The sequence below is a fragment of the Saccostrea echinata genome, unplaced genomic scaffold (genome assembly GCF_033153115.1).
Source record: "Saccostrea echinata isolate AGI-Se365-2 ecotype Australia unplaced genomic scaffold, CSIRO_AGI_Sech_v1 ptg000061l, whole genome shotgun sequence".
Lineage (NCBI taxonomy): Eukaryota > Metazoa > Mollusca > Bivalvia > Ostreida > Ostreidae > Saccostrea > Saccostrea echinata.
Window position 1 is genome coordinate 1,696,579 of NW_026889810.1, and position 72,089 is coordinate 1,768,667.

A 72,089-nucleotide genomic window follows, 5' to 3' on the forward strand; every position below is an offset into this window, starting at 1 on the left:
ACGTTGTTTTTCGACATGTTAGAGAAACCCCAACTTGCTCCTCAGGATGAAACTACAACATTCAATCAAATGAATGATCACTAAAAGGTCTAGAAAGGAAACAGAGCTCAAATTATGATTTTTTCAGAGAGTAGATTAAATAAAAATTTTAAAAAAATTAAAAAACAAAGGACTTTAGAATTGAGCATAAAAAATCCCAAATCATTTAGATTATGAAAAAATATTTCGCGATTTGGGGGAGGGGGGCAAGTAGAGCAATATCTTTTGATTTTATACATATAATGCATTTCAGCAGATTTATTTAATGTTTCAGTTATTCTTACTGATTGTAAGGATCTCTTTGAAGATGGTCACAATAATACAGGGTTGTACGACATTTATCCCCATGGTACCAGCTCCCCTCCTGTCAGAGTTTACTGTGATATGGAGACAATGGATGGGGGATGGACGGTATTTTGTGACTTATAAAGCATGACAATCGTTGTATGACATGTTAATTGGGATATTTGGTTTTTGTTATTCATTGGTTTTGAGGAGACATAAAACATTCATATTCTGAGTTTCTATTTTATACAGTTATCAAATAAATCTTTATCAGAATAATAACTAAAATGTACATATTTCCAAGGTAATCCAAAAGCGAGTGGATGGATCACTGAGCTTCGAGAGGACATGGTTAGAATATAAGAATGGCTTTGGTGAATCAGAACAGAATGTCTAGATCGGTAAATATAGTTCTTATCAACATTGGATCCTTGATTTCTTGCATATTTTGGAAATATTTTTGAAAACTATTTTAATAACAGGTAGTATCAAGCTTTAATTTTATATTTAAAGAATATATATAAAATATAACAATATGAGAGCAGAAAAAGAGAGGAGCAAGAAAAGGAGAAAAATCACAAAATGATAAGACCATTCACAATTTGTCTTCCACAATCAAGACAATTTCTTAAAATATATATTTAATTTTTAATCTTGATGTAAAGAAGAAATAGCTTTTAGAAAATCTTTATTTTGAAAAAAAATGCAATGCAATATGATAATCAATGATTGTGAATGTATTTCATACAGGAAATGACGCCATTCATCATTTAACAAAGGGAAAGAACTCATCCCTCTGTTTCCATCACACTAGTGAATGGTAGCAAACTATGAATTGTACGCTCATTTCTCAGTTTCCAACGAAGCAGCGTTATATAAACTCTTTTTGGTGGGACCTGCCACGGGGACTCTAGGTATGTGGCAGGTATTGAGTGTACTATACAAGGAAAAGAGAGAGAGAGAGAGAGGTGAAAAACGTCTGCACAGATAAAAGTAGGTTAAACTTATACTGGTTTTACTATGCACTGAAAATTAAATAAACTCTTGAGAAGAAATGAAGAATTCAAAATACTGACGTGGAGACCGGTCCTTCGGATGAGACCATATAAACCGAGGCCCCGTGTCGCAGTAGGTGCTGGCACGAAAAAGATCCCTCACTGCTCAATGGCCGTAAGTGCCGAGAATAGGTCATAATTTGTAGCCCTCCACTGGCAAGTGGTGGCGTCTTCATATGAGTGAAAAATTCTTGAGAGGGACGTTAAACAACAATCAACCAACATACCAACTAATGGCGGTTTCATTCGCTGCCTATAAACAAAATAGTAAGATATAGTTCCTTGGTTGCCAGGAACATATATATTCATTGGCTGCCTGTAAGATGTAGAAGTCGATTAAATCAAAATATTGTTTACATGATACTATAGGTCATGTTAATAGTTGTATCCAAGCCGGGTACATGTACCTACGTTCATTCCTACCGCTGGCATCTAAACAATCGAGGACTTATGGAGACCTTGGTTTTGATTAAAACGCTCCATAAATTTTGTTTGCAGTAACCATTTTTTTTCTCTAACACACCCTTCCTTTTTCTTTTCAGACTTGAAATATTTCAATTCTTTGTTTTAAATTTGGTTTGTAAATCCACTTATATATTTGCTTTATATTCTTATCCTGTTAAACGTCTTCTGATGATTGTTAAATGAGGTGGGACATGATGCAGGTATGTGCATTTTATTGCCTTGTTATTCTGTGGGTTTTGTGTAAGTGGGAATATTTTTAATACAAGATTGATGAAAATGATCCACACGGCACGGACCTATGTTTATATATTAATGAAAAGAAGGAAGATATGATCCAAAGTGCTCTGAACTAAATGCGTTATTTAATTTAATAGGTGAGAGGATGATAGATACTGGAAGTTCTAACGCTGACCTCTCTGGGATGAGCTTCACGACCCAAAACAGAGATAATGATAGAATGAGTAGAGGTAACTGTGCTAGGAGTTACAAAGGGGGCTGGTGGTTTAACAACTGCCACGATGCCTTTCTCAACGGTCAGTGGTCCCCGGGATACTTGGACAGACCTTGGACTCCAACTATTCAGAATGGGACATCAGTGAGGGAGACGGTGATGATGATCAGACGTCACTAGGTACGTTATTTATGATGAGACGTCACTAGGTACATCATTTATTTATTGATGAGACGTCACTGGGTACGTTATCTATTGACCAGACGTCACTAAGAACGCTACTTATTGATGAGATGTCACTAGGTACTTCATTTGTTAATCAAACGCCTCTAGGTATGTCATTTGTTCATCAAACGTCACTTTTTACGTCATGTTAAATCAGACGTCATAAGGTATGTTATTTATTTATAAAACGTCAATAGGTACGTCATTTATTGATTAGACGTCACCATGCACGCCATTGATTGATAAGACGTTACTAGGTACATCATTTATTCTGAATATGCAATATTTAAATAATTTCGCAAACATTTTTAAACATTATTGTATATTTTAAACATTATTTGATATATATTTCGGGAACGGTGAATTCAATACAAGTTCTGGAAATAATATATATTTTGTTTCATTTGTTTTACTCTATAGATGAAGATTGATAAGAGAAGCTACAGACTTGAAATGATGAAACGATTCTGAGAAGAAAATATTCATAAATGTTAATCAATATAATGATTTGTTTCTGACTTTGAATAAGTATTGTAAAATAGAATGGAATTGAATGTTTTAAATGTAAGTTGGGATATTTTAAAACTATAATAGTATGCGATGTTTGGTGAATTTGGATTTTTGATGTTAATCATTTTCAATTTTTTATATTAAATGCACCATGCAGATATGTAAATAAACTATATATATATATATATATTAAGAATTATTTGGTTTTCATTTCTAAATACTGCCAGGACGACTGCCTTGGTGGATAGTTAAAATAAGAATTTGGCGGATAGTTAAAATAAGAATTTGGCGGATAGTTAAAATAAGAATTTGGTAGATAGTTAAAATAAGAATTTGATGGATAGTTAAAATAAGAATTTGGTGGATAGTTAAAATGAGGATTTTGAAACGAAATATGAAGGTAGCGAGCAGTTATCATGCTCAAAAGTCCAAATCTAAAAATAAAACTGAGATCAAAGCCAATATGTACCTCTGAAAATAGAGGTAAGATGCTTTTGAGGAGAAAGTAATCTCAGTCGACCGGTCACACCCAACGTGTGCTCCTTGCTAAATCATAACGTTTTTCTGCAATATAGACTTGTAGATTCGGCACTTCTGGCCTTTGAGCAGTGAGATATATTTCTTGGTTTTTACGGTCTTATCCGAAAGACCCGTCTCCAGGTCCTGCACTGAGATTTGAACCCGCGATGTAAGGATTAACTCCTTACTTCGCGACTTTAGTGTAAACGCTCTACCACTGATCATGTAGGCGACTTTCCTGACTTGAACCTTGATGCCTTATATGGTTATTGAATGTGGAACAAAATTTACTTTCATAGACAAAGATATCCATCTGATATATTTCCTCTTATGTATCTCTTGATGTCAAATTTTGGTTACTCTTTGGAGCCCTATCCCTGTCCAAATTAAAATAAAATAAGTGTACAGTATATAAGGTCACTTCAAAGATTTCTAATTTGCCCATTATGAACCAATGATGATGCTGACTGTAGTAATTTATCCATTGCTGTTGGTAAACAGGCCTTGTCACTCTATACATGTAATGCAAATTAAAAAAGAATGAAGTTGCGCAAGAAGTTGCTTTTACATAAGTATTTCATATTGCCATTTGAAACTGAGTATTTAGAGAGGGCAGTATCCCTTTAAAATCTTATTCTAATTGTAGCTCCGTAGTTGGAAGGTCGTGGGGTATTTATAAATGTAGTAAGAATTGTGGGTTTAGATTTTGCTTGCAATATAATTTGATAAGACTACCCAAGGGAAGCAGAACCTTATGATACATGTACATCAATTCATGTTTGCGACTATACATATATGTATATGAACCGATAAAGTTGAGCAGAGCATTATCGTCAAAACATATCGCTGATATTTGTAGTTATTTTTTTTTAAATCTTTCTTCTTTTTGAAATATAAGAAAGAAAAATCCTTGAATATCAGTAATCATGTCAAAATCGCCTTATTTCCCTTTTAATTTTTTATAATAAGCGTTTATATACATATAAACTGCATTGCTTTTTTGAATAAAAACAAGTTTTCACAATTTATGACATTAAAAATAAATTTCAAAAACTATTGATGATTAAATGTAATATTCATTCTATAATAGTCTTCAGAAAGAGTCGGGAGGGACAACCATGGATTTTAATTTCGGGGAATCTTAAACATCTTACTTAAAATGTCCAACTTATGGATATATATGTGTCATCTGATAAATGAATTCTTACCAAATCAAGTAATTTGATATTTTTACTGATTTAAAATTAAAAGTATAATAAATAATTTTACTTATCATATTAAAACATTTTCAATTCTTTTTAACTCTAATTTAAAATGCAATTTTTTGTAAATAATAACAATAGAAATACACATTCCTTTTTGTTGTAATTATGTGAAAAACAGGGTTTTAATATGACCCCCTTTCAAATAAGGGAGGGCATATTGGTTTTCTGCTGTCGGTCGGTCGGTCTGCCGGTCAACCATCAGTTTCCGTTCATTTCTTCGCAGAGTTGCACATACTGAAATGATATTAAGTTTACAGAATTATCATAATAATATCTGGGTCACGTTCTGTTTTGGGTACGATCGAGCAGTTTTTGAGTAGAGATTGAGAGAGAAGGAGAGGGCAATAATTATTAGAAATGAATCATGCTTTATGTCAAATTAAGAAAAAAACTTTAGGTATTTTCTATTGAATGTTTAGTATACCGCCAGCAAAAAAAGTATGTAACCGTTGGGTTTTATTTTTCAAGAAATTTTCTTTGTTCCCCTTAGTTTATAACTGTTTTGATTTTTTTTTATTCAGCTAAAGTATAATAAAATTAATAATGGTCAATACAGTTGAACTTCGGTATCTCGGACACGGATATCTCGAATACCATGGATATATCGAAGTGATTTTAAGTCCCAAGCGCTTCTTTCTTAAGTATTTTACCCTGGATATCTCGAACTATTTTCTTGGTCCCATGATGTTCGAGATTACGAGATTTTACTGTATTTAATTTCATGCCGATATCTTTTTTAAATTTAATGATCTACCGAATTTTTTATACAAGATTCTTTTTTCCCTTTGTTTTTTTTTTTTTTTTTTTTTTTTTTTTTTTTTTTGTTGTTGTAAAGATTGTTATCTTCCAATATATTTTTGTATACGTTACATTCTGAGCAATAAAAACGTTTTCTTAATCTTCATAAAATCCCATGTTGTGTCATTAGTCTTAATAACCTATCAGTAAAGTATGGATGAAACATATCTGGGTATTTCATAGAAATAAATGAAAGACCAAGCTAGAGATATACAATATCTGAAAGGATAAGTTGTTACTAAAAACGCCGTTAACGCTGTGAACCATTCCTATTTGTTGACAGTTCGACTAGCGTAATTTTTATTTGTTTTCAGTCCAGTAAAATGAATACAACAACAACATATTAATAATAATAAGACTATTCAAACGTAACGATAATCATCCACATAATTCTTTTTATTTCTACAGGTGACAGAACGTTAGACACTGGTTATTCTTAATATTTTCTACAAATATGGCAGTTTTTATAACTTTGATCGGAATTTTCACTATGGCCGCAATAAACGCGTATAAAGAAAGTTAGATATGTTTTTCATATCGCTGTACCTTTTCGATTTACCAGCATCTCATGAATCACGTTTGCTGTGGCCAATGTTAAAAACTGAGTTTAAGCTATTTCGGATTTCAATTTTAGTAATTCAATACGAACTTATTTTCGAAGTTGACAACGTAATTGCTGTTAAAATGTGAAAAAGTGTATATATATTATTATTTGTGAAGTCTATTTATTATGCTAAACTTAACAATGAATTAGGTAGACAACATATTTTAGCCCTACAGGTGAAAATTACCCATAGTTCTGAAATAAAGTTCAAATGAGTATGATTAAGGAATGAATTAAAATTGTTCATAAGATCCCCCAAAAACATTTTTTTTAGAAAAAGAGAAAGATTATAAAAATACACAGAAAAGAAAATATGCCAATATTCTAGATTTTTCCAACACTTTTTTTCTTTTGCAAATGATTGTCATCTCTCTCGGGAGATGACACATTAAGTTTGAATCACCGGAAGTAAAGTCCTAGTGTAAGCTGCCATTGATAAGCTGGTGGTCTGGCAAAGGAACTGACGATGACACGATTTCTAAATATAGAGATCTAAACAAAATTGACCAAAGCCTGTCTATTATTATTAAACAAAATGGTGCATCTTAAAGTTAAAGTAAAACTACACCAGGGTTCATTAAGTATAATAGAGGTAGGATCACTTGGGTGGTGGTGGGTCTTCATTAACGGCTTATATATATATACATAAACTTTGTATGTAGACTATTGCGTAAAACGATTGTCAGCGCGAGGGGATCAAAATACACAAAACATGGCATATTGAATGTATAAACCAAGGCGTGGATCCAAGATTTACTGACGAAAGAAAACAGTGAAAACATTTAAATAACAACTCACATTAAATGCATATATACAATGGCAATTTTTTTACTTTTATGTGCACTTTAGTCAATCGATAATTACTGCCGTAGATATGAAAAATAAAACAGAACTTATTCAAAAAAGAAAATTTCGAAGAAAAGAAATTTTACCTATAAAAGCACAATTTAGGCAGAAACATAAATGTCTCTGATTTAAGTAACTCATTGCTGCAGTCATTTGAATAAAGATCATAAAGAATCATAATGAGTATTTTCTCGGAGTGTGCACTATATTCTCTTTAGGTCACCTGAGTCACTCAGGTGACCTATTGCTATCCGTTTTTGTCCGTCGTCGTGCGATGTGCGTTAATATTTTAACATTTTTAGCTTCTTCTCTGAAACCGCTCAACCAATTTCAACCAAATTTGGCATATAGCATCTATGGGTGAAGGGGAACAAAAATTGTGAATTTCATGGTCCCTGCCCCCCTGGGGCCTGAGGGGTGGGGCTAAAACCACCAAAATTAATGCAATCTTTAAAAATCTTCTTCTTTACTCCTGGACATCAAGCAGTCAAACTGTTGGCATCATTATCATAAGCATTGAGTCCTCTACCAAAATTGTGAATTCATGGCCCCAGGGTCAGGGGTTCTGGTGCTAGGGCGGGGCTATATAGATCATATAGTGAAGGTGCATTATTTCTTTGAAAATCTTCTTCTTTGCTCCTGGGTATTAAATAAACTAAGTATATAGTTATGATGAGTAAGAGTGCCTCTTCCAAAATTGTGAAATTCATGGCCCCAGGGTCAGGGATTCTGGTGTTAGGGTGGGGCTCTATTGATTTTATAGTGAAAATGCATTAATTCTTTGAAAATCTTTTTCTCTGCTCCTGGGTATTAAATAAACAGACTAAGTATATAGTTATGATGAGTAAGAGTGCCTCTTCCGAAATTGTGAAATTCATGGCCCCAAGGGCAGGGGTTCTGGTGTTAGGGCGGGGCTCTATAGATTATATAGTGAAAAAGCATTAATTCTTTGAAAATCTTCTTCTCTGCTCCTTGGTATTAAATTCAGTAACTAAGTACATAGTTATGATGAGCAAGAGTGCCTCTTCCAAAATTGTGAATTTCATGGCCCCAGGGGCAGGGGTTTTGGTGTTAGGGTGGTGCTCTATTGATTATATAGTGAAAATGCATTAATTCATTGAAAATCTTCTTCTCTGCTCCTGGGTATTAGATAAACCAACTAAGTACATTGTTATGATGAGCAAGAGTGCCTCTTCCAAAATTATGAATTTCATGGCCCCTGGGTCAGGTGTTCTGGTGTGAGGGTGGGGCTCTATTGATTATATAGTGAAAATGCATTAATTCTTTGAAAATCTTCTTCTCTACTCCTGGGTATTATTGAAACACATTAAATACATAGTTATGATAATCAAGGATGCCTCTTCCAAAATTGTGAAATTCGTGGCCCCTGGATCAGGGGTTCTGGTGTTAGGGCGTGGCTCTATTAATAATAAAGTGAAAATGTTTTAATTCTTTAAAAATCTTTTTCTCTGCTCCTGGGTATTATTTAAACAAAGTAAGTACATTGTTATGATCAGCAAGGATGCCTCTTGCAATATTGTGAAAATCATGGAACTGGGGACAGGAGTTCTGGTGCTAGGGCGGGGCTATATAGATCCTATATTGAAGGTGAATTATTTCTTTGAAAATCTTCTTCTCTGCCCCTGGGTATTGTTTAAACAGACTAAGTACATTGTTATGGTACACAAGGATGCCTCTTCCAAAATTGTGAATTTTATGACCCCAGGTTTAAGGGTTCTGGTAAGAGGGGGGGGGGGCTACTATTAATTATAAAGTATAAAAGCAAAATTTCTTTGAAAACATTCTTTTCTGCTTCTGGTTAAAAAAGCTAAGTGTATAGTTATGATGAGCAGGAGTGCTTCTTTCAGAGTAGTGAATTTCATGACCCCTGGGTTAGATGTGAGGGTGGGGCTCTTGATAATATAGCGAAAATGCATTAATTCTATTAAATAATTCTGTTTGCTCCTTATTGTTAAGCAGATAAACAAAGTGATTAGTTATGATGAGAAAACTTATGGTCCCAGGGTCAGAAGCTCTGGTGTTTTTTCGGGGGGGGGGGAGGGGCTCTATTGATAATATAGTGAATCTGTAGTAAAAATGCATTATTTCTTTAAAAATCTTCTCTGCACCTGGGCATATCTGAGGCAAATAGAGTAAAAAAAAATTATAAGGAAGGGAATTTTTACCAGATTTTTGAACATCTGGACCATTTGGTCAAGTGTTCTGGTCCTGGCCAGGGCTATATTAGTTTGTATTCTACTGAGAGGAGTTATTCCCCTTTGCCATTTACTTTTGATAATTTATCACTGTAAATAATGTACTTGAAAGGTAAATAGAATAAGAGAATTATGCAAAAACTTTTATTGTATAATACAAAAAGTACTTTCATTGTTTTAATGATCAGATAGACTTGTAAGTAGTAGATAATAAAAGTGAGACAAAAATAACTTGTCTTATTAAATGTTCATCAAAGACCAAGAGAAGCCAATGTAAGAGATTTCAACAAGGGATTAAAATAGTACAGAAGCATTGATAATTTGTTAATATACTGTATGGTGATAGTGATAAATGGGGAACAGATTAGAACCTAATTTATGAACTGTTAATGAATATTAAGACCAATTATTTTGTTGATCATGATCACCCTAAAGCAACTGTTATCATTTTCTTTATGCAATTGTAATTTGCGTTTTTTGTCAATAAGAAAAGGTAAAAAAAAAAATCACTCCTCGTATTCTTGAAATAAAGCCAAAATTATAAAATGTGTGTCTCATGGAACAGCCTATAAAATCGATGTTGGTAGACTGGGGTTCTTTTCGGTGTGTAAATACTTAATTTTAAATGGTAACGTTTCAATTTTATTACCTTTCTATGCATGATTTTTTTCCCAGGAGCGTTTACATGTACTTACATGTATATCATACATAATATAGGTTAAAACATGAATCTGCATGGGTAGCAGAAGGGCATGATGCAGGAGTGTCTCAATTTTTTTCCCTTGATATTCCCAGTGGCTCGATGGCCAAGTCACTTCAGAGGATACGATTAAGGAAAATAAGGAAATTCTTGGGAATTAATTCAGGTTCAGATTAATTCAAGTTGGCGCTTTAAAACTTCTTTGCTGCCGTTGTAGGCGGCTAGGAACTAAAGTTAAAGGAACGCTAAGTTTTTATCCATCTTCTTTCGGAATAATTGTTAAAGCTATCGATGGTGTATCTGAGCTAAAAAATAAAAATACGAGATTGAGTGTAGCTTCACATGATATATGTTATTTACGTTGAAATTAAATTTTTCACCGATTTTGAACTTGAATAACTTCATGTTTCCATAGTTAGATTGTTTAAAAAAAATTTAAACTGTGTCTGTTAATTAAATGCAGAATCGGTAACTAAATCGGTTATTGATTTTAATTTCTAATATCTTTGAAACGTGATTGATTTAAATTGTGTAATTTACAGGAAAGTCCTAATTTTATATAAAGTAATTAAACAAATAGAATTTTTTTTTATTTAGGTCGTCTGAACATATAAAAAAAAATACGCCATATATGACTTTAAATAATTCTTATGAATATTTCTCAGTGGTTAGAATTTTTTGCAGACATTATACAAAGTATATTTAAAATGAAAAAAAAAGCATATTTACAACAGGTAAAATAATACAGACCCGGAGCATCAGGAGGACCGCCCCCTTCCACTTTTTCCCCAAACATTGAAAAGGCGCACCCTTGTCTCCTCTTCCACCTTTTGTTGTAGTATGCTACGTCAAATCACCCCATGAGAATGTATTATAATATAAAATATGTTTGTCGGAAAAGTTGTAATCCCTCCTTCCAAGAAATGAAAATGTTGAGTTTGGATAGCCCCTTTTTCCCCTTGTCAAAGATTGTTCAGATAAATCGTCGATTTTTTTTCTGTCCTCCACCCTCCATTTTTTTCAAAAGCGATACTACTGCCTGTAATAGCTGAGAAAATAATATAACATTCCACTGTTTATTCTGTGACATTAATGAAGCCAAATAGATGACATTTCAGGCTTTCTCGAAAGCCAAACTTGTATTACTTTTATTGTTGCCAACAAATGAATATCAATATTACAGAATAAACTAAAAGACGACGTCACAATAGATCATGTCAAACAGTTTTCAAACATGGCAATAATTCCCCCCCCCCCCTTTGTTCAAATTGCTGATAATATTCGATATATATATATTTATTTATTTACCCGGTATTTATTTATCAAGAATTAATTGGAAATAACAGGAATGTGATTGTGTTTTTTTTTATTCTATCTTTCTTTTCTTTTTTTTTTTTTGATAGGCCTTCGTAATGTCATCAATAACAGCTAAACAAAGCTGTCATTGAACTAAGAAGTTGCTTAGGATTAGTTTTCAAAAGATCTAGGTCAATTTATATTTGTTGGAGATCCAGAGATATCAAAAGACGATGTGGATCTAGAAGGCCTCCCCCCACCCACCCCCCAAATAATTAGGAATGGGGTCAGGATGCTATACGTAATTGAGCTTAACAGCATTTTTACTTTAATTCAATACATTAATAGACTTTGCCAGTTCTGTGACGAAGAATGTTGGGTAGGGGGACAAGCAGCCTTTGGATGAAAATGTTCATGCTGAATTTACAGCAAAAGAAATGCACCTGTATTACAGTTTGTAGTCTGCCTCGATCACGTTTTTACCGACAGATAAGGAGGTGTGTGTTAAGGTATTTATGATTGCTCAAAGTCAGTCGATTACCTACTTAAAAAAATTGTAAAATTATTTTTACAAATTAATTGTTGCATGTTCCTTCTGCAAGGTCATAAAAGGAAAATGAGATATATTTATTTCAAGGGGAGTTGTCTAACAGACGTTAATATCTACACGTTTATTGCTTAACTTCGATTTGTCATTATTGTACATTTAAAATTGATTTAATGTCAAAAGCGGCTCCAGCACAGGTAAGCCTCTTCTTTCGAGCTTTTTTTGGGTACAATTTGCCTGCATGTATATCATGTATATATAACCTCAATTAATTCCACATGTAACGTTCAAGTACGTAGTTTCAGGGCTGATTCATAAACATTTTCTTGACGAAAAAGTTTGAACCTTAACCTTCACCCACCTCGGGGCAATTTACCTTGTTTTTCATTGTAAATACAATACTTGAACTGATCCCGCCATGTTTTTATCCCATCGCAACGAAGTTGGGAGGGGGTATATTAACGCACTTGTGAGTTTCAGTGCGTGTGAGTTAACGGAAGTAATAAATATTCATTTTATGGCTTGCTACTTAAATTTTGTCTCATTTCGAATTGTTTTCTTTATTTTGCATAGCAGGTGCAGGTCAACACAAATCGAGGGGCAAACATCTCCCATGTACGGGCCAAGCTCTCAAAAATGGATGTATCGTCATATCGTAGTGTTATCATCTTGGCTGGAGGAAATGATGCATCAAGACGACGAGACCCAGAGGCAATAGAAAATGATTTCGCAGAAGTAATCACAGATCTCAGAAATCGGAATTCTAGTGTCCGTGTATTTATTTCGGAAGTATTACCTAGACGTGATACAGAAACCAGTGAAGTTAATGGAATTATTAAAAATGTATGCGAAATATATGGTGGCACAATGATTCCAACTTCTAAATTCTTTGGCCATGGAAAGCCCAAACAAGAATACTACTGGAAAGACGGCATTCATCTGTCAGACAGAGGTACAGCAGCACTACTAAAAAATTTCCACGAATACGTGAGTATCCTCAAAGCCGGAAATGTGCGTACGAATGGCGAAGAAACGGCAACATTAGTTGGCAATACTTCCTTCCGCCTTCCAGCCTTCTGTTATTTCTGTGGGGAATGTGGCCACATATCGCGACACTGCAGACATGGAAGAAAGCTGGACTGTTGGAACTGTGGAGAGCTAGGGCACAAAACCAAGCTCTGTCCACATAGCCACTAGGAAACAGGCAATGAAAGTGTAGCCGTCACCAGTTCCCAAACGATTTCGCTTAACAACAATGTTTATTCCACTCTTAATAGTTTATGTTCAGAATGTAATAAGATCCACTGTTCATGCAAACAATGTGAATATTCTTCTCTTCCTGTAACAAATTCTAAAAATTCACTTACTTCACCAAATACTTCTAAAATCTCAAAACCAGACAAGAATATTCATAGTTTTTATACCAAGAAGGTTACACAATCTGCTAATCCTGCCATATCCAAAAATGAGAACATACCATGCAATAATGGATTTGGTTTGGTGAAAAAAGGTTTACGATTTGGAAATCTAAACATATGTCATCTAATGCCTAAAATTGAAGAAATTAAAATGCTACTCCATGACAAACAAACTCTAAATATTTTAGGACTTTGTGAAACCTTCTTGAATGATAAAGTCAATGATTCTGAGTTGTATATTGAGGGTTTTGATATGGAAAGAAAAGATCGCATTTTAAGAGCAGGTGGTGGAATTATTGTCTACGAGGGGTTATCAAAAAGTTCGTGGACTAGCGTGATAAAATTAAAACCGCTTTAGGTACATCAATGAATTTTTACACATTTAGTTAGCATCATCCTTTCTATCTATAGAATAAACCATAAATCATAATTTTTATTTTTTAATAAAATGTTAGTGTTTTTGTAAGCAAAGGTATGTCCAGGCGGCGCAACCTCTAATATGACGTTTTTTCCTACCTGAGTGTAACTGAGAAAAACTCTTTAGATATGAGTATATGTCATCAAAAAATCTCGTTAATTCAGGCATGTGGTATGACACATTTGTTCAGTAAAATTTGGAATTTTTACCCCATTCTGTAATTTCTATGAAATTTTATCGTAAATTTTATATGGAGTGTCCAAACAATTATGGGCTTGAAAATAACGTCAAAAGGGGGGAGGGGTTTCTTTTTCAAACACTCTATAGAGTTTCGGTCCTGGAAAAACTGGTATTGACCTAAGGAATGTTTAAACTGGCTACAGAAAAATAAAATGCATCCAGAGTACTTGTTTTTTAATGCCTAAAAAGATTCAGAGAGATGAAATATGCACAGCTAGTGTCGATTTATAGTCAGGGTGTCAAAAGTCAGTCACGTCGAAAAGTGACGTTGATCATGTGTGGTAGAAATTGAACTCCAACAAGCTAAGTATTCTGACATAATCAAGTGAGGATCTTTCCCCATATAAAGATCCATTTATAATATTATATGCATTGAAAACAGCTGCTCATGACATTGTAAATTCATATAAATAAGACGGGTTTAAGTCCTTACTTAACTCCAGGTACTAGTAATCTCATCAAGATAAGTGTATGAGGTAGAGAGAGCGGACATTAAGAAACAATTACGTTAAGCGGACGTCATGACACTAAACGGCGACAGCGCCGGGTGATCACATAAAGTCTTTTTAATTTTAGAATAATTTGGCAAATTATCAACTTATCAAGCTAAAATTTTCAACATTTCTTAAACTTTTGTTGTTTTATGTTCCGCATAAATTTTGTAAGCAAAGACTACATATTATTAATTTTATCGCGTCAGTCCACGAACTTTTTGATAACCCCTCGTACATTTCTAATAATATAAGATATAAACGTAGGCCTGATCTTGAAATCAGTAATATTGAAACAATTTGGCTGGAATTAAAGATTAAAAATTCTAAACCAATTTATTACTGTTCAGCATATCGTCCACCATCTGCTCCCTCCTGCTGGGCAGAGGACCTGGCTAGAGAGATTAACTGTGCCTCCTGCTGTGACGATGCAGAAATTATCATAACAGGTGATTTCAATATAGACTTATTCAAAGAACCCCCACAAAGTTGGACATATGCTTTAGAAGAGTATGGGTGTTTTCACAATTAATCAAAGCACCAACCAGAGTAACTAATACCTCAAGTACCCTTATAGATCACTTTTATACTAATAAACCAGAAAACATATGTGAAAATAATGTTCCTTTTATTGCTATCTCTGATCACTACCCTATATGTGCTACTAGAAAAACTAACTGCATGTTAAAAAAAGGAAATCACACAGAGATTCAATATCGAGACTTTAAAAAGTTTAATGAAAAAAACTTCCTACAAGACTTGAAAGATGTAAATTTTAATCACCTCCTCCAAATGCATGATCCAAATGAAATACTTACAGAATTTTATGAATTATTCAACAGTGTTCTTGACAAACATGCACAAATTAAAACGAAACGAGTAAAGAGTGAAATCCGACCTAAATGGCTAACACAAGAAATCAATGATGCTAGACACTTGCGCGACTTTTATCACAAAGAAGGGGATATGGAAAACTATAGACTGTATCGGAACAAAGTCAGTCTTCTGATAGACAAAGCAAAATCTTCATTCTACAAAACGGCAATTGAGAAAAGTTGAAATCCAAAAGAAATGTGGAATTATCTAAATCAATTATCCTCAAAATCAAACAACTTAACTCCTTCTCATGTGTTTTCTAACGGTGCTATTGTTGATGACTTACAGGATATAGTGAATGCTTTCAATATCCATTTTACGGAGGTATCCAAAAAGCTTCTTTCTGAATTACCTAAACATCAATATGATCCTAGTATATTGAAAAATTTTGTAAAGTCTAAGCTTGGAGATGAAATTTTTTTTTGGTATTCAACAAATTGATCAAAATGAAGTTCTAAACATGTTGAATTCCCTCAATATCAATAAATCAGCTGGCATCGACTTCATTGGACCGCGCCTTTTAAAAACATCATCTAAATATATATATAAACCTGTAACTCATCTTATTAATGCTAGCATACTTAATGGTATTTTTCCAACAAATCTAAAACAAGCTAAAGTAACACCTATTTATAAGAAGGGTGACAAAGCTGACCCTAATAATTATCGTCCGATTTCTATCTTACCAACGCTATCAAAATTGATAGAAAAGCATGTAGCTAAGCAAATACAACAGTTTACTAATGTCTTTGATCTATTAACACAATCCCAATCAGGATTTAGAGAATTCCATTCTTGTCAAACTGCACTCACAAAACTAACAGAAAGTTGGCTAAATGCAATGGATCGTGGTGAACTAATTGGTATTACATTTATTGATTTCAGTAAAGCTTTTGATTTAGTAAATCATGACATTCTTCTACAGAAATTAATTCATTACAGGTTTGACCATTTGGCTATTAAGTGGTTTAAATCGTATCTTTATAGCAGGACGCAACGTGTAAAAATTGGAACATGTCTTTCCGATATCCTACCCGTCACAGCAGGAGTGCCGCAGGGTTCAATTTTGGGTCCGCTTTTATTTTTATTGTACATAAATGATCTTTCATTACATGTAAAAAACTCAAAAGTTGACATGTTTGCTGATGATGTAACTCTACATACTAACAATCATAATCCAAAATATCTAGAAAATGTGTTGAACTCAGATATTTGTGAAATTGAAAAATGGTGCTCTCAAAATCAAATGGTATTGAATGTAGATAAAACAAAATGTATGTTAATGGGCACGCAGCAGAGAAAATCCAAACTAATCCATCCAAACTTACAACTGTATGCTTCAGACAAAATAATTGAGATGGTTGAGACTGAGAAACTTCTAGGTATACACATTGATGATAAATTACAGTACTCTGTTCATGTAGACTCAGTTTGCAAAACCTTAAACTACAAGTTATTTACATTACGCAAGATAAAAAAATTTCTTCCCTTACATACCAGAAAACTGTACTACAATGCATATATTCTACCTTCAATTAATTACTGTTTGACTGTTTGGGGAAATGCACCCCAAAACAGTATTGAAAGAATATTTAAATTACAAAAAAGGGCCGCTAGGATTATTCTCGATGCAAGTCCTGATTCTTCTTCTAAACCATTGTTTGAGAAACTTGGCTGGCTGACAGTTTACGAGCTAGTTGATCTATACAAATACATTTTATTATTCAAAATATTCAATGGTATGACTCCTGAATATCTTTGTGAGTTATTTGAATTTCACTCTTCAACTTCTTATAATCTGCGATCTGAATCAAACTACCATCTTAGATTACCAAAATTCCGTACAAACATATTTAAGACCTCTTTTCAGTACTCAGGTGTACATCTGTGGAATAAACTACCACAACAAATCAGGCTTTCTCAGTCTCTACAAGCTTTTAAATGCAAGGTAGAAAATTACATTGTTAGCCGTCGAATAAATATCTGAGCAAATATTTCAATAATTTTTTTTTTTCTTTTCAATTTACTACATGTACATGTATTTATATTTAAATACTTGTGTTTATGATTGTTCCTTATTTATATGTAATTATTATCGGACAAAGACAAACTCTGTATTCATACTTCTGAGACTGTAATCATATGGACTGCAATAAGTTAATTTGTATATTTGTATGTATATAATTATATGTATCTGTACTTAATATCTAGAAGGCCCTGGGGAAGAATAGTGCATGCACTAACCAGGTTACCTTCTTTAAATAAAGTATTATTATTATTATTATTTATTATTATTACATTTTAGCATCATTGTTCTTAAATTGTATAAAATCGGATCCTGAAGATTTTTTTCGTCGACTCGAACCCAGACAAGTGCCTGCGGTAAATACACAGCATTTCAATTAATAAAAATGAAAAGTCATAAAAGGGCGATCTTTTAAAATCATTTCAAGAAATATTGGACGAGAAAATAATTGAACCTAATTCATTTGATAGCTTTCTGTAGTGTGGAGCATTGCATTCCGACGCTAACAGAAGCATGTAGAGCTTTTACTATTGACTATTAGACAAAGTGTGCCAAAGGCCGACTTCAGAATGCAGTTAATCATGATTAATATAATCGAATTAATTAGATTATGAAAAAAAGCTACAGAGTGCTTATTTTTCTAACATTCTTTCTATCACATTGTATTTTCACCAATTAAACTTGTTTTATGATCGCTTTAATGATAGAGAACTATTATAGATATCTACTCATACACGTACAAACTTGTTACATGGACAAACATTTCTCAAAAAAGGGGGCGGGGCTAGCCGGTTTTAAAAATAAGCTGTCCTTTAAAATATGGCAAATAAATATTCTATCCGCATTTGGGATAAAATAAATTATCAGACCTTGACTGGCGGTACCTATACCAGTCACTAACACTAAGGAAAAAATCTGTCTCTGAGCATCCTGGAAACGGCATGAAAGTAAATGATCTGACTCGACAAAATTAGCTAGCCCCCCCCCCCCCCCAACCGTGAATCAAATGGTCGTCCATTCAATAAATAACAGTTCAGTTTTATTGATGTTGACTTATATTTTGTTCTGGTACATATTATATAAAAAAAATCGCAGACAGTTAAAAATGAAAATATACATAAAATTTTATTATACGTTTTATAAATAACCATTAGTTTTAGTTTTGCTATGAATTGTACTGAACGGCTCTCGGGTCTCTTAGAAATATAGTGTCTTGCGAGGGAATACTCCTGTATGCTGTGTTCTTGTTTAACATAGTTTCCGAAGAACACTCCTAAAAGTTCTAATTTTACGCCACAAAGTTAAAATGTCTAAATGTGCAGTGGCATACACAGAGTTATAGTTACTAACAGAGTTGCAACACAGTTTTATATATGTAACATGGTGGAAACTATCTCGCATTTAAGTGTTCTCTGAATTAATCATGAAATAAAAACACACAATCATTTTAATCATATAACTTGAACTAAAGTTAAAAAAAATAATAATAAAACACAGGTCTGTATCATCGTGAATACGACTCTGCAGATCGAAACATGATCGTCTATACATTTACATGTATAGTGTATCATACAAGCATAATAACAGGCCCGACTACTACAAATATTAATTTAATTTCTTTTTGTTAGCATAAGTGAACTATTTTATGTGTAGAGTGTTCGATATGTTTTCTCTTTGTTGCGTATTTCTTCTTAGTTTTTTTTTAATTTTAAGAGATTATCCTGTAATTTATTACAATCAAACACCTTTACTTTCGAAGGAAACTGAACCTATTCTTTCTGGGTTTTTTTTTCAATTTTAAAAACTTTTTGTAGATGTTGATTTGCTTTTTTAATGCCTCTAATTTTTCTTTTTCTGTCTTCAGCTTTTCCAGTTCTTCCCTGATCTTATCCTCACTCTCCCAAAGGCCAACTTTCATCTTGTCCTCTATTGCTCTCTCCCTCACTGGATTGTTTTTCCTTTTTTCTTCGAGCTTCTTTTTCTTTTTCTTTTAAAATCTTTGTTTTCTGACAATTTCTTCTTGTTTCTCCTTGTCTTTTTGCATAAAAGTTTTCTATTTTCCGAACGACCATGATTTATTATATCTTGTTGTTCACTGAAATCTTTATTTTTCAACCAATCTTCTGTTCTGTTATTAGAATATAAAATACAACTTTCGATGGTATTTAAAGATGACGTGGAAGCTGCTTTTAATTTAAAATCTAACTGTCCTATGAGTCTTTCAAAGCAGATGCTATTCGTATCACATGATTGGCATCCTTGTAATTCACTACCACTAGTATTAAAATACTTCCCCAAGTTAAAAATTCACTAAAGAGTTTACTAGCTTTGCTTTTAAGAACATAACACAGACGCTTTATAAAAACACATGTAAGATTATCATTCAGTGAAGTTTTCAATAAAAATTCAAAAACCTCGTAATAAAAATATGGACAATAAAAAATGTGAAACTTCATTATTCAAAGCTAAATTTGGATTTTCAATAAACAAATCTAAAATATATAAAAATCTCTGAAATACAGAGCCCATATCTAAAATATTTCCAACTTCTGTGGCTTTTGAAAAGTAAGGTTCTGTGATGATTTCGCATAAAATGCCAAGCAATCTTTAAAGAGTTGAAAAAAAATTGTTCTGCAAACATAACATAATAAAATTCTGATTAAAAAGTAAGAAGTTTTCAAAGAATAAAAATACTGTAATACAAGATTGTGCATAAAAAACTACCTGCAGCATTAGAAAACATGATACTGAACCGATTCCCTCTAAAATTGACAATGGGAATATCTGGAACACCGTGATTCTTCATATAAACTTTTAAAACATTGGGATCACCTGCCCCATCTTTGTACATTAATTTTGAAACAGATCTTAAAAGACACGAAGCAAAAGGCTCTTTCAATGAATGGGTATACCCAGGAAATCTTAAACACAACTCTTGTTCAATATTAAAAATTTCTTCAGTACATGTATCTGAAAACTGCAGGAGGGGTGAATAGAACATTTAAAAGAATGAACATTATGATGTACATCTTTACTTAAAATGTCATTTACTTTTTGCTCGGTGGCACTTCTGTCAATCATAAAACAAGAAACATTATTTAAAATAGTATCAAACAAAACAAGAGTAGGACGTACAGTTAAATATGGAAACATATTCTCTCGCAGGAACACAAATTTACTAGTCTGCAACAAAATGTACAGTAGATTCATTCAATGTCATTGAAGAAAAATATTTTCCTTAGCTTTATAGTTTAATATTTATTTCACATTTTCTCTCCAATGTTTGTGAAATATAATTTTAATATTTACAATTATTCTGCTGCTAATGTATACCTCTATTCTCATTCTAATATCTCTGATTTCTCCACCGAAGCTTGAATACAAAGAATTGTATATTATCTATAATATTTGAGTGTAAAAGGTTACATTATTAAATTCAATAAAACGCAACTTTTAATAAGCAATTTAAACATTACATAGTTGAAATTCTAGCAAAACAAAAATAAACATGTGTAAAATATAAAAAGCGTAATTTGAAATTATTCTGTTTATTTAATGCATGCACATTGAAAGGATTCAGCATTTATCATTTTATCATTTAAAAAAAAAATCTGATAAACATTTTTAAATAGATCTAAAGTATATTAAAAAAAATCTGATAAACATTTTATAATTGTTCTTATGTATATTTTCGCTACAACATCTGTATGACTACAGTTTACTGGTTGAAGTAAACATTTTCCTCCTGTGTCCGGATGTAATCTAACACCACATCGTAAATCATTCTGTACTCATCCTATAATAAATGTATAAACATATTTTGCATTTGTTCTAGCACTTTTCATTGAACAAAGATACCACAAAAGGATTGCAATGAAATATATGGAGATAACGAACAGTATTCAAGCTCAAAAGTCCATTAAACAATACAAAATAGGAGCAGAGCAAACAGGGACCTCCAAACATCAGAGGTGGGATCAGGTGCCATGGAGGAGTGAGCATCCCCTGCCGACCGGTCACACCCGCCGTTTGCTCCTTGTCATGATCGGGAAATAACGGAAAAATTCGTCGACAATTCAGTGTGTAAATAATGGCCTTACAATTAGTATGAAAAACGTCAGTCAGCATTTGACTCAATGATAAATTGTATTTGCTGACAGGGTCATTGTATCAGATATCAATTATCATGCAGTAATTTATATTTCAAAGGTTATGAAATTCATTTAAAATCTAACATATACAAGTTTGTCTTTATATAAATGAAATAACCATTGTGGTGCAGAGTTCAGGTCGTCTTATCTGTAACTGACGGACAGTAGAGAAAATGTCCACCTCGCCGTCCATGGACAACTGTTGAAGCGTGTTATATACAGCACAAAATACACCACATAGGACTGCTCCGTCCCTGATAATAAAAATAATATTAATATAGATAGACAACTAGCTTTTGGAGCGTGTTATATACAGCACAAAATACACCATACAGGACTGCCCTGTTACTGAAAAACTATTATAAAATGCATTGTGTGTATACCTTAAGGCGTTAGGTAATGCTTTATAGCATGTATTATATATATTATATATTTATTTTTTACAGTATTTTTTTAATAATCCTGATCTTAAATGTGTCCGTTCATTTCATGACTCCATGTATTAACGTTTATGAAAATAATTTTTGTATTAATTTACCCTTTGTCTTATTTATGTAATTATGTTCGCATTTAACATTACAGCACACAGCTGTTATATAAATAGCGACTTTTTATACCTGTTTTAATATTTTTGCTGCTAAAATATTATAAAAGTAATACATGCAAGTCTTTTTTTAATGGAGTAGCATTATCAGATTATAGATTTTCTTGGCAGACGTGCTCTATAAATAAGGCCAATGTAAATTGTGATTAGACTAAGAAAATAAATACAGCTAATAAATTGGTTTTTTAAAGAATAACACTACATATGATATGATGTATATAAGTAATGCATAAAGTAAAATAAAATAACACGACGGGCAAATAGATTTTCTCAGTAGGCATTAATAAAACCTTTTCTTTTCTTTCTTTTTTTTTTTTTTTTTTTTTTTTTTTTTTTGGTTAAGTACTAAATATGGTTTTTTTTAGCATAACACTACATGGTGTATAAAAGTTTTACATAACGTCAAATAAAAAGATGTAGTTTTGATGTAGTTTGTTACTCTTATGCAGTTTTAAATCGCAAATTATTTCATTTTCTGCTAATGTGAGGAACTGTTATATTTGTGTGATGTCACAGTAATCATTTCCCGTATAAATTAGGCCCTGCTTCTTTTATGCAACCTTAACAGAGCTGCGTATAGTCCAATACACGTGTATTAGGGCTGTTACGCTTCTGTCTCATATAGTCCGGTACACGTGTATCAGGGCTCTCATCTAGTCCAATAACACGTGTATCAGGGCTGTTACGCTACTGGGTATATACATATGTATGTTTGTTTATACTTTTTTTATTTATATAAATAAGCATTCAAATAAAAAAAGAAGCACGTAGAAGTTTCATATATTGTAAAAAAAAAAAAAAAGTTGCTGACAAGAATTGCTTTCAGAAAAAGATGTTTCTTTAAAAAATAACACAAGCTTTTTGCTTGCCCATGCATGATTGCTGTTATGGCATGAGAAAGATAAATTATGTATAATTTCCATAATTCAATTATGTTAAATTCCAAAAATTGTATCCAAAATTTATTTCCAATGGGCAAAACTACCGTTAGGGTAAAGTTGTTGAAATAAGGATTCTAACCCTGTTTATTCGTTTAAATACACGTTAGTTTTTAACATTTATTTCATAAATCATTTTGAATGTAACTTAAAACAGAGTTCCGATATTTTCTGCGTTAAATCTTTCGTTCGAAGGCACTTTTCACCTTTTAAAGAAGTTATGGAATTTAATTTGCTACCAACGAGCTCAAATCTAACATAAATAGATACATCTGTCCAACGTTCTATCTAGAGTAAGACAGTTTGACGTTGAATGTTTTTTCCCTATTGAGCGTATGATTCGGTGATAATTTCTATTTCCATCGATACTATTTACAAGTATTTTTAGAATCTGGGTTAAACACACTCAGAAAGATGCATTCTGAAAACTAAAAAAAAATATAACAAGGAATTCCAATTGGGAGTTCTCCATTTTTTATTTTCCCAAAGCACGAGACCAATCATGATGAGTATTCGTGCAAACACTTCCTATACTATTTATGTCATGATTTTACATCAATCACCTGCTGACTATGGTAATAGGACCCTCGCTTTCACTCTGTAAAGTGTAAGAAACCAAACGTAACATCTGCACTATTGCATGGGAATGATCAGTGGTTGTCAGGCTTTCTTTTGGCTCTATGATCGACATTGAAAATCCACCGATGTTTGCCTGAGAAGAAAAAGGTAATTAAAAACAAATTTCACTATCGAAGTCAATACATTTTCCATTATTTACAAAATATTTGAATTGAATGCTAGTATTCCTACTGACAATGCTTAGAGTATAACAAAACGTTACACCTTTAAATGTGAGCATGTCGCGTCAGATAGAAGACTTTAAAAACTTATTTGAAGAAAAAAAGTTTAAGAAAAATATATGTCCTCCTTACGGCAATATTAAAATTGGAAAAACTTTAAATTCAGAATAAATGTAACGATGGTTAAAAGAATGGCCATCTTCTAGTAGGGGCAAACATTATTCTATATTTTATCTGTACCTCACCTCAGTATTATTAGGGGTAATTTACTTCTTAACAGGGACTTCAAGTGTACCAAGTTTGATGTCAGTCAAGCATAGGTTTCCCGAGATACTGAATAGTCAACATATTCCTATGTCCAGTTTTACCTTTACACTGAATCTTTTGACCTCAAAATAAAAAGGGTTATCTATTCCCCAGGTGAACCAATGCACCAAGTTAGATGTCTTGTCTGCGAAGCAAATGGTTCTCAAGAAATTGAACTACAAGATCTTCCTATGTCTACAATAGTTTATCCCTTGCCTTTTGACCTTGTGATCTCAAAATCAATAGGGGTCATATACTTCTTAATTGGAACAAGTTTGATGTCTTTCAAGTAAAGGGATCCCAAGCTATTGAAAGGACAACATTTCCATAAGTCTAGAGTAGTTTGACCTTGACTTGTGAGCTTGTGACATCAAACCCACTCAATTCCTCAAGAAGACCAGTGTACCGAATTATGTCTGGGAAGCAAAGAGTTTTCAAGATTTTGAGTGGTCTGTCCAGTTTGACTTTTCACTTTTGACCTCAAAATCAATACGGTCATATACTCCCTAATTAGAACCAGTGTACCAAGTTTATGTTCTGAAGATATTGAATTGATAAGAATTTCCTATGTCTATAGTAGTTTGACTTTGTGACCTCAAAATCTACAGTGATCATCTACTCCCCAAAAGAAAAATGTTGAAAAGTAACAATTTTATGTTGTTTTAGTGTTTAATTAGATGACATTTGACCTTCTGCAATAAAACGTAATCACCTTATCATTCCAACAGTTGTTGACTATCAGACACTGACTTTTATTTATTTTTTTTTTTTAGAAACTAACCATGACTCAATTTGACTTACCATTTTCTGTTTAATACAGCTGATTGTGGTACATTTAATATCAGTAACTTGCTGTTGCTTGCAGTGTACTGTGTATGGGGACACAGTTTTTGAACTGTTGAGGACTGGTAGCCATGCCTTTCTCTGTCAATATAAACAAAATAACCTATAAGCAGTAACAGTTTTAATTTGTCTATTGCCTATTTATTTCTGGTAAAATATTTGTTAACATAAATAAACGAATATTTCTTTACGTACTGATTCAATTTCATTAAGAGGATCCATACAAATCAGAACGTCTGACTCGTGATCAGTGAGCAGGCGCAGGAAGTCAACAGCGTCCTCTGGTGAGGGATAATGCGTTATTATGAATGCATTGGGATTTGTGTAGGACTAAAATAAAGACATAAAGGCTTAGGCTTAACAAAATCCTTCACAGAGTGAAGCGGCTATAATAATATATAAGATAAGTCAGTTATCATATAAACCCGTTAAGTCCTCAGCAATAATGAACTACCTGTAAAATGACGCTTATATGCTATTATAAAAAAATTCATGCCCTTCGAAAATGTATTTATTATTACAGTAAAACTTGTCTAATCCGGACATCATCGGTTCCGAAAAAGTTTGCCGGATTAGACAACATTTTAATTAAAGGAATTTACTGAAAAGGACTTACAATTTACATCGTATTAGACAAGATTACCTCACTGACAGACAAGTTTAAAAAGATGTATATGAAAGAGTGTGAAGATAAAAATGGATGGATATGGCACAGAAATAAAATACACTGCTGCTTTAGTTTTCTGGTATCAGTTGACAATGTACCACAACATACTTAAACTGCGTGAAATGGTTATCACTCACAAGCAAACTTGATCTAAAGTCATCAATGAAATATGAAAGTAACGAACAGTAATCAAAGTCTTAAGTCCATTGCAACAATTGAAATTCAGCACAGAACAAACACAAACCTCTTAAAACATTAGAGGTGGGATAAGGTGCCTTGGAGAAGTAAGCATCCTCTGTCGACCGGTCAAATCCGTCGTGTATTCCTTGTCATAAACGGGCAAACGGAAATATCCGTAGACAATTCAGTTTGAAAATAATGACCTAAAAATTTGTATGAAAATCGTCAGTAAACATCCGGCTAAATGATAGATTGTATTTGTTAACAAGGTCATTGTATCGACCATAGAATTTGCGAAATGTTGACATTAAACGGGACTGTTGATATCCTTGTATCATCAACGCTTAGCCAATAGCTTGCCTTCATTTTTGTTTTGATTTTGAAGAATTTCCTTCTTGGAAAGGGAACTATAAGAAAAGTTGGATTACCACTTGCACACTTAAATCCAAGTTCCTCTAAAATACTATCGAAATAATGTACAGGTAAATGTACAAAGACAATGTTGCTACCTGCTTTCTCAGCTGGGTCGAGTATATATTGATCGTGTTATCTAGTTCTTTTTTCACTTCTTAATTATTGAAGAGATGGTTTTCATTTCAACATCTATCTGATAATTTTAATCCACTCTGACGAAGTGTAAAGGTCTTCTTGTTCATGTCCATTGTCTAGTATAGTCTTCCACAAAATTCGTAATTACAAAGTTTGGAAGTAATAGAAAGAGACATACCAAAAAAATCAGCTCATTATCAACAAGCTGTAAAGAAGTCTGAAATTTACTACGTCGAAATGACAGAATGACTGACGGAAAGGGGTAATAATATATACCCCATTCATTCATACTTGAGAATACTTACAGGCAGAGTAACCGCGTTAATGTAATTCCCGCGTTTTGGTACACTTGAAGACAGGAAGAGGATGTATTTATCAACTGAAAAAAGGAAAGACCTTTAGCATTTTCTCATTTCAGATATGACTGACATTTATCAATACCATCAAGTAGGTATCAATGTGAAATTTGACAATTAATAAAAAAGACAACTAAAATTAGTCAAGGATAGGCAATATTTGGCAATTGAGAAAGGGAAACGCAATTTTAAAAATATTGGATATCTCAAGCACAATTTTGAGTTCGTTTATGAAACAGAAACGCATTCATGTGACTTATCGATAGCATAGTTTTTTGTTTGAAAAAAGTATAGAGCTATATTAACAACTTTTATAGCCCGGAGAAAAAAATCAAATCATATACACTTTCAATTTCCAATTACAATGCGCCTTCATTATACATAAAAAGGCTGAGTTTAGAACACATGTGTAATAATATTGTGACAAATCATTGGCAATAATGCACAGAGCTAGACTATGACCTGACATTACTAGTAAAATGGAAATTTTTGTATAAGCCACTCACGTGGAGGAACAGACGATTTACTACCTCCGTTTTGTAGAGCAATCTTGTAATCCACGTATGTAAACGCTGGTCGCACTCGTAGAAGATTCTAAATGTTTAAATCATTATATTTCATTTATTTCTATGATTTGGTGATATGCAGGTGTGCACACAGAGAAATGTTTGAAACATAAAGCGTTGGATACACATACATTTCATATGTTTCTGTCAAAAATGTTTCATCAGACATTTACTTTTAATTTTACATGTACCTGGAACTCCTTTCTGAGTTCACTTTCATCAGCGGGTTTATCTCGAGCCATTAACTCTGCTCTCCTTAAGAATTCAGTTTTGGTGTGTACACATGGAGGAGCTTTGAACATGGCGTCAAGAGCCAAAAAGATAGTCATGTATTGCTCCTTAAATTTTAAAATAAAACACACTATGTTGTCTTTTTTTTCAAATATTTGCATAACTGGACTTAAGTTTATTCATTTATAAATTCAATGTGTTTATAAGGTTCATTTTATCTGAATATTTTTCAAAGACTCTCTGACTATAAAATATCTCATTAAAATGATTAAAGAAAAGTATTGATTCCTTAAATGAAAAAAACAATTATTCTATTTGCAGTCGTAACTATATTATTTATGTACAATTAAAATGCAAAGTTAGTCATTAGCTATATGAACTCACATATGTCTGAACCATGTTCATTCTGTTTTCTCTCATTCTTTTCACATATTCCGCGATGTTGACTTTCCTTTCTGTTTTGCCCACCTTGTATAAAGCGTCAATAGCGATATATGTACCCGTGCGACCTATACCCGCGCTAAGGTAAAATATGAGCCAAAATACCATATCAATATTATAGAAATTAAATAAAAGTTCATCTTATCAAGATATATAAGTTACAAATATATTCTTTTAACCTGCAGTGTACTAATGTTGGACCACTTTTTTGTTTATCTTTTGTCCTTGTAACGTGGTCATGGAAAATTACAAGACAGAGCGGTTCTGGTGTTCCGTGGTCTGGCCAGGCAGTATAGTGGTACTGGGTTAATAGGCGAGATCTTTTAAGCTGACGAAAATAGGAAAAAATATTCTTAAATATAGTTCCAAAGTTTTCAAATATGCGTATTACATTCCTCTTCAAGGAACGACAAAAGATGAGCATTTCTGATAAATAAACATGTATTTAACTCATGAGGTGTCAAATCAAAATACTCCTAAACCATTTAAATCCAAAAGAAGAAATATTTTAGTCATTACAGTAGGGCTCATAGTTGACGTTTTGAGTGAAATAAAATCTTAAAATGTGTATGTTAATAGAACTTAAAAAGAAACAAATAAAATTCGTATTTGTTTTAAGTATTGAACCAAATTTATCACACAATATAAGATTGTCAGTGAATCAATAAACTCATTTTAAAAGAAAACGGATGCAATATATGTCTTAAACTTGCTCCTATGTTACCTGACTTTCAGTATGTTTACTCATACAATCAATAACATTAAGAGTTGTCACTCTTTGTAAAAAAAAAAGTGAGAGGAAGAACAACCTCAAAAAGGTATTGCTTGGTAAGTTTTATATTTTTACTTTAAGATAACTCACTCGTCAGCTTTTGAGAAAAAAAGTTTGGTCAAAACATCTAATTTCAAAAATTATAATTTTATTACAATTCAATTACTATTACATAATTGAATAACACAATTTAAATTATACAACATTCAATTTAAAACTGCTAAAATCATTAAAAAATATAAAATTTATGGGAAAGTATTTTTTGTGGTGGAAGGATATTTAGAAAGACATTCTTTAAATCTACACATTTGTTTCATTTAACGAGGTTCGTTCCTGAGCTTCTGGGCAGATTTTTGTGTAGACTTCTATCTAAAAAATTTTGCATACCGTTTTAGTTCTTACAATAAATTTGGATTCTGCAATGCTAATTTAACTATATTCAATTAAATCCCTATGATTAAATTCCATACTGAAATCATTAAGTTAGGAAGTATATTTTGTGGCGGAAGGTTTTATTGAAGAAAATGGTCAATTTTTCTCATTCGAAATATTTACAGTATTGTTACGTTTGGATTCCTATTTTTACATGCAGCCTGCACACAAAGTTATTTTGAGCAGTGAAATGTTTTATGCTGGTCTTAAATAATATATTAAATTAACCGTCGTGAATTCTGTCATCATATTGGACACATATAACGAATATATTGTGAAAGTTCTGGGGGGAAAATAGCCCATTTTAGGCAAAAAATTGGCACTATTTTAGTTAATGTTTAAATATCCTGAAATCCAGTGGCATTCCTTTCTCACATTTTCAAATGTTTAAAATACCACAACCAACTTATAATCTGCAATTTTCAAAGCCACAATATCAGACAAAATTTCTGCTGCAACTAAATATGAAAGAGATGAGATGTTTATAATTTTGGATGTTCTGTACCATTAGGTACGGAAGACTTATGATGAGTAATCCTTGGGGGAAATTTTTTCCCTTAAAAAATTATTCTTCAAAAAGTGGTCTTTTCGATGCAATGGTTGATGGCATACATGTATGTGACTGCATCCTCAGCATAGTTGTTACTCCAAAAATTGTAATGCTACCTCAAGCACAAGTCCGCGTTGCTCCAGTTGATTTTCCCTGAATTTTCTGAAAATTACACATAAATTCTTATAAATTGATAATAAGTACAACATTCTTCTAAAATGCATTTTAAATCTCAAGTCATATCATACATGTATGTATTTAATTATTCACTAAGTATCTTAAATTATAAAATCAGGGCCTTATTTATATTTCAGAATTAACAATGTCAAAATATTTAACAACTTTTTTGTACCAAGGGCATATTATTATGCACATTACATATCATCATATCTGCCTCTAGTAAAGTAATATGTCCAGGGCCTTAAGGATTATTGAAATTCTTTTCATGGAACAAATAATATCAATTTATAATATACCCGAGTGCTGTTCTTTATATTTGTCATTGAACAATTCATATGATATTCAAGGAGATTGCCCGGCCTTTTATACATACATGTATATAATTTAGGTGTTTATAAGAAGTCATGTTTGTCTGTTTATACATGTTTATAATTGATAAAATAAAAACGAAAGAACAATCAAACGACCATTACCTGAAACTGAAGACTGGTCAATATTGTCCAGGTTTTAAGCAACAATACCGACGACAAACACTGAAAAACTCAGTATACTTGGACACGTGTTTTTCTTTGGAGAAGTATGCATGGTTTTGCGGTACATGCCCTTCAGACTGTACGTAGATAAACAATCACTGCAGTCGCTGTTATTGTTGTTTACATAAACGGATAAATCTTTTTTCCACCACTTATAACATGTATAAGCTGCCTAGTTTTGTCTTGACATTTCTAATAGTTTATCTTGACAATTGTTTTCATGGACTTTTATTACCTTATTAGGATGAAGAGTTCATTTAAAGAACATTAACTCTTCCAGGACTAAGGAACAGTTACAAGACTTCAAAGTGAAAATCATTTTTGTTTAGAGATAATAACACTATACAATGGCAGCGACCAACCAGCCCTCTCAATATCTTAGAATTTTATCCCTACATTTTTTTCCAGATAATTGTTTTCGTTATTATATGCTAGGGATAATAAATATAGGTCTCAGCTAATGTCTTTAGAACAAATTTTTCACATTCACTCAATATACTTTGCCAAGAAAAGAAAATATATTGCAGAAGTCAAGATTTTACATCGTTTTCTTGACCAGATATTTTTTATGCCCCGGGATCGAAAGATCCTGGGGGTATATTGTTTTTGTCCTGTTTGTCTGTTGTCAACTTTAACCTTGCCTATAACTTTTGATTGGTTGGAGCTATGACTTTCATATTTCCCATGTGTATTTTTTTTGACAAGACCTTTCTTTGGGTATCATCATATTTGACCTTGACCTTGCAAAATTTTATGAGACATTAACCTTGGTCATAACTTCTGAACAGTTTTTGCTTGGGGTTTTAAACTTCGCATGTGTATTCTTTGTGACAAGGCCTTCCTTTGGGTACCAACAACTTTGACCTTTTGACCTTGACCTTGGAGTTTGACCCACTTTTAAAAAACTTTAACCTTGGCCATAACTTTTGAACAGTTGGTGCTTGGGGTTTCAAACTTCACATGTGTATTCTTTGTGACAAGGCCTTCCTTTGGATACCAACAACTTTAACCTTTTGACCTTGACCTTGGAGTTTGACCCACTTTTAAAAAACTTTAACCTTGGCCATAACTTTTGAACAGTTGGTGCTTGGGGTTTCAAACTTCACATGTGTATTCCATGTGACAAGGCCTTCCTCTGGATATCAATCCCTTTGACCTTAACCTAGGAGTTTGACCTACTTTTGAAAAACTTTATCCTTGGCCATAACTTTTGAATGGTTGGAGCTAGGGCTTTCATACTTCACATATGTAATCCTTGTGACAAGACCTTTTTTTGGATACCAACCCTTTTGACCTTGACCTAGGAGTTTGACCTACTTTTGAAAAACTTTATCCTTGGCCATAACTTTTGAATGGTTCATGCTAGGGCTTTCATACTTCACATATGTAATCCTTGTGACATGACCTTCCTTTGGATACCAACCACTTTGACCCTTTGACCTTGACATAGGAGGTTGACCTACTTTCGAAAAACTTTAACCTTAGTCATAACTTTGCAATGGTTGCTGCTAGGGCTTTCATACTTCACATATGTAATCCTTGTGACAAGACCTTCCTTTGGATACCAACCACTTTGACCTTGATCTTGACGTTTGACTTTTATTTTAAAAAACTTTAACCAACGCCATAACTTTTGAACAGTTGCAGCTAGGTCTTTCAAATTTCACAGGTATATTCCTATATAGACAAGACCTTTCTTTGGGTATCAACATTTTTTATCTTTTGGCCTGGATTTTGACTTGCATTTGAGAAACTTTAACCTTCGCCATAAGCTGCCATACGGGGGCATCAGTGTTTCACAAACACGTCTTGTTTTTTATATTATTTTGATAAATATTTCAAAATTTACATCACTGATCCCAACTTTTTCTTTATTATTTTCAACTACATGATACTCTCAACCGATCAGCACTAAGTCATAAAAAGCTTGATACAAGAAAATGTTCAATTGCCGGTTAAAATTTTTAATACACCAAATACGATATTTTTTGTGCAAAATGGTCATACAATAATTAACGTGCATTAATTTGCAGTGTCTATTCAATAATAATTATTAATTTAATTATTTTACTTAAAATAAGATTATATTTATTGCCATGATTACATCTGGTAAAATATTATAAAGGTTGAAGTGATTAAAGATAATTTTTACGTGCCAAAAGGTTAAGTTAATTGTACGGTTGCTCAGTAAGATGCACACTGCGATTTTGAGTCATGCTACATGTATATGAGTACTCACCTAAAATATACTTCTAAAACAATCCTTGAATATAACTCATGTCAGGAGTGATATAATTTAAATCGGTGATAATTTTATGTCTCACCACTTTATGTGTAACTCTAAATTTCCTGATTATATAAGAGGCATAAATTTGTTCTTCCTCTGTGCGTAAGGAAATCACACCAAATGTAGCCGAGTGTTGTAGATCAGGCCAGTACTTGTCAGACTTTGCCTGGTAAGTAAACATAAAATACAATATTCTAATATGTTTTTAAAAATCACTGTTATTTCTCACATAAATTTTGAATATCTTTTTTTTCACGGAAAGAATAAGAAAACTACCCAACATATTCGTGTTATACTGTTTCTAAGAATACATTGTTTAGTGTACTTAAATTTATTGCATTATTTTAGGGAAAATACCTTTCTACAATTTTATCACTTTTATGGTGTCAATGACAATCACATTATTTCCAATAATTACCTTTCAATAACTTGTAAAATTAAGATTAAGTTACTTTGTTGCCTTCTTTCAGGTTGGTAAGCATAACTATTTGGTGGACGTTCTCTTGCCAAATCATGGACCAGAAATCTGTCACTGTGTTCTGTCGAGGTCCTGTTACAGAGGCTTAAATCTGTTAGTTAACATTTTACTTGCTGACGGTGAGCTTTATTACATGTTTATATAAAGAGGTCAAACATTGCAATGAATAGACAGAAACACTGAAACCTTGTGTTGCAGTATACAAATGAATGAAAACCGAATATGTAAAAATATGTACCTTGTGATGCAATATATTCATCTGTCTTATCAATACCCTGAATAAAGGAAACAAAAGTCCTCATTAATGACACATTACAAAACATAATTTCTGTTTGTTTGTTGTTTAACGTCCCTCTCGAGAATTTTTCACTCATATGGAGACGCCACAACTTGCCAGTGGGGAGCTGCAAATTTTGACCTATACTCGGCACTCAGGGCCATTGAGCAGTGATTGGTCTTTTTCGTGCCAGCATCTACTGAGACACGGGATCTCGGTTTATACAGTCTCATCCGAAGGACCGGTCTCCACGTCCCACAGTGGGATTCGAACCCGCGACGTAAGGATCAACTCCTTAACCCGCGACTCGAGAGCAGACTCTCTATCACTGCGCCACGCGGGCGACAAAACATAATTTCAAAAGATTTTAATAAGCTAGGGAAAATGATTCCGGGATACAAAAAATGTATGATATGAAACATTTTAGCATAGTATTATTTGTAAAAGGTCGTACTCTTTAAAGAGATGAGACTCTAAATATTTACGAAACAATTTTTTTTCGGTTTTCAACATTTTATTTTCATGTAGTTTTTTTTCATGACCCTTTTTTGCCCAGTATTTCCCAATAACAGAAGAAACCTAAAGGAATCCTTAAACTTGAAAGAAAGATTATTTTCTAAGAAGCTTTTTACTATAAGGAAAGACATTTTAATTCCATCTGCTACCGTATACCAACGAACTCACATCAATATAATTGGCGTTGATGTAGTCCGACTGGCTGTTGGACAATTTGATTCTGGAATGATCATCTGAAAGTATTCAATGCGTTTATATTGAAAAATAAATAATATGCTATTGTTATTGTTTGGTAAGTAATTTACATACGTAAACATCTCTATTTTTTAACACAAAACATACAAGGAAACGTGGTCTTGAATCTGTTCTTTGTTATGTTTTCTGGCCGTTTTCCAGCATAACAAGGATATCTTTCACCGTATGGAAGTGCCTAAGTATTGAAAAAATAGATGCTTCAAAACAGAACAACGGTATTAACTTATCATTGATATATCAACTATCCTTTTAGATATCCTTACTGCATACTCTCTTTGAAAGCCATCGTCTTCATTTTGCCGTTTCTCTTTAATAATATTTTCCATTTCATCAATATTGATATCTGGAACTGTTTCTTCATTCAAATAGAAATCTCCGTATGGATTTTCCTCATGAATTTTCTCGTCGTTGTCAATATCGTCGTCTCCTTCAATGTTGTTCGCTTTCTCTTCTCGAGTATGTTTACCTGACCTGCGAAAACCACTCAGGTTTCTGGATTTTGAAGTCCCTTCTATATTCTCATAAATATTTTTGAACTCCTTCTTCGCTGTTGGTGATGTAGCTTGAATGAAAAGTATACATATGTGTAGATTCGTTTGACTGTGGTTACGTTCAGTGTTAAGAACTTTTTTTGGCTGTCAAATGCAAACTTCAAAACATAACTACTCTACTGATAATTACTGTGATGTTACATCATATAACAACTATGTATAGATTAATTTTAACAAGCTTTGTTTTTCACCAGTGCCTATGTCTGTACAGTATTTGATCTTAAATATGGAACTAGCTCTTCAAATTCAAAAATTAGGTAATAACATTAAAGTGGCCACCTAAAGATACCATTCACCTGTTCAGTCTCAGTGTGTCAAATTCGCTACGAAGATCAGATCCATTAAAAAACTAGAAATATGTCCATAGGACATGAATGCCCCGCCAAGGGTATATTAGGTTTTTTTTTTGTTTGTATGTTCTTTAACGTCCCTCTCGAGAATTTTTCACTCATATGGAGACGCCACCACTTGCCGGTGGAGAGCTGCAAATTTTGTCCTATACTCGGCACTTACGGCCATTGAGCAGTGAGGGATCTTTTTCGTGCCAGCACCTACTGCGACACGGGACCTCGGTTTATACGGTCTCATCCGAAGAATCGGTCTCCACGTCCCACAGTGGGATTCGAACCCGCGACGAAAGGATCATCTCCTTACTTCGCGACTCTAGAGCAGACGCTCTAACCACTGCGCCACGCGGGCGACAGGGTATATTAGTAATGCAACATGAAAATTTGTATTTGTGTTTGAAATTTGATGAGAATTTCTTGAATAGTTTCTCTAAAATTGAAATCTAAAAAGTTGATATAGATGATGAATTCTCACCAAATTATGTACAAGTGCATATGCTTACATAAATATATCTTAAATGGTTTCTTTATAATTAAGGAAAATGCAAATTTAAGAAAAGTGAGGTCAAGGTCCGAGAAAAGTTCAAGGTCAAACGATTTTGATGCAGTTGAATAGATCTCATAAATACGTATCAGTATATTAAGTTTGATAAAAATATTTTGAATGATTTATTCAAAACTGAGCTATACACTAATTTAAGAAAATGAGGTCAAGGTCAAAGGAAAGGTCAAAGTCAAAAAATATTGATGCAGTTGAATATTTCTCATCGGTATGTATCAGCATATGAAGTTTGATAACACTATTTGAATGGTATCTTTAAAACAGAGCTAAAAACTTATTTAAGAAAAGTGAGGCAAAGATGAAAGGAAAGGTCGAGGTAAAAAATATTGATGCAGTTGAATAGCTCTCTCATCAGTATGTATCAGAATATGAAGTTCGTTAAAAATATCTTGAATGGTTTCATTAAAACTGAGCTAAACACTAATTTAAGAAAAGTGAGATCAAGGTCAAAAGAAAAGTCAAGGTCAAAAAATGTTGATGCAGTTGAATAGCTTACATCAGCATGTATCAACATATGAAGTTTGATTACACTATCTTGAATGCTATCTTTAAAACTGAGCTAAACACTAATTTAAGAAAAGTGAGGTCAAGGTCAAAGGAAAAGTCAAGGTCAAAAAATGTTGAAGCAGTTAAATATTTTACATCAGTATGTATCAACATATGAAGTTTGATTACACTTATCTTTAAAACTGAGCTAAACACTAATTTAAAAGAAGTGAGGTCAAGGTCAAAGGAAAGTTCAAGGTCAAAAAATGTTGATGCAGTTGCATAGCGCTCATCGATATCTAACAACATATGTTGTTTGATAAAAATATCTTGGGTAGTTTCTTTGAAACTTAGCTTTTAACAGAGCTAAACGCAAAGTGTGACGGAAGGACAGACGGAAGGACGGAAGATCAGAAGGACTGAAGACGGACATGACAAACACTATATACCACGGCCATATTCATGGCGGGGCATAAAAACAGAGACCATTAAAATAAAATTGCCAAGATCAAAGGGAGTGATGTTAGAAACTGAAAAATCAAGATTGAATGATTGTTGTTTTAAGTCCCTTGCAAGAATTTTTCACTTATGTGAGACGTCACCAGATGCTGGAAAAAAGCTTTAAATTTAGACCTTTACTCGACACTTAGGGCCACTGAGCAGTGGGGATCCTTTATCGTGCCATCGCCTACTTTGACAAGGGGTCTTGGTTTTTAAGGTCTCATCTGAAAGACCTGTGACCTTCACATCTAGTGCTTGGCGCTTGGCGAAGGAACGGTCACTACCTATGTTAACGTCTTTGGTTTGACGCGGTGCCGGGAACGAGAATCAAACCCGATTTCCCCGATCACTAAGTGAACCGCTAGGCTTCCACGAGATTTTAGGACAATCATTTGAGATTTTAAAATCTTAACTATTAAGATATGTTTTGCAGCTAAAAAGGAAGTGATATAATAATTAGGCCTTTCAGCTTCCGCTAGGAGGATAACTAACTATTGGGTGTTGTTTACAGCAGCCGCGAGATTAGTAATTTTTTTTAAGTAGATCAATTTTTAGCGTTTCCAAATTAACCCTCATTGCCAGTGGTGACCTATGTTTTAATAATTCAGTTGATAATTTATTTTTCACGTGGTTACTGACTTTATACACTACTTTATAAGCTACAGTTTGAATAAAATTTTAACGTGAAATGTAAACCCTTTTAAATTTTAACCAGATTCCACTTTTAAACCTGCTTGTTCTTCTTCGTTCTTTATGTAAAGAATACGACAATAATTTACTGCATTTAATTGCACGCGTAGAAATATACATCATTCTAGAAGAAGCACAACAATGCACACATAAAAATATGAAATTATATTTTCTTCTTCGTAACAACTGCCGAGGACAGTTACAAATCTTGAATATAGTCCGTTTCACTTTTATTTTGATCTTATTACTTCAGGTCGAATGAAGACAATCACCTTGTTTTGATACATAAGAAACACTTTTTTATTTACGACAATACCAGAATTGAAGCCATTCCTATACATCAGCAATTTATTGACCTTTTCACATTTGAGATAACTTTCCTCAAAACACAACATCGTAAAATCAATTAATGATAATTTAATTTTTAATGATTTCATTAAGTGTGTGTAAAGCTTATACTGTATTTTGAGAATTTCACGTACCTATAAATCTATCTATCAGATTATTTTTACCATAGGTGCCTTTTGAAAAATTAGTTGAAAGGCCTATAATAATACATTTCCATGGTCCATTTTATTCTTAATACACTGATACCAAGTGTCCATGAGAACTGTACGAGATTTAAGGGCAAATGGTCAGGAATGAAGGGCAGTTATAAATTTTGACTAGATTACCACCCCAATGATTGGCCTTATGCTTGATACATAGGTACAAAATGATAACGAAATACATTGGAAGATGTTGATGTTGTAAGTACAATCAAAATCTATTATTTGAGAAATTATATTCCTTCAAGAATTTAAGCTGTAAGGGGAGATTTCTCTTTTTTAAATTCTGATTTTTTTTTACTTTATTCCGATTTAGTGATAAAACATTTTTGAAGCATGAGAACATATACAGATGAAATTTAATACGAAATAAATATTCAATGTTGAACATGGCAGAAAAATACCTCTTTTACTATTCTTTTTTGTTTGTCTCTGGTTACCGCCATTTGATGCTCTTGCACTACAATGAAACTACAAACTCTAGGCACCAGCTTAGTGTTTTTGCCTGCTAGTCGAACAAGCAACAATTTTACATTACTGATTAACCAGACCTTGAATACCACTTGAAGCAATTTTAGAAAATTTAAGAAAGATAAGGTACTTTTTCTTTTTTGTAAATAGTCAAAATGTTTTCAAAATTTATTTTATTATATGACATGTACGTTTATTTTTATGATTTGGTTTGTTTTATCTTACCGTCTGATTAAGATCACAGAAAGGACAACAATGACCAGAACAACAAATGCGATGACACCAACAATCACGGGTAGCAATGGGAAGGAATTCATGGTCGTCTTTAAGGACTTAAACGTTAGAAAAACAGTTTTATAAGGAATTAATAAAAATGTTTACATCCTAGAGAGTATTTCTGTACATTTTCTTTAAAAGCTCACCTTCGAAGTTGAGGAGCAGACCCCTGACTCATGATGACATATTTGGTTGATACATTCTGTGGTACAGTTCATTTTACAGTTTATACCCCAGTTCCCTTGATGGCATTCTATGAAAAAGGGTTATTTACTATATTAATACTTTTATAGCAACTTATGAGATTGTGATAATCGTAGTTCAAAATAAAACGAAATATGTTTTGTTTTTTATTATAGAAGTCTGCTAAATGTTGGTAACTTTAAACCTTTATAATTTATTATTATTATTTAACTTATTTTTTTTTTATTTATTTATTTTTTGCTTGTTTGTTAGTTTGTTTGTTTTTTCCATTGATATAGGAAGGACAAACATTAAACTTTATCCTGCAAAGTGAATGAATTTCGAAGAGAGCTATTGTTAATTAAAGAGTTAACAACTGACTTCCAAAGAAAATAATTTCGTACTTTTGATACACAGAGATTCTTCGTAGCCAGAAGAACACCCTTGTAAACAAGTACCATTGACATGGTAGCACGGAGCATCATTAAGACAATGGCCACAGGTTTCATTGCAGTTATAACCGTACATTCCACCGTCACATTCTTCAATAAAGAAATACTGAACATATTATGGCTATTTTGTGTTGTTTTTATAAACTAAGGTTGATCCAAGAGTAATGTTTCAACTGCTTTAAATCTTGAATTAATGAATAAAATTTAATAAATAAGTACCTTTATCTATTTCAACTTTTGCGCTAAGTTTCATTCAGATATATGAAATACTTTTTAAAATGTTAAAATAAACACAATGTTAAATCTCGTCTATCGCCGAACGGCAAGAATGTAACGAATCGTAATGATTTTTTACCTTCGGAACTCATTTTCACTTCATCCATATAATTACTTATTAAATCGTCGCCCGCGTGGCGCAGTGGTTAGAGCGTCTGCTCTAGAGTCGCGAAGTAAGGAGTTGATCCCTACGTCGCGGGTTCGAATCCCACTGTGGGGCGTGGAGACCGGTCCTTAGGATGAGACCATATAAACCGAGGTCCCGTGTCGCAGTAGGTGCTGGCAGGAAAAAGATCCCTCACTGCTCAATGGCCGTAAGTGCCGAGTATAGGACAAAATTTGCAGCTCTCCACCGGTAAGTGGTGGCGTCTCCATATGAGTGAAAAATTCTCGAGAGGGACGTTAAACAACATACAAACAAACAAACAAAACTTATTAAATCTCTCATACATTATACGTTCTATTTTATGTACACTCCCAACTTAATTGAACGTCTAGTTTTGGGCCATTTGAAAAAACAATATTCTCTTTCCATTTTCATATTCATTTCGCTGTGCAAACATGTATGTGTAATGTAGGATCGGACATAGTGGAAGTGACGTGAAAGACTCATCCTCCACGCACATTCTACTTCCTAAAAACTGCCCGTCTTTTGACTTCCATTTGGTATTTTATGCAAATTTTGTATTTTTAACCTATTAGTTTTATTACATCAAGACTGGCGTAAAGTCTGGATAACAAATTCTTCAACATTTCAACCGAGGAAGAAGAGACTGGACGACCGGTGATTCTTGAATGCCACCTACATGTACTCTTAAATCTGAGAATACATAAGATCTATGCAATATAATGGGGGGGGGGGCATTTTGACAAAATAATTTTAACACTTCAAATCAAAACAAGATGCTTTATAGCAAATTGGTAGTAAAGATTATTAAAAGGAAGCATTTGAGAGGATAAAAAGATTTGCAGATAAACTGAAAATGACTGCCAAAAAATAACGTCATAGCGACGTAGGTAACACTCTAGCCTTGCGGGCGCTAAGCAAAACCTACTCTTGTGTTTATCTTAATATTTCAAAAAAATATTTTATATCCTTGTATGACGTTTTAAGGCAAATAAGTACTAAGGGTTTCATAATGTGAAATTTTGATAACAACATTCCATTATTGAAGATTTATAGCACTTGAGACATAACATATATAGCAGTTGTGACATGTCATTACTTTCGGATCAACCCTCGTATAAACAGAATACATCATGGGCAGATTTCAGTATAATCTTTGCCTCCCGATAAATTCAGATCATTGAACAATCATATGATGTTCACACAATGTTTTGTAACATTTATATATTCTATGTTACAAGATTGGGTCAGCATAACAAACTCTTTACTATTACAATTGTCATATAATTTATCTTGAAGGCGTATATTAAAGCTTAACATTACTCGTAAAAGGCATTGTCCACTATGTTTCCCTTTCATCGCTGTTATCCCAACAACCCCTATATAAGCCACAGATCTCTGAACAGTTCAAAGTATTTCGCTGTAGAGGTCTCACCTAAGAAGACGTACACATGGCCGTGTTACTCGGTCGCGATGACATTGTCAAATTTTACGTACTTTTTTCGGAACCAGGAGAAAAGTAACATCAAATATACAAGTCAATGCATTATTTACAAACAGAAAATGCATATAAAACAAGGAATAAACGCAAAAAAAATCTAAGACCACAAAAGGAATATACACGTCGACCACGAGTTTCAAGTAAGCAATCGGGTGTAACGAAATCGAAGGGTTTATATACCTGTGTGATGGTGCCTATTTATGAGTATTGTTCAGCTTTACCAATTACAAGGATTTCACTATAAAATTACTAATCTTAATGTTGTTAGTTTTCGTCATTCATACGCATTTTAAGTAATTATGAGAATAAAACCATTTTTGCTAGTGTATAAAGCAAGAGAAAAATTTAAGTACTTTTATCACATCGTTCTCCTTTCCACCCAGTCTGACATTCTCCTTCACATTCCCCAGTAAACCTGTTACATGTGTTTGGCATACCACAGTTATGACTGCATTTCTGTACGCAGTCTTTACCATAAGATCCAGCCTCGCATCCTGAATATAAAGGAAATCGGCCAGTAGAATATAAAAGAATATAAAATATTCTCTGTATACTTAAAACAAGAATTTCCATTTCTAAATATATATACATGAAATATATGGAGATAACGAACAGTATTCAAGCTCAAAAGTCCATTATACAATACAAAATAGGAGCAGATTAATTTCATTGCATAAAATCTTCAATTACAGGAACATTTTTCTTTAAATGTTGTATACCCTAACAAAAATATGTAATAGTATACACTTATCCACTGCTTGTGAGTGGGATAGCTCTTTTATCAAACCCGCGACAGGAACTATTCCCCGAGGGCTTGCCCGAGGGGAATAGTTCCTGTCAAGGGTTTGATGAAAGAGCTATCCCACTCACAACCAGTGGATAAGCGTTTTATAATACTGATGTATATCATAATTTCTGAGGGTTTGTTTTACCTGATACTAAAGTTTCATAAGCAAAACATGAAAAGAATTATTATAATAGCTTTGGACAAGTATTTGGAATAAGGTAACACTGCTAGAATGAGCTGAAATCTTGATGACGTCACAATGCTACTGAAGTCAGGAAGACATCATCAGTCTGTAGACTGATTATAGGAAATCAAAATTGGCGTCAAAAATTGCATGAAAACTTTCCGAGGGGTGGATAGCACAAACTATACCCCGGGGTATAGCTTTGCTATGTGGGGAAATTTTCAGACTATAAAAGATAGTTATTTTACTTTCTTAACTTTATATAGGAAACATTTTAACAGAAGTATAATAATTATGTTCCCCAAACGAAGTTTGGGAACATATTGTTTTTACTCTGTTTCTTATTATTATTATTATTATTATTATTATTCTTTTTTTCTACTTTCTTCTCCGGTACTTTTTTGTCCGGGAGTGTTCTCATACAACCACTCATCCGATTGACATGAAACCTTTTTAGGGTTAATAGGCATGTTGTGTAGGTGTTCGGAACGAAGGTCATTTTGCGCGCACATGCATGCACGTGCGCGCGCGTGCAATGAGTGAAATGACTGATATACTTGATGAAGCCGTAACTTTTATATTTCTTGATGAATTGCTTTGAAACTCAAAATATAAAGATATATTAGTAGTCTAGACAAGATAACACGGTCAAATTAGCGTGAACTCACGCGCATGCACGTGCGCTCTTCCCTGATTGGCTGATACAAAAATCTCAATAATTTCCTTGTTTTTTGACAAAATACTTTGAAATTTAGAATATAAGTATACATAATAAGGTGCTACAACATGTTATATAGGAAATTTCTTGAAAACACGCGCATGCATGTGTGCTGCAATCTGATTGGTTGAAACTTTAAATGTCTATAACTCCCTTGGTTTTCAACAAAACAGGATAAAATTTACGACCTGGATAGGCACATAGAGCTCCTACATTATGATACAATCAAAATTGAATGCAAGGCCATGCATGCGCGTATGAGGAATTCTGACTGGCTAATACTTAAAGGGTTACATCTCTCTTATTTTTCAATGAGATTCTTTAATATTTAACACAAATATATGTTTTTTGAGACACTATAAGAAAATTAATGTGAAAAATTTAGAAAACATGTGCAAACACATGTGCTGAAATTTGATTGGCTAATACCCATATGGCTATATCGGAGTTGTTTTCCAATGAAATACCCCTAAAAATAAAGTGTCCATCTATATTACAAAAGTATTGTCTAATTTATTGAAGCTTGTAGGGAATGGGGCATCATAAGGGATTGGGGAGCCGTTTGGGGAACATCTTTAACGGTTCCCGTTACAATTAGCACTAGTTAATTATAGTTTACTACAAAGAACTATAGATAATACTTTATAAATTGATTTACTATGAAACTTTAAAACTTTCTTTGAGAGTTCGAGGCTTAAGATCACTTGAATTCAAAACCATTAGATAAATTTTGGAAATGATATGTAAGTATATACGCAATATCTCGATTTTTAAAATATAAAAAGGGTGAATTGGAAAACATGTAAGCTTTGATACCATAGTAAACTATAGTTAAGGAAGCTCTAAACACTGCACACTAAAGAGTTCTATTGTAGGGTAGTTTTATTGATTTAGAGTGATCTGCCCTTAGAAGAAAAATAGAATAAATGGGAATCTACAGTTAATGACACAGATTCTTATGAATTAAAGTATTCTTAATGTTATGTTAGACAAAGATTAAGTAATTGAATACGTTATTTCCATTAATTTTCCCGATGCAAGTAAACAACGGTGATTTCTGTTCACAAATAGTTCATTGTTTCTGCAGAAATAAGGCAGGCACTCTATGTTGAAAATGAACTAGATATACTGAATATGTGCACCTTTATATGATATATTTTTCATTCCAAATATATTTTTAAGTCCAAAGAGCAATTTTCAGTAGTGTTTATAGCTTCCTTAACGGAAGTTTTTTTTGTTTTGTTTGGGTACCATTGTCTTTGACATTGATACGTCAAGATCTGTTTTAGTGCTTAGTTTTCTTATATACTAATCGTAATGCCTGCTTCTGATAAGGTTTAGATGCATTTGTTCATCAGTGAAACACGTTTACCATTAAGACATGTGCATTCACGATACATATACATATTCTTATATTAAGAAATCTATAACTCAAATAAAGTGAGTGTTATGAGTGCGCTTCAAAGGAAATTATTACCACACAAAGAATTGCCTATGAGCATGCACAGTACATCTATATTTAGAAATATAGTATAGGACGAAAATCATTTAAAGATAAATAGATTTTATGGAGAATTTATAATTCATGTTTATGATGATCACAGGAACATGTAAATAATGTGAGTGATGATTCAAATAAATATATCGGCGACAACTTTTTAAATGAAGAACAGGGACGTAGCATCCTTTTTGAAAGTGGGGGGGGGGAGGGAGGGGCAGCCGGAGAAAAAAAATTCAACTTATCTGGAAAGAAAACTTCACAAGCAAAAAAAAAAAAAAAAAAAAAAAAAAAAAAAAAAAAGAAAAGAAAGGAAAAATGAAAATTTTCCGACCTCGAAAATCCTATTTAGTGGGGAGGGGGTAGGTTCAAACTTCTTTCAGTAACAAATTTTATTCATACTCTACTAGAAAACCCTTACTTGACTATTCTACAAGAAAAAGTAGGGGGGGGGGGGAACCGGCCTTTCAATTAACATTTCAAATAGTAAAAAAAGTCTTTGGAAAAAAGGGGGTAGCCCCCCCCCCCCGGCTGCTACGTGCCTGAAGAAATACATACAGTTGAGAATTTTTCACCTTCCCTAGTCATAAGATAAGAACGGAACGTACCTATATGAAATATATAGCGGTCATGAATCAAATGGCTACAATGGTTACGCCCAGTGTAAGCTTGAAAACAAGGTTTTAATAGCTTTAATAGAAGATATCCTCACAGACAACAATAATAAACATTTTAAATAATCAAATATTAGTAAGACTTGGTAAATTTGAACCAGGTTCTTTATTTTTCTTCTTGTCCAAATATCAAAGAAATCGACGTACTTGAGAAATAGATCAAGAAAGTAATATTTGATCAAGAATCAATTCTCAAAAAAAAATAAATAAATAAAGAAGATGGGTGAACAAGGCGGGCGAAGTGCCTATAGTGCGACAAACATGAAGTGAAAAATAAACTCTCAATTATATAAAAATTTTATTTGACATTTCATCTAACATTAAAGTATATTTTATGCTAAATCTCTACAATTTACAAAAATCTCACAAAGACTGAAACTATTTGCCTACGAAATAGCATACACACACTAAAGAGGACAAAAAGGATCATTTTCTCAGACTTTAACAAAATTTTTCGATATGAGTGGGTCTTCGCTCCATTTTTTTGAAAATTGATCCTAAAAGTTAGCATAAAAATATACATTTTTTGGTTTACAAAAACATGGAGCGAAGGCCCACTATACCTTAAAAGTACACTTTTATGACAAAGCATTCACTTCTTTCCGAGAAATACTTGAAGTCCGTTAAGTCAAGGGTCATATCACAAACATGATTTAAATGCCAATATTCGTCAGGAGCTGCGTGGCGTAGTGGTTAGCGTGTTACAAAACAATATGATACTCCGGATTTTTATTGATTAGGGGTTCGAATCCCATGAATACCATTTTATTTTTTTAATAAAAGAATAATTTTTTCCGAGATTTTTTTTCTCAGAAAAGTTTTGTTGATCATAATTTCATAAATTTCAATAATGAGAACTTTATTTTCAATACTTAATTCACAAATTGAATATGATTTTATTAATATCTAAAGCTATAGGCATCCTGCACGCCTTGTTCACCCATCTTCTTTAATTAAAAAATCCTTGGAACCTCTGAGTATGAAAAAAAAATGAATTGATTTCTTTCTCGCTTTGGAATCGTAAGAAATATTTTGGCAAAAGAAAAATCATGTAGCATTTCCACATGTAAACAATGATTGCAAATTGATTGCTCAGCATCATTGTGATTTAAGTAGGAGATGAAATGACAACCATCTTTTTTCTTTTAAAAAATATACATTTTTCAGTCCGCTTTAGACCGCTTCTGTAATCTAGATAAATTCCAGTTCTTTTGCATACCGATTTGCATGACAAGGATAAGCATACACAACGAGATTATCGTAGAAGGGACCACAAAGGTTTTGTTTTATATAAATAAGGCATTGAATGTAAATTATTTTAATGCTAGCGCAGTTTATTAAACATGCCTGCGTGAAAGTCCGTGTGGTTTTGCGGAAGAACTAAGGAAAGAAATATATTTGATTCTGTGAATGCGGTGTTAAAAAGATAAAAATGAAAAGGAAATATAAAACACACACTTTCAAAAAAGCGTATCTTACCTTCAAGACACTCCTCTCCCTTTGCTCCCTCACTACAACCATTCATACACGTGCCGTTGACATGGTGACAGGTTTCTCCGTCACTACAGTTACCACATATTTCGGAACACTCCAAGCCGTAAGTGTGTTTATCACACACTGGAATAGCAATAAATGGTTGGTAAGAAATACTCATGAAAAGCAAAATATTTTAAAAATTTCTCTGAAATATATATACAAACATTCTTTGTAACTACCTTAAAAATAATTATTCTTATTATGAATACGCATCTTTGTACCTCAGTAACTGCTTAAACAATTACTAATTACTTACATCTGCTGCATTTCAGACCTTGATATCCCGGTTTACAACCCAGACATTCTCCTGAGGTGATGTTACATCTTTGTTCCTGACAGTTTTCTGGACATATTTGGTCACAGTTCTCACCATACGTTCCTGGGTCGCTGCAACCTTCAGAAAGTAAGTCTATCAGTACATACTGGACTCTTCTCTTATTCATAAAAATGTTTTATTTTTCAAGAATCTAAGCTATTGGTGTTTTTGGTATTTCTTTATAACTTGGCATAAGCAAGCAATTCATATGATTCACTGTAATGCATAAGGAAAATAGTACTTTCAATGAGAAAATTAAACCCGATCTTCTTACGAATAATTATTATCTCTCTCTCTCTCTCTCTATATATATATATATATAAAATACAATTATTGCTAGTTTTTGAGGTCAATGGGATGAATTAAACACCTGAGGAGTACAATATTCACCAAGCCCGACGGGTGAGGTGAATATTGTACTTCGAAGGGGGCTAAACCATCGTATTGACCGAAATAACAGCAATAATTGTTTTATTATAGATTCAATGATTAAATGATACACACTCAATAAGCAATCCATGCCACATCTACTGAAGTACTAGCCGAACATAATGAGAGACACGGGGTAAAAAAAAAAACAGTTGTATTATTTTGGAATTTTTAATTCTAGTTTAGATGCAATGTAGAAAAAAGGGGGACATTAAAAGGAAAAAAATGACAACTTACCAGAAAACAAATCTTTGACTAGCCCCCCCCCCCCCCCCCCCCAGGAAAAGAATTCTCCCAACTCAAAATTTTATATGGTGGGATGTAAAGGTCCATGGTTCATAAACGAGGGGAGGGGGCCTTTCATTGAATTTATTTTTAACCTTAAAATTTAAATTAAAACTTTACATTCTCAAAAGGTGGGGGTCGCCCGCGTGGCGCAGAGGTTAGAGTGTCTGCTCTAGAGTCGCGGCGTAAGGAGTTGATCCTTACGTCGCGGGTTCGAATCCCACTGTGGGTCGTGGAGACCGGTTCTTCGGATGAGACCGTATAAACCGAGGTCCCGTGTCGCAGTAGCTGCTGGCACGAAAAAGATCCCTCACTACTTAATGGCCGTAAGTGCCGAGTATAGGACAAAAATTTGCAGCTCTCCACCGGCAAGTGGTGGCGTCTCCATATGAGTGAAAAATTCTCGAGAGGGACGTTAAACAACATACAAACAAACAAACAAAAGGTGGGGAGATGGGCAGGCCTCCTGCAACCCCCCCCCCCCCCAATACCTTCACCCAAGAATCTATGTGCCTTAATGTTATGTTCATATGAGTGGGTGTCAGGTGCAAGTGAATAACTTTCCAAAACTATCTGCATCAATTTGGAATTTACCTATCTATTTTTGGTCCAATGTAGAATAAATAATACCTTATATTGACCTGGAAGGTCACGTACAGGTCAATATAACGTAGTATTTTTCTGACATTGTTGGATCTCATCCTATGAGAGAGATGGAAATTATTTAATCATATATTGATTGTATGTTGTTTCACTCATATAGAGACGTCACCATATACCGGTGAAGGGCTTCAAATTTTGACCTTTATTCGGCACTCAGGGTCATTGAGCAGTGAGGGGCCTCGGTTATTAAGGTCTCATCCGAAGGACTCACAACTTTCGCTTCAAAGTGCCGAGTGCATGGTGAAGGAACTGTTGCTACCCATTTCTTATCGACTTAGATCAATCGCGACCGAGATTCGAACTCCCGACCTCCCGATCACGAAGCGAGGGCTCTACTGACTGAGCTACCGTGAACGGTATATTCAATCATCTAATATATCTATCTATCTATCTAATATATCTATCTATCTATATATATATATATATATATATATATATATATTAGTCACAAAAGTATTTCTTAAAACTAACCATACACTTCCACTTCACACAATTCGTTGTACGCATTTGGAGAGTAGTAATCAGGGTAGTTAACACCCTGTCTCCTCTCGTTGAAGTATATAACGTAACGTCCGTGGACAGGACAGTTTATTGTCTGATTCTCTGCTGGAGTACGGGTATCGTTTTGCAACTCATGGAAACAAAAATAACTGCCCTGTTTTGATGTAGTATTGGATACGTAAAGGAAAAACCCAGCAAATCGACCAACGTACGCACCAGGACCTAAAATAAGCAAGTACAAATGTTTCAAACTAATTTTCATTGAATATTCCCTTAAGAAACAAAATATTGCATTGTAAATTTTATGATACAATATCAAGCAAATATTATGAAAGGCACAATATCTTGTAATATTTTTGGCATATATATCTGAATAAAGAGCTTCTTGAAATACTTGACCTAGTAAATGCATTTCATTATATGAATTCTTACACAGTCCAGGAAAATTTCAACGTGCTTCGAAATTTGGTATATGATAAATAGTTGAATAAATTTAAGTTTCATGTTTGGTCTAATTTGAACTCATTTCTTAGATTGTTAAGCAACTAGATCTTTGAATTCGTAAATGATTTTTAGATAATGATAAGGGGTTCCAAGGTATGATTAAGGGTTCCAAGGAATGATCAGATAATTATTGATATGTAAATCAAACGTTTGTTCTTTTTGGAAACCAGATCTTCAGAAAATCTGTTGAATTCCAATCGGCTGTAATTCCGCCCCGTTATTAGCAGACCTGCTTTTGTATTCATATAAAGTAGAAATAATTCAAAACTTCTACGTGTAAAGAAGAAGTCTAAGTCACTTGCTGTGACATTCAAATTTAAATATATCGATGACGTTTTATCAATTTACAATATTCATTTTCATCCCTAGGTTGATTCGATGTCCCTTTGAATAAAAAAAAAAAAAACATAACGGAGTCTGACTGACACATCTGTTTCATATCTTGACATTTTACAAGAGAAATACATTAATGGCAAACTAAAAACAAACTTTAGATAAAATTAATTACTTCAACCTTCCATCAACAAACCATTGTTACCTGCATATGGAGTTTATGTCTCCCCAAATGATTTGATCCGAAAGAGCATGTTCTATGTAAGAACAATGTCTATAGCGAGATAAACTACATGTATTGAAAAATAAGTTGATGATACGAGAATATTAACAATATTGTTAAAAGTCAATATTTAGCAAATTCTATATAAAATGACCTTGTTAGCAAATACAATTGACCATTTACTTGAATGTTAACCAAGGTTTTTCATTAAAAAAATTAGGCCATTATTTTGACACTTAATTATCTACGGAGTTTTCTGTTTACCCGATCGTAACAAGGAGTACATGGCTGGTGTGACCGGTCGAAAGGATATTTAAACCTCAAGGGCATCCCATTGCATCTCTGTTGTTTTAAGAGGTCCGTGTTGGCTCTGCTTAGAACAGGTATTTTTTAAAAGGGCTTTTGAGCTTGATTACATTACGAGGGGTGATCAAAAAGTTCATGAACTAATTGAATAACTTCCATAAAAGAAATGAGGTTTCAGTGTTTATTATTTTTTAACGTAGTCCTCTCCAATTTTAATTCACATCTGCCACCGTTCTGCCCATCTGCGAATCACGTGATACAGGCGGTCACGTGATATGCACCGTAGCGTTCTGTTCCCAGAAGCTTAAAGATTTTTCCAAGTCTTATATTTCTTACCATGCAAGTTATTTTTTATAACAATAAAAATCCATTTGTCAGAAATCTCGGCAATAGGATGGGTGGATAAGGTTATCCTTTCCCAGGATGAGCATGGTGACCATCACAAACCGAGTCCGTCTTTTGAGAGTCATTTATCCAATGTGGATAAAGTATGGACGCATTCTTTTTACCATATCTGATATGTTTAAAGTCTAAAGTAAACGACATTTTCTGGATTTAATAATTATTTTATTGTTAAGATATTCATCTATTTCTGTTACTGTAACTTGGTGATCTTTCATAACAAATTTGCTCAACAAAGGACACATCTCTTCCCCAGCTTGCTTTCACTGGGCAACAGAACAAATATCATTTTTAACAATTTCCCTTCCTTCACTTAATCAATCTAATTAATGATTGAACTTCTGGCAAGTCTTCTATCTTCATAAGCATTGTCCAAATTATTATATGCTTGTACGTGAAAAGAAGAAAACACTTGCTGTGGCCTTCAACTCGACATTTAGATATATCGACGACGTATTGTCAATTAACAATGGCTATTTTCATTCTTATGTCGATACGATATATCCTGGTGAACTTGAGATAAAAGATACCACGGAGTCTGACACATCTGTTTCATATTTGGATATTTTACTTGAAAAAGACGTTAATGGTAATCTAACAACCAAGCTTTATGATAAACGTGATGACTTTAACTTTTCAATCGTCAACTTCCCTTACTTATGCAGCAATATACCTTCATCACCTGCATACGGGGTATATATCTCTCAGTTGATTCGATACGCAAGAGCATGCTCAACGTATGTACAATTTCTAAAACGAGGTAAATTATTGACAAATAAGTTGATGAAACAAGAATATCAGCTGTCTCGTTTAAAATCATCATTTCGTAAGTTCTATGGTCGATACAATGACCTTGTCAGCAAATACAATTTATCATTGAGTCAAATGCTGACTGACGTTTTTCATACTAATTGTTAGACCATTATTTACACACTGAATTGTCGACGGATTTTTCCGTTATTTCCCGTGTGACCGGTCGGCAGGGGATGCTCACTCCTCCATGGCACCTGATCCCACCTCTGATGTTTGGAGGTCCGTGTTTGCTCTGCTCCTATTTTGTATTGTATAATGGACTTTTGAGCTTGAATACTGTTCGTTATCTCCATATATTTCATGCTACTGCAAAGGAATTTCCAAGATACACCTTAAACTGTACAGCCGTTCGTTGCTCAAATACGACTTAGTCTATCATTTTTTGTCACAAGTCACCTACATATTGACTTCTTTTTCACGTTGTGACGTCACAAACATGGAGCAAAACATTACATAACATCTGCTATTTATAGAACATGTGTATGACTATATGTCTGCCAAATTTCATTCTGATCTGAATTGTGGTTTTGTAAATATAGAGATAGTTTTTGATCACCCTCGTACTTCTCGTTATCTTCATATTTCCTGTAGACTACAAACCATGTTTCGCATCCTGAAATTCCCTGACATTATTTTCGTACAAATTACGAGATAAATTTTACTGATATTTTTTATGTTTCCTAAACAAAGTTCTCGGTGTCTCCTTGCATGCGCATGCGATAAGGAAATGACTGATATCAACTGTCACATTTTTAATAACTTCCTTGTTCTTTGACAAAAGAATAAAAAAATTGAGTAAATTAATATAAGGTTTTCTACAATTTGATGTATAGGAAAATATTTGAAAACACGCAAATGCACTTGCGCTGCAATTTGATTGTCGAAACATTAAATGGCTTTAGCTTCCTTATTTTTTTTTTTTATCAAATTAAATAGGATGAAATTTGGAGTATGAATAAGTATAATGAGTTTCTAAATTATAAAACTATCAAAGTATAATGCAAGAATAGATGTAGCTTATATTTTATCGCTTGTAACTATCTTACTTTCAATTAAATTCTTGAAACTTAAGACAACGGCATTATGAGGAAATTAGCGTGAGAAATCAAGAAAATAAGCACATACACTTGTGCTGAAATCTGATAAGCTAAGCTTATAGATGGCTATAATTGTCCTACTTTTCAATGTAAAAGACCACATTCAAGGAGTATGTAAATATTTTAAGTCCCTATATTATGATATCATTCAGAGATTAGTACGGGAACTTGAATGCACGTTTGTTAAATTCTGATTAATTAACATTCCGACTGCGGTAACTTTCTACGAATATACGGAAATTCTTTGAAACCTATCATATAGCTCTATATTATATATTGTATATGGCAATTTTAAATTAGGTGCGTTCATGTGCACTAAATTCTGATTGGTTTTTTACTCATTTTCCTATATTAATTGTAAACATAAGTTGTAGGTCTATATAATAAAGAATTTTCTTAGTCGATGAAATTTATAGGGAATGTGGCAGTAAAAGGAGGAGGGACGCCGTTAAAGACTATCTGTTTCACTCTCCATAACAATTACATTAATATGTAAAACAAGTTGTGTATTATTTGTCCTCTTTTTCACTAGCAAAAAAAAGAACACTGCATTTTTTATTGTTATGTCTTAAAGAACTGTGGTTTGTGCATAAAATAACTGAAAAACAAAACAAATGTCTTCTTAGTTTTCATTTTATTTTGTTTATTCATGTTTATATCTGGTAGTTTTTCTATATGCAATGATTTAATTAAAAATGGCCAATATTTTGAAATGGCCCCATATCACTATAATGAGATGTAGTGGTTAAGTTTGATTTTATTTTTTTTTCTTAGTATGCTATATTCTAAATAATATATATACTTAAATTTAAAAAAAAATTGTCTGTTTTCTTACTCTCCAACTACTTCGGACCCCTTTCAGTTCCAAACATTTCATTTCATGATCAGGGTGAAAAAAAGTGACCGCAGAAAAAAATGCATTCAATGGAAATCGTCATCGATTCTAGAGAGTAGTTTCATGAGTATTATTGATTCATGAAAGAATAATGAGATTTATGAAACACATTAAACTGATATTACTTTAAACCTAATTGATGAACAGAAAATAAATCTGAACGTACTTGCAGCATTATCTGTCCTGTAGAAGATATTGACGTGACTGATGCTAGCCACGCTTTCTAAATCCACTGTCCAAGTAGCTGTCTCTTTTCCGTCCGATATTGTACACTGTCCACCTCCTGCTGAGCGGTCAGAATATTTTCCATCCACCGCCTTATCTGCTCCCCAGGCTATTGGCTTAGTTGGGAATTTGTGCTCCTGCCAGGCAGGTCTCTCTAAAGCTAAATTTTCTAATCAATGATAACAGAAAACACAATTTAAAAAGTTGATTCTTGTTATTGAAAATTTATGCACTTTAACAAAAACAAATACATGTACATGTGAAGTATTTACCAAGATATGCTTGGAAAAATTGAGACAAGTTCTTGTACAAAATATAATTGGTTATTTAATGTAAAATATTTATTATTTTCATTAGGGTTTGGAGAAGCTTGGTATTGTCAAAATATTACAAACAAAAATATATTTTAAAAAATTCTTAACCAAAGATTAACTGACTGTTTCCAACAAGAATGTGAGGCTTTGTTTTTTCGTCATCAAAGTGTTCTATATATAGATATTTAACAAATAAGCTGTGCATGCAATCCTACTTACTGGAACCTATTCCAACCAAGTATATTCAATTGATTACAAAATATAGATTAAGTGCACATTTATTAATGATTGAGAAGGGAAGACTTACTCATATTCCTAGGGAGAATAGATTATGTTTTTGTTGTCAAATGGAGGTTGAAGATGAGTACCATTTTTAGGTCACCTGAGTGACCTATTGCTATCCGTTCTCGTCCGTCGGAGTGCGTCGTGTGTTAACATTTGAACATTTTTAGCTTCTTCTCTGAAACCGCTTAACCAATTGCAACCAAATTTGGCATATAGCATCTATGGGTGAAGGGGAACAAAAATTGTGAATTTCATGGTCCCTGCCGCCCCCCCCCCCCCCGGGCTTGAGGGGTGGGGCTAAAACCACCAAAAATAATGCAATCTTTAAAAATCTTCTTCTTTACTCCTTGCATCAAGCAGTCAAACTGTTGGCATGATTGTAAAAAGCATTGAGCCCTCTACCAAAATTGTGAAATTCATGGCCCCAGGGTCAGGGGTTCTGGCCTCAGGGTGGGGCTATATAGATCATATAGTGAAAGTGCATTATTTCTTTGAAAATCTTCTTCTCTGCTCCTGGGTATTAAATAAAGTAACTAAGTACATAGTCATAAAGAGCAAGAGTGCCTCTTCCAAAATTGTGAAATTCATGGCCCCAGGGTCAGGGGTTCTGGTGTTAGGGCGGGGCTCTGTTGATTATATAGTGAAAAGCATTAATTCTTTGAAAATCTTCTTCTCTGCTCCTGGGTATTATTTAAACAAACTAAGTACATGGTTATGATGCATAAGGATGCCTTTTCAAAAATTGTGAATTTCATGGTCCCAGGGTCAGGGGTTCTGGTGTTAGGGCGGGGCTCTATTGATTATATAGTGAAAATGCATTGATTCTTTGAAAATCTTCTCTGCTACTGGAGATTATTTAAACAAACTAAGTGCATAGTTATGATGCATAAGGATGCCTTTTCAAAAATTGTGAATTTCATGGCCCAAGGGTCAGGGGTTCTGGTGTTAGGGCGGGGCTCTATTGATTATATAGTGAAAATGCATTGATTCTTTGAAAATCTTCTTCTCTGCTACTGGAGATTATTTAAACAAACTAAGTGCATGATTATGATAGGGAAGGATACCCCTTCCAAAATTTTTAAATATATGGCCTCAGTTTTTGGGGTTCTTGAGGAGGGGAGGGGGGGTCTATTGATTATATAGTGAAAAAGCATTAATTCTATTAATTAATCATTAATTAATCCTGTTTGCTTCTTAGTGTTGAGCTGATAAATAAATTGCTTAGCTATGATGAAAATGGGAGCTTCGAACAGAATTTTTATATCTTGTGGTCCTGGGGTCAGGGGTTCTGGCATAACGAGGGGGGGGGGGTGCTTTTGATAATATAGTGGAAAGTGTTAATTCTTTTGAAGTCCATAGTTATGATGAAGAGGGTAACTCTTCCAAATTTGAAAATTTCTTGATCCTTGGTCTTGGGTTCTGGTGTTAGGGTAAGGCTTTGTTGAATCTTTAGTGAAAATGCATTGTACCTGAGAAATTCTTCTCTGCTTCTGGGCATATCGGAAGCAAACTGAGTAAAAGTTTAAATGATATAAGTAAGCGTATTTCTATCAGATTTTTGAACATCTGGACCATTTGTCTAGGCATTCTGGTCCTAGGCAGGGCTCTATTAATTTGTATTCTACTGAGAGAAGTTATTCCCCTTTGCCGTTCACCTTTGATAATTAATCACTGTGAATAATGTATTTGAAAGGTTAATAGAATAAGATAATTATGCAAGAATGTTTATCGTATAATTCAAAAAGTACTTTCTTAGTTTTAATAATCAGGTGGACCTGTAAGTAATAGATAAATAAAAATGAGACGAAAATAACTTATCTTATTAAAAGTTCTTCAAAGACCATAAGAGAGGTCAATGCTAGAGGTCTTAACATGGGTTTAAAAATAGTACAGAAGCACTAATAGTTTGTTAATAGTCTGCATGGTGATAGTGTTAAGTGGGGGACGGATTAGAACTTAATTTTAGAGTTGATACTGAATAGTAGAATAATTATTTTGTTGATCCTGATCTTTCTACTTCTCTTGCTTTAGGGCAACAAAGCTTCATCTATCAGTGTATTTAACTTCTTAATTGTTGTATTATACTCAGGTGACCGTTAAGGCCCTTGGACCTTTTGTATATTAAAATGCTCACTTTATCATGAGTACAGTAAATTATATATTAAAAAGTATTATTGGTTTTAACTTAGTATGTATAAACTTTTACAATTATTATCAACTGAAAATGTGAAAGTCATATATAGGGAAATTCCTCCAAAAAGCAGAAGCACTTAGAGATTCACATCTGTAAACTAAGGATATTTTTAATGTTTGGTTGGAAATATTGTATACAATCAATATTATGTTAAAACAAGTATATCTAGATATTTTACACTACTGGCCTAAATAATTACTGATAGTGCCACTTTTAACTGATAATTTCTGATATTTACTGATAATATACTGTTGGTACTGAGAATTTCTGATATTTGCTGATATTTTTACTGTTGTTACTGATAATTACTGTTGGTTCTGATAATTACTGATATTTACTGTCGTTTTTACTGTGGGTTCTGATATTTACTGATATTTGCTGAGAGTTACTGTTGGTACTGAGAATTGCTGATAATTACCGAGATTATTTTTCTGAACCCAGAAGATGTAAAAACAAGCCTAACACTGACTGGAAAGGGAGGGATAATGGTTGAAAGGAAGATTGAGGAAAGAAAATCTGTTTAAAATCGTTAAGAATCGTTCTTATTTTTAAAAAAAATGATTGCAGAAAAAAGAAAAACAACTGGTAGATAAAACTTTGTCAAAGACTTTTTCAACTCTAGCTGTTTCAGTAATAGTTGTAATTTAAAAATAGTCCTTTAAAGCTTGTCCTCATTATTTTCAATACGGTAGTTGTTACACTAAGAAAATTCTGTTGCAAGCAGTTTCAGAATTTCCTGACAAGCCAAAAATATTTAAATAAATAAATGCATTACTTAGTAATAAAAAATAATACCATTAATTACAAAAAGAAAAAAAAGAAAGCGAAAACACGAAAAAGAACAGAACGTTTTTAGAAGACACACGCTTGACCGTAAATGATCGTTGATGGAAGTATTGCAGTAAAATTATTTGGACGTGGCTCCCTCTTTCTCGCTTCCCACGGGCGTGTTAAACATTTTTTTTTAATTCAAATTCAAACAAGGAACAGAGGATGTTATTTATATCTAATGATTACAATTGAAAGAAATTTGCTTACAGAAGTACATTTAGAGAAAAAGACAATATCCCGATCTATTTCTTTTTTTCATTTTGAAGATTTTTAAGACTACTTACAAGTCTTAGAAAAGTAATAAATACAAATGATAAGTATTTATTTTCACTAATCACACGGTGCCTGATGTAAATTGTTTTTAAAATAGAATACTAAATTTCCTTCCAATTAGTCCATTACATGCAACAGATTTGTGCTGGTCCCGGCATTATTCTTAAGCTACATGTACGTCTATATTGAGTCTATACCTTGATTTTAAGTAAATATCTTAATAATAAAACATTTCTTAGATGTAATGTTGCATTATATGAATAAGTATTTTAAAACAAAAATATGTATTCCCGTCACCCTGTGATAATAAATATTCATTTTAAGAATCTGCTTATTATACCCCCCTTTTTCTGCCTTAAAATGCAAAATGCACAATAACATGTACCAAACCTCGTGGAAAATAAGAGGATTAGAACCACAGAAATATAAAGCTTGATACTGCATTTTTTTTAATATATCCCGGAACATTGTTTAGATAAAAATAAATTATTTCACCTATATCCCAAAGTAGACTTTTACAAGGATAAACTTTTTTTTTCATTCATTTATCTATCTGTTTATATGTATTAAATTAATTTCTTCTGAAAAGAGGCATTCTTAATTATTAGTTTTACTCATCACGCTTCGCTGTAAATATAAAAAAAGAAGTAATTTTTCCCCTAGAATTTTAGTTAAACGTTCCAGTTTACAATCAATGTGTTGATAACATCATATTTGGATACATTTAAATTCTTTATTTTTCATGTAATTGTTTTCCCTTTGTTCTTTTTACGCAAATGAACGAATTTTTGAATCCATCTGTCACTTTCTGTCACTTCGTCGTTGCGTAACTGGCTGTTTGTGATACCCGGCGAGTCCCGGTCGCCGAGTGCCCTTCTCTCTCACTCGCCGTGTCATACATGTATATATATACATACAACAGGGACACCTAGTGTTATTTTCTCGCTACCGTACAGTGTACATCACCCATAAAAGTCCTAGGACCCCGTCACTGTGTTCAACAGTAATCAGACTACTGTGACAGAAGACTGCAGTTTATACATTCCCATCCGAAGGACGATCTCCATGTCCAACATCACCGCACCATATGGTGTATTATATATTAAATAAGAGTCCAGTTTCTTTTTTAAATTGTTTTTATTGAAACTGATTTATTACGTCCTTTTTACAACTGTTTTAGGCCTACTTCATCGATTGGAATAGTACAAGTAAGTCCTTAAGAACTAAGAAACAGAATGAAATGTGTGTGTGTGCGGAGGGGGGGGGGGGGTTGGGGAGTTGGGAGCTTCAATCTTCTTACAGAAAGAGAAATTAATTTCAAATATATGATTGCTAAAAAATAATTTTTATGAGAAAAATGTATACTTCCCCTGCTGTCACTCAAGTTACAAATTGTAAATACCTACAGCTTAAAATAAGTTATAAAAAAATAAAGTATTAAATTAAAATAATTTGTAAAATTTATTTAATCCATCCACCCCCGTTTCTTTTTGCATCTCATGAACTTAGAAAATAATCTCAGTAATTATCAGCAATTCTCAGTACCAACAGTAACTCTCAGCAAATATCAGTAATTATCAGAACCCACATAAAACGACAGTAAATATCAGTAATTATCAGAACCAACAGCAATTATCAGTAACAACAGTAAAAATATCAGCAAATATCAGAAATTCTCAGTACCAACAGTATAATGTCAGTAAATATCAGAAATTATCAGTAAAAAGTGGTACTATCAGTAATTATTTAGGCCAGTAGTGTTATGTATGTATATTCCTTCCGTGCTATACATCCTGTATTTTGTAATGTTGTAATCTGATTATGTAATCTGATAAGCCATATGGGTTAAGGAATAAATAAACAAACAAAGACTGAAAAACAAATCTAGAAGCAAGACTCTTTTTTGTCAAAAAAGTGCATCAAGAAGATGTAGGACACATGTCACACGACTCAATTGATAACATAATAGTCTCTTTTGGTGTTGATGTTTAACGTCGTTCAAATCATCAATAAATGTATAATTTTTCGGTACATGTTAAACTTCAAGATTGAAAATATTTTAACAGCCTTGTCAATATTTACAAATTCTGAAATAGTTTGATCAGATCCTCTATTTCTTTACATTGCACTCTTAACAATCCGTGACTCCCAACATGAACTGTTTGTGCAGCAAGATTAAGTACACATTAGTTATACGGTCAGTCATTAAACGGGTTAAAAGATAATATGTTCTGCATTATTAGTAGTGATGATTCTATGAAGTTATATTCCATTTCTCTTCTTAAGTTTTGTGTGACTTCATAGTTGTTTTTTCATAGTCGGAAAAAGCATAATTGATGCGTTTTTATCATGCTAATGTCTTGTTCAACGATGTCATGTGCAAAATTGGTCTCTCAATATTACAACATTTAATCAATAAAATGAAGTTCAATGGAAAATATTAAAATATTTTGTTTCAAAATTGAGGGGGTTTATTTTCTTTTGTTTTATGTTTATTTATTTATTTTTATTATTTGTTTGTTTTTTTTGTTTTGTTTTTGTTTTTTGTTTTGGTTAAAGTTTGTTGAAAAGGGCGTAATTTATTCAATGCAAGGTGAAATTAAAATAATTGTGCAAATTTTGAATTTAATTCATATTCTGAAATATTTGAAAAGACAATATTGTCGTACATGTTTTTCATACATATTTTTAATTGTGCTTCAAATTTCCGATAATATGCACTGCTTGAAATAATACCTTTGGTATACCATACACAATTAAGTGAACATGATTTCCTATATTATATGATTTTTTTTCTATATTATATATAGTGTTTGAAATGTTTTGAATAATTATTTAAATAACAAGTTATTTTCTTGGTATAATGAAAAAATACAATAAGTAATTAACCAGAAGTCTCTGTCGAGACTGTAGCTCTACTGGTTTGTACTTATAACAAATGAAGAGAAAAGTAGCCTTGGACTTGAAACTTTGCAACAGCAATAAATAAATAATTATCCTTGTTTTACTCTCCTTTTCTTGCAAGATGAATTGCACTCAGACTAAAACTGTAGAAAGAATAGCCTTGTAAAAGAATTTTTGAGAAATTTTGATTCTAGTTACAATGGCAACATCATTCATCAAAATAAAAAAAAAGTCTATTATGAATCTCAGTGTAGTCTACCTGCATGCCATGTTATATTAAAATCAGACCAAACTGTAGGCGAAGTAATATTTTGTTTGTTTGTTGTTTAACGCCCCTCTCAAGAATTTTTCACTCATATGGAGACGCCATCACTTGCCGGCGGAGAGCTGCAAATTTTGACCTATGCTAGGCACTGAGGGCCATAGAGCAGTAAGAGTTCTTTTTTGTGCCAGCACCTACTGCGACATGAAACCTTGGTTTATACGGTCTCTCTCATCCGCGACTCTGGAGCAAGCGTTCTAACACTGCACCACGCCGGTGACAAGTAATGTTTTGAAAGTATGTCAAAGAAATTTCAGCTTTTTTGTAACCATGGCAACACTTCATCTAAATCAAAAAATGGATATACAGAATTATGTATCTTAGTGTAGTCTACTTGCGTGCCAAGTTATATTGAAATCAAATCAAAACTGTAGGAGGAGTAGCATTTTGATTGTATTTCACAGAAATGTCTAATTTTAGAAAACATGGCAACACCATTCATCAAAATCAAAAACCGATACAGAGAATAATGTATCTTTGTATAGTCTACTTATGTGCCAATTTATATTGAAATCAGACCAGAACTGTAGAAGAAGTAGCATTTTGAAAGTATTTCACATAAATTTCTATTTTTAGTAACCATGGCAACACCATTAATCGAAATCAAAAACCGATACACAGAATTATGTATCTTAAAGTATTGTACTTGTGTGCCAAGTTATATTGAAATCAGATCAAAACAGTAGGAGGAGTAGCATTTTGAAAGTATTTCATAGAAACGCAGCACAGTTAAGGTGCCAAATGGAAATATGGCGAATTTTTTAGATAGAAGATACATTCTTTACAAGGATGGGCATTTCTTTTCAGGACTTTACTATTATCGGACAAATGCAATGTGGTTGAAAACTAAATGTTGAGGACGATTAGATTTCTTATTAAGACTTGTCACGTGATATGGCAGTCACGTGATTCTAGCAAAAATACCCAAAGTATTGAGGTCATCTATAAATTCTAATATTGCAAGGGCATAACAAAGTTAAAAATCTAAGTTTAACATATAATTATTTTCAACACTGTTTGTAGTTTGTGAAAAGTGCTGCGAACCTATATAGATTCTACTATCTAATTGCTAAAATTACATTTGTTAGACAGTATGTTGAATATTTTGCTGGTCAAGTACATTTAATATAGATATAATTAATTCATTTGCAAGATTTCAACAGGTTCGCAGCACTTTTCAAATATCTTCACACTTCTTGCGTTTATGTGTAAAAGCTTGCCATAATTCATTGAGGGTATGCCCTTGCAATACATCGATTTATTACGACCCTTCTTTTACCCTTCAATGAATCTGCATACAAATATACGACAGTATCGCTTGTATAGGGAATGAACGGGAAGTATATGAATAAAATCATAAAACTGACATCGCATCCAAGTTAATGGCCTCTTATATATCTACAATTTATATTTTATTTAATTACAAAATACATTTTTCATTGTATAAATATAACTTGATCCGCCTCTCACTGCATACAAACTGCGTCAAATTTTCCGATATGACGTCACATTGACAAGTGCATTGCGATCAGTGAATTGTTTATATATTGATGTGTGGAATTTAACCAACGACAATAATGCATGCACTAGTTAGTATTGATGTAGTTTAAAGCTATTCATAAGTTTAAAATAGCAAATCATTTCCTTTTATGGTAATTTGAAGAACTTATATTTTTGTGTGATGTCATAGTAAGCATTTCCCGTATAAATTAGGCCCCGCCTCCTTACTGCAGCCTTAACTGTGCTGCGAAGTTCTATTTTTAGTAACCATGGCAACACCATTAATCGAAATAAAAAACCGATACACAGAATTATGTATCTTAGTGTATTGTACTTGTGTGCCAAGTTATATTGAAATCAGATCAAAACTGTAGGAGGAGTAGCATTTTGAAAGTATTTCATAGAAATTTCTATTTTTAGTAACCATGGCAGCACCGTTCATCGAAATCAAAAACTGATACACAGAATTATGTATCTTAGTGTGGTGTACTTGTGTGCCAAGTAATATTGAAATCGGACCAAACTGTAGGAGGAGTAGCATTTTGAAAAATTGTTTACAGACAGACAGACATACGGACGGACGACGGACATCTTACTATCACATAAGCTCTTCTGGTCTCTGACCAGTAGGGCTAAAAATGACCAATTACAAAATACTCTTTAAAAATTACTTTTAAAAAATGACATTTTTACACTCAATTACGATTTCTTTTTTCCATACACCATCCCTAAAATACACAAATGAAATCCTTCGATGTTAAATTATAAAATTAGAAAAGAAAATTATGAAAAATTAATCTGAAGTTTCCTAAGAATGGGAAATAAAACTCGCCACTTTGAAGTAGATAAAAAAAAAGTAAGGGTCAGAACCCCTGACGTGATGAGATAAGAACTGAGCCGATATATATATCCTTGATTGTACCATTGTGCCCTCCCTAACACTAAAATACTGTAGTTAACTATAGTTTACTGTAGTTAACTATAATTTATTATAGTATTTAAGTTTTAATTTAGTGAATCAAAGTATTTTTACTATGGATTTGAGATTGCTATATTTTATGATCTCCAATTCATCATGCATATTTTTTATATTTAATAGAATTATTACTTGTATATTCACATATTATTTCCAAATTTTACATCGTGTTATCGAGTTTAAGTGATTTTAAGCTTTGAAATCTCAAAAAAAAAGTTCTAGAGTAAAGTTTCATAGTTAATCGGAGTCTTTACTATAGGAAATATTTGTTAATTCTGTTTTAGTTGATTGCTCAAAAACAGACAAGCGGAGATGGCAGGGCGATGGCGAAACAGCCAATGAAATATTCTTTTTTGTATCCAAGACCAAGAATTCTCTCCGAGCATAAAATAATCTGTTTACCGGAAAAGTACACTTTAAATACACACGTAGCTCCTTACTTCTATAAATCAAGGAAACCTTTGATCTTTTGGACCTCTTTCGTTTTAAGGCTCAACTGTAATTTTGTTTTATGACTTTGACAATATTTTGAATCTAAAGACTATTGTATATTAAGGGTATATTCGTCTGAGATTCCTGATTTAATATTTGAAAGCTGTACAATCACAATGAAGTTAATAAACTTTTGAAACGTACATGTACAATAAATTTTGGTGAATTGCATACGTTTTATGCGTATAGTATGGTATTCTCTATTGTAATGATTGCATATGCATTTACAAGTGATTAAGTCCATTTCCATTATTTATAAAAATAATTTTAGAGGATATGTCTGAATCTTACCGTAAGCCTGGGTATGTAACACATACAGAAGTAACTGTACAATGCGTAGAATCATTGTAATGTGTCTGTTCTCTGAAAAATTAAATTTACACAGTCAACACAATCCCAACAGTTTAACAGTATTGTAGGTCAAATTCTAATGATTTTATTAATATTAATTCTAATGATTAATATGTCATAATCTATAACAAAGACTGTTCTTCTTATGACATTTTTTCCCACTTTAATTTTAATTTCTGTTATCTAGGTTCAAGGTTTTTAATTTTATCTGTCAAGTCCTTTTTTTGCTAATATTTTTTCTCCTGAATTAAAAAAGTGCCAGATTCCTAAATGAAATAAAATTTTAATTAACAATGTCAGTGTTTGCTTTTTAATCTAAAACCGTTTTTAGCTAACCAAAGCTTTTTTTATAACCCGTAGCCCGTCCGTCCGTCTGTTAACTTTTCACATATATAACGTCTTCTCAAAAACCATTAGGTCAGTTATAACCATATTTGGTACAAAGCATTCCTTGGTAAATGGAATTATAATTTTTTTTAAAATGAAGGGCCGAATCTCCTTCCAAGTGGAGATAATCAATAAAAGGCAAAAATAGGATGGGTTCATTAAACAAGAGGCCCAAGGGCCCTAACGGTCACCTGAGTATAATCCAACACTGTAAAGGATCCACGGAACTATAAAACTAAATTCACTGACAGACGAAGCAAGGTTGCCCAAGAATTTCAAACAGGTAATCAAAGATTACGAAGCTGACCTCAACGAATGTTATCTATAAGTAAGGCAAATCTCACATCATATTTTTTTCTTGTTAGTATACATCCCAAAATCAATATCCATGCAAGTTTGGTTTAAGTAGGACTTATAGTTACCTGGAAAAAGACCTGCTCAAAAACTTTTAAAATATTCAAGAAATTTTGGTCAGTTCTAACATCCAAAGCAAGTCTGGAAGTTTTCATCCTTAGATGCACCATCTATGCAAGTATAATCATTACAGGCCATAATATTATATAGCTACTCCAAAAACATTAACCTGGTAAAACATTTAGAAAATGAAGGTCTAATTCAGAATCTAAAGCAAGTCTGGAAGTGTCCATCCTAGATATATCATCCATGCTAATTTGGTTAAAATATGGCTAAAATCCACTCATGTGGAAAATCTAGGTCGGATCTAGCATCCGCAGCAGGTTGGTTAGTGTACATCCCTAGATGCATCATCCATTAAAGTTTGGTGCAGGAAGGGCTTACAGTTACTTGCGAATGGACTTGTTCCAAAATCTTTACCTAGTCACTCATCAGGAAAATCTGGCTCAGATCAAGCATCTGAAGCAAGTGTGGTAGTGAACATTCCTTTTCGCATCATCCATCAAGTTTAGTCCAGGTAGGGCTTATAGTTACTTGGGAATGGACCTGCTCCAAAAACTTTAACCTGGTCACTCATCTGGAAAATCTTGGTCAGATTCAGCATCCGAAGCAAGTGCGGTAGTGTCCATCCCTAGATGCATCATCCATCCAAGTTTGGTCTAGGTTGGGCTTAAAGTTACTTGGGAATTGACTTTCTCCTAAAACTTTAACCGATACGCCGACGCCGGGAGTATAGCGTAAGCTCATCTCGACTTCGTTGAGATGAGCTAGAAATCTGGTTAAAATACCCTTGCTTATTGTAACGTGCTAGACCAGAGTGATCTCCTTTGGATCATACTTGGTTTTCCCAAGTCTTACAGTTACGATGAATGTAAAATATACACATACAAAGGAAACTTGCCTATTGTGTAATGTATTCAATATATACAGATGTTTTTGTCACTTGCCTAGTGCTACAATTCAGTACACACAGACTTAGGCATACAACGTGACTATTTGCCACTTATCACTAATTACAATAAGTCATCCTGGCTCTTTGTGATTCTTTGTTCACTTTGATAAAGTATAAAACAACATCCAGTCTCTTGTCAACCATAACTCTTCTATCAGTGACATTAACTTAGATCACCACAGTGTAAACATACTGTGTACAATTACAACTTTTGCTAAATATATAAATAATCTTTATGTCAATCTCCAGGCAAGAAGCTGACTTTGAGCATACTATGCTCATTTAAACCAAACATTCATTTTTAATACCCGGGAGCATATAACCAAACATTCATTTTTATTTTGTTTCTATATATTTATATAACAATCTTTCTTGTATTCTCATTCAATCAAATAACCTGTTAATTAAATTATATACAAGGATTCTTGATAAAGAATATTTAGCAAAGGGGCGTAACTCTCATTTGCTTCACATCATAATTGTGTACTCGGCCTCCTAGATACCCAGAATCAAAGTAAAGGCACATTTACTTACAATCATATTTAATACACTTACATAGATATTATTGCATTTAGTTCGTTTGCTTAGTACTCAGGGGCAGAGGAAAAGTTTTTCAAAGCATTAGTGCATTTTGCTAATTAATCAATAGAACCCCACCCAAGCGCAAGAACCCCTGACCCAGGGGCCATGAAATTCAAAATTTTGGAAGAGGCATCCTTTCTAATCATAACTATGTATTTAGTTTGTTTAAAAAATACCAAGGGGCAGAAGAGAAGATTTTCAACGCATCAATTTATTTTCAGTATATAATAAATAAGCCCCCCCCCCCAACATGGAACCCCTGACCCAGGGGCCATTAAATTCACAAGCTTGGAATCTTGGAAGAGACACTCTTGTTCATCATAACTATGTACTTAGTTCATCAGCTTAATACCCAGAAGCAGATAAGTGGGTATTAAGCAGATAATTTATTAATAAGCCCCCCAACCCCCGAAACCTCTGACCCAGGTGGGCCATGAAATTCACAATTTTGGAAGAGACACTCTTGCTCATCATAACTCTGGCTTAATACCCAGGAGCAGAGGTGCAGATTTTCAAAGAATTAATGCATTTTCACTATATAATCAGTAGAGCCCCGCCCTAACACCAGAACCCCTGACATAGGGGCATGAAATTCACAATTCTTGAATAGGCACTCTTGCTCATCATAAATATGTACTTAGTTCATCAGCTTAATACCTAGGAGCAGAGGAGAAGATTTTTTAAAGAATTATTGCATTTTCACTATATAATAATTTGAACCTGAACCTGGGGCCATGAATTTCACAATTTTGGTAGATGGCTCAATGATAATTACAATCATGCCAACAGTTTGACTGCTTGATGTCCAGGAGTAAAGAAGAAGATTTTTAAAGATTGCATTTATTTTGGTGGTTTTAGCCCCACCCCTCAGGCCCCAGGGGGGCAGGGACCATGAAATTCACAATTTTTGTTTTCCTTTAACCATAGATGCTATATGCCAAATTTGGTTGAAATTGGTTGAGCGGTTTCAGAGAAGAAGCTAAAAATGTTCAAATGTTAACGCACATCGCACGACGACGAACAAAAACGGATAGCAATAGGTCACCTGAGTGACTCAGGTGACCTAAAAAGTGCTGGTTTGCCCTTTCCCGACCCACTGGCTAAAAATAGCCCGACTCAAAAATGTTTTTTGTCAATTTAAGGGTCAAACTCGACATAAGGATATTGACCGCTCAATATCTTGCGAACTCTTTGCTTGGCGAACATCAAACTCAATACATGGCCAACCCCTGAAGAATATATGATCACTACATATTTAGAGGTCAAAGGTCAAGGGTAAAACTACTTTATTGTTCATTCACTATTTTCAGAACCATTTACTTGACAGATGATTGATTGATTGTATGTTGTTTAACGTCCCTCTCGAGAATCTTTCACTCATATGGAGATGCCACCACTTGCCGGTGGAGAGCTGCAAATTTTGTCCTATACTCGGCACTTACGGCCATTGAGCAGTGAGGGATCTTTTTCGTGCCAGCACCTACTGCGACACGGGACCTCGGTTTATACGGTCTCATCCGAAGGACCTTTACTTGACAGATATCAAATCTGAAACATTGGTACCCCCCGAAGACTAGATGACTACTACATTCTTAGGTCACAGAAACGAAAGTGAAGGGTCAAATTGTACATACGAATATAATTTCCGATCTATGTCTTCAGATCCCTTTGGTCTACAGGCAACAAACTTGGAACTCTTGTTCTTTTTAATAGTAACCCCTCTTCATGTGAGTCAAAAGGTCTAGGGTCAACTGGACATAAGATACTGACCACTCAATATCTTGAGGACCCATTGCTTGATAGACACCAAACTTGGTTCATTGATTTTCCTTAATGAGTAGATAACCCTTATTGATTTAATCTCACAATGTCAAAGCTCAAGGTCAATCTGGACAATAATATACTGATCACTTAATATCTTAACTTTTCACTCGAGATACATCAAACTTGGTAAACTGGTTCCCCCCACTGGGTGAAATAAGCAGTTTCCCGTCATGGGAAACTATATGGAAACCACATGGAAACCTCATGTTTACATCATGTTTCCTAGTGGTTTCCGCAGCGGATGCCAGGTAATTCCGTCAAGTTTCCGTACCATGGAAACTACTACGCTCCGATTCCATAAGGTATCCCGAACCACGGAAACCTCAGGAAACCTGAAGTTTCCTGAGCCTCCATGTAGTTTCCCATAATGGGAAACCTGAAGATTCCACTGGCTTCCATAATTAGGAAACTATGTGGAATCGGAGCGTAGTGGTTTCCATGGAATGGAAACTCGATGGAATCCTCAGATTTCCCATGAACGGAAACTAGAGGAAACCTCGTGATTCCTCAAGTTTCCATGACTCAGGAAACTATATGGAATTGGAGCGTAGCGGTTTCCGTGTGATGGAAACTTGGTGGAATTACCTGGTGTCTCATAAAAGGAAATTACAGGGAAACTTCTCGATTCCCTTATTTTTCTGAGACGGGAAGCAATGTGTAATTGTGGTGTAATAATTTCCATACCATGGAAACTACAGGGTAGGTTGAGCATTTCAATTTCGAAAAATGATTGACAAGCAACTGGAAGCTCAAGGATCCCTGTATTTTCCATGGTTAATCTTTCTTGTCTAGAATGTGAAAAGAGAACAGCAGGTTTAAATCAAAATATATATTATTAATTTCCTTGGTAAACTGTGTTTTCTTTTCAAAATCTATCAAGAAAATGTATAAAAAGGAAAAAGCATTATCAAATCATATGTTTAATAATTCTTTTGATGTGCAAAAACATTATTTGAAAATGATATCAAAATAAATAAAATCATATATCTTGGTACACAATGAAGTAGTCTTTCACATCTAAGTCCATTCATAAAAACTTCTTTAAATACTCTATACTTCTTTCAACGTCAGCTTCCGTTGTATTTTCTTCACATCATCTGCGTCGATCTGCAATATATTTTCATATAAAATTATTATTTGATGTAAGAATTGTATGCTTGAATATTATTTAAAAATCTTACAAGATCACTCAATGTCCTTTAATGTACCAATATCAGTGATTATAATTAGTTTCAGTCTTTAAATTTAATGACATGAAATCCGAATCATGAACATTACATAGTAAGGTTTTAAGCCAGATTAATATTAAAGCAGGTAAGATTGAGAATATGACCATCTCGTACATGTAGAACACTGCTTTTAGTTGAGTGAATTGGAGAGAAATGTGCTCTGGACAAGGATATTACGAATTTTTTTTTTCTTCTTGACATTTGACCTAGAAATTTTGTTAAAGATCACTAAAAACCCTTCATCCCATGGCACACAAGCAAGATCACACCAAGGGAGAAAAATTATGCTCTGGACAAGGACTTTAAATAAAGATATATAGTGTGTTTTGATACTGACCTTTGACCTTGATAATTGGTCCAAGGTCACTTTTTACCCTCCATCCACAGGCACTCTATGAGTTAAATTTGAGTGAGATTGGGCTAAGAGGAGAAAAAATATACTCAGGACAAGTGATATCAGATGGACAGACAGATCATCTCATGGCATCTGCAGAACAGGACCCTAAAAAAACAATGCACAAACATGTTAAGCTATATCCATACAAGTCAATATGAATTCATCATATGTTGCATTGCATACACATGTTTTAATCATGTTTAATACCTTATGAATAATTTCATATTGCATTTACACTCAGTTTACATACAAATAATCTAAATTTCATCAAAAACAACCAACATATCAGCCATTCAAGATTTAGCTAATCAACATTCAGTACAAGTTCTATATGCTATATCATATGTACAGACACTTACTAGTATTATTTACCTGCATTCTAAATCTTGTTTTATGTCATTGAAAATTAAGGCGATAGCCATTACCGATAACCAGTTTTTACCCCCAATTTACATACACGAATGTTGTAATGTTTGTTCAAAACTTCTCATTTATAAATATTATCTTATAGTATATTTAGTTAACATATACCTACAGTTAAAGCTTCAAAGTGTTTCATTGAATATTTTAGAAATTAAAGTTATCAAAATACTGACCAGCCAGAAATCAGTAAATTTTTATTTTTCATTTTTGTCTTGTTTCATTTAACATATTTCAATGTTAGAAAGTTTTAGTAAGTTATAATATTTACTACTTTAGCATAGCCATACAGTTGAACTTTGGGATCTTGAATACCACAGATATGTCGAAGTAATTGGAAGTATTCTTTAAATATTTTACTCCTGATATCTCGAATCCTCAAATACATGTATCACAAAATAATTTTAATTGAACTTTGAACCTTGACAAAAGGACTCTTAAACAAATATTCATTATTCTTAAAATAAAGTCTACAGGTTACAAAATTATAAATTGCTCAACAATGATCATATCAATAATATCTGAAAGAGTTGATCATTTCCCCTTGGGGTGAAGGGGGGGGGGGATGGGGCTTCCTCTGTACAATTTAAAATATCCTTACTTTGTGTCAACCTTGGTTAAAATTAGTGGTTCTTGAGAAGAAGTTGAAAATGTGAAAAGCTCACTGATGGATCGACAGTTTGATGGACAAAAGACAAAACAAAAGGTATCAGAAAAGTTCACTCGAGTTTTTAGCTCAGGTGAACTAAAATCCTCACTGCATGGTGTATATTATGCTTGACATCATCCAGACAGAAAATTTTATAGAGAAGTGAAAAAGACTCCAAGCCATACAATTTCATAAGGCCAAACAAAAAAATATGTTTGTTTACTGTTACATGCTGAAATAAAATAGGGTTGGTAGGTAGATTAAAATGCATGTAAAAGTTAAACTGACGAATGAGTGACTTATGGATTTTTACAACGAAAAAAAAAATTGTGTTGGCTATTAGATATTGGGGGGGGGGGGGTAACCGTAAACAAACATTTTTTTTATTATGCCTAACCTGTTGTAGTTTTCAGCTGGTAGTTCAACATTCCAATTAAAATTGGAATCAAGTTCTTTTCTTTTAATGCAATTGTCATACATGCCTATTTATGATTGAATTTATTACCACTTACCACATGATCACATCTTGATTCATCATACATCTTTAGTTACTGGTTCTCCTTTAATGTCAATTGTCTTCTCTCTGAAAGAATATATTATGTAGAGTTACTACACTGTATTGCATTCTGATTTCACTTATAAGACCAACAATAAACAAGAGTCCTAGGTGCCACTTTGCTCACCTGAGCACTTTGGGTAGGAAAAAGCATAAATCAGTTCTGTATTTAAAAGTTTAAATATAAAAGTGGTTCGGGAGGGGGGGGGGGGTATGAATTCTATACTTTCGAAGGATGCTTTTGAATTAATATGATACATATTAGCATTGCTGTTCTTAAGAAGAAAATTTTTATTGATATATTCCTTTCCTTCCTTTTTACAGTAAAACTCGGTTATAACGAAGTCACTGGGACCTGTGAAATTACTTCGCTATATCCTTTATTTGTTATATCCATATAAGGAATTAATGAAATTTATTTCGCTGGGGATCCAAGAAAACTTCACTATATCCGTGAATTTACAATATCCGTGTTCGTACTAAATGAGTTTTACTGTATAACTATGATTCCCTGTTATGGCCCCTTTATTCTCCTGGGGAGGGAGGGGGGGTGTCATGATTTGAATAAATTGAATCTACATTACTTCAGGATGCTTTTATATTATTATGACTTATTTTGACTATATTGGTCTTTAGAAGAATTTTAAAGATCTTTCCTATGTATCAGTATTGTTA

General features: G+C 33.3%; 2 protein-coding genes, 1 long non-coding RNA gene and 1 pseudogene across 3 annotated transcripts; 1 reads left to right on the forward strand and 3 right to left on the reverse strand.

The window, feature by feature from the left end:
* Window positions 1-1,141: 1,141 nt before the first annotated feature.
* Window positions 1,142-2,475, forward strand: LOC133175168 (fibrinogen-like protein 1). The gene is made up of 2 exons (XM_061310286.1): window positions 1,142-1,238; window positions 2,219-2,475. The coding sequence occupies exons 1-2, from the start codon at window positions 1,142-1,144 to the stop codon at window positions 2,473-2,475; spliced, it is 354 nt and encodes a 117-aa protein (XP_061166270.1).
* A 16,506-nt stretch (window positions 2,476-18,981) lies between these two features.
* Window positions 18,982-19,819, reverse strand: LOC133175169 (DNA ligase 1-like; annotated as a pseudogene).
* A 1,189-nt stretch (window positions 19,820-21,008) lies between these two features.
* LOC133175170 (receptor-type tyrosine-protein phosphatase epsilon-like) lies at window positions 21,009-54,187 on the reverse strand. The gene is made up of 22 exons (XM_061310287.1): window positions 54,184-54,187; window positions 53,504-53,731; window positions 48,735-48,986; window positions 46,827-46,964; window positions 46,514-46,651; window positions 41,527-41,667; window positions 34,466-34,764; window positions 34,290-34,377; window positions 34,116-34,180; window positions 33,393-33,429; window positions 33,129-33,226; window positions 32,714-32,842; window positions 28,102-28,250; window positions 27,866-28,001; window positions 27,442-27,588; window positions 27,191-27,278; window positions 26,634-26,707; window positions 25,128-25,262; window positions 24,891-25,013; window positions 23,547-23,695; window positions 21,560-21,695; window positions 21,009-21,086 (listed from the first exon to the last, which is right to left on the reverse strand). The coding sequence occupies exons 1-22, from the start codon at window positions 54,185-54,187 to the stop codon at window positions 21,009-21,011; spliced, it is 2,832 nt and encodes a 943-aa protein (XP_061166271.1).
* Window positions 54,188-69,230: 15,043 nt separating this feature from the next.
* LOC133175123 (uncharacterized) lies at window positions 69,231-71,430 on the reverse strand. Its single transcript, XR_009719233.1, has 3 exons — window positions 71,371-71,430; window positions 69,730-69,894; window positions 69,231-69,270 (listed from the first exon to the last, which is right to left on the reverse strand). It is a non-coding gene; the product is annotated as an uncharacterized LOC133175123 (long non-coding RNA).
* Window positions 71,431-72,089: the final 659 nt, after the last annotated feature.

Excerpts from the sequence above, each read along its gene's own strand:
- LOC133175170 (XM_061310287.1), bottom strand. Across the intron at positions 34,765-41,526 it reads AGGAGAACGATGTGATAAAA|CTACATCACCAACAGCGAAG; the intron begins GTACTTAAATTT and ends TTTTCATTCAAG. Across the intron at positions 33,430-34,115 it reads TCAACGCCAATTATATTGAT|GGTATTGATAAGACAGATGA; the intron begins GTGAGTTCGTTG and ends TCCTTTATTCAG.
- LOC133175168 (XM_061310286.1), top strand. The coding sequence starts at position 1,142 with ATGGTAGCAAACTATGAATTGTACGCTCATTTCTCAGTTTCCAACGAA. Across the intron at positions 1,239-2,218 it reads ACCTGCCACGGGGACTCTAG|GTGAGAGGATGATAGATACT; the intron begins GTATGTGGCAGG and ends TTAATTTAATAG.